Source organism: Bubalus kerabau, chromosome 1 (genome assembly GCF_029407905.1).
Source record: "Bubalus kerabau isolate K-KA32 ecotype Philippines breed swamp buffalo chromosome 1, PCC_UOA_SB_1v2, whole genome shotgun sequence".
Taxonomy (NCBI): Eukaryota; Metazoa; Chordata; class Mammalia; order Artiodactyla; family Bovidae; genus Bubalus; species Bubalus kerabau.
The window spans coordinates 231,486,023-231,546,970 of record NC_073624.1 but is presented as its reverse complement, the minus strand read 5'-3'; the positions used below and the strand labels follow the sequence as shown (position 1 = coordinate 231,546,970).

The window sequence follows — 60,948 nt, the reverse complement described above, 5'->3', positions numbered from 1 at the left end:
TCATAAATGAATTTCATTTTTATATAATACAGATGTATATGTGGAAACTGAAATAAAAAACACAGTACCACTTACCACTGCTCCAAAGAAAATTAAATACTTAGGTAAAATCTAACAAAACATTTACAAGATCTGGTAAATGGCTAAAATAGAAAATAACACCACCACCAAATGCTGGCAAAGATTCCAAAAAAAAAAAAAAAAGCTAGATCATTCATATACTGCTGATGGAAAGGTAACATGGTACAGTCTCTCTATAAACTGGTTTGGAAGATTCTTTTAAAACTAAAAACAGGCTTTCCATATAACCCAGCAATTGCACTCCTGACATACATCCCAGAGAAATATAAACTTTTTTTCACAAAGAAACTTATACATAGATATTCACAGTAGCTTTATTTGTAAGAGCCAGACCTGGAAACTATGCAAATTTCCTTCAATAGGTAAATTGATAAACAACCTGTGGTATGGACATACCACAGAATATGACTCAACAATGAAGAGGGACAACCGATTCATACATGCACCAACTTGAATGATCCTCAAGGAAATTACACTGAGTGAAAGAAGTCAAACTCACAAGGATACATAGAATATAACTACATTTATAGAACATTCTTGAAATAATATAATGACAGAGATGACAAACAGATTAGTCATTGCCAGGGGATAGCAGATGTTGGTAAGGTTCAGGATGTGGATGTGTCTACGAAGGTGTCAGGCGAGTGTATGCTCCTCGGTTCTGTCTCGTCACAACAAAGATTTGGAGTGAGGGACATTAAAGCCCTTGGCGCGTCATAGCTTTCAGGTCTTGGATAGACCGTGTAATAGCTCTCAGACAAATCAGTGTTACAGCTCTGTGTTACAGCTCTATTTTATTTAGAAAATAGCAGGAGAATCCATCCTCGAGGCTTGAGGGCATGCCAACCCAAAGACGAGAAGAGAAGAGAGTGGGGGAGCACACCAGCGTGCGGGAGAGATAGAGAGAGAGCACTTTGGCTCCTCTTTTTATGTGTTTTTTCCTCCCCCTGGGCCTGCCCTATGTAAAGTGGGCTAGCCAGGGGTGCTGTTTGTTCTACCTGAGGTCCTCACTCCAGTCCTTGGACCTTCCTTGGACCTTTCTTTGTTCTATTTTCACGGGCTTTTCCCTTCCTTGTCTTTTAGCCACAGCCATTTTGGACTCCTGTGTCCTATTCTACCTACCTAACAAAAGGGTAGCATGAAGGGGTCTTGTGGTAAAGGTACCGTTAAGCACCATGACCGTGGTGGAAAAAGCCACACGTGACTAAAATTGTTTAGCTACACACACACACACACATACACAAGCATGCACACACACACAAATGAGTGCATTATAAATGGAGACACAAGAATGAGCTCCATGGATTGTGTCCATGTCAACTTACTGGTTGTGATAATGTACTATTGAAGGAGGAAACAGAACAGGCTCTATCTTGAAAGCAGGACTCCATCTTGGGCCGGACTGTGGACTTTGAGCTATATGCCCAGTATCTATGGAAACGACATACCAACTGGAAAACCAGGACCCCTGGCAGGAAGAGCCCCAGAGCTCTCCATCGCCTAAAAGAATACCCTAATTATCTATGTGACCAAATAGAATCATACATTCTATTATGCTTATTGCGGAATGACTACAAGCCTATTGATAATCGTCTACTGTTAACTACCTGGGTTTAAGGCACATGAATCACGGGTTGACTTTGATTGTATCTTTCATTTTCCTTTGTTCAGACTAGTTTCAGGGAATTTGGGGAGGTGGATGTGGGCATGTACACTTAGGGTATATAAAGTTTTCACAAAAACTGGTCAGGGTCCTTGGCTAAGAGGAGACTCTGCCTTGGGCCCGCCGGTGTAATCAACTGCACTCTACTCTCTGCATTGTCCTTCTGAGTTTGTTTCCCAGAACGCGTGGCTACAACTCTATAGTCTTGCAAGCTGTCAACATGGGAGAGATCGGGTGAAGGGTGCACTGGATTCCCCTATATATTTCTTTGTACCTTTCTGTGAACCTATAACCACTTCAAAATAAAAAGTTTAATCTTTTTAAAGACCAAACTTCTAAAAATATTTTTAAATTTACTTTTATTTATTTGACTGTGCTGAGCCTTAGTTGTGGCATGCAGACGCTCAGCTGCAGCACGTGGGATCTAGTTCCCTGACCAGGGATCAAACCTGGGCCCCCTGCACTGGGAGCTCGAAGTCTTGGCCACTGGACCACTAAGGAAGTCCCTAAAGACCAAATTTTAAAAGAAGAAAATTATTTGAATAAATACTCCATTAAAGAAGGTAGACCAGGGAACCAGGGAACTAAGGAATCAGGGAACCAAGAAAAGAAGGAAAATGGTCAACTCGATGAAGAGGAAGGTGAAGGAGGAGAAGAGGAGATGATGAAGATGCTGGTTACATCGAGTAATGAAACCAAGAAACAGAAAGCTGGTTTGTGACTGCTCCTAGGGAATGAACTACTAATGTGCACTACAACATGGATGGATTTTGACAGCATTATATAAAATGAAAGAAGCCAGAAAGGTCACGTATTGTTTGGTTCCATTTACATAAAGTATCCAGAATAGGAAAGTCCATAGAAACAGAAAGCAGATTACTAGTTGCCAGGGGTAGGAGGAAGGAGTGTTTTAATCACATTTTCTATTTTCTGCACTTTATGATGCTTTGACTTCCTGGGGTCTTTGTGGACCCAGAGAGGGATCGCCCCTCCCAGAGTCAGCTGATTTCTAGAGAAAGCAAACAGCCTGCCTGAGGACATTCCTTTGATATGCAAATCAACCAATCCTCAGTGCAATTCCCAACCCAACTCATCTTATCAGTATGGAACACAGTCCCCACCCTAAACCACTCCAGGAGTTATGGACAACTAGAGACCACCTTTACAGCCCAGGCTGCTCAAAGTGTTTACCTACCTAACCTCAAATTTGCTCATTTGAGGTTAACCCTGCCCTGCCGCGCCTTTCCCACAAAAATCACCCTAAAGGCTCCCACGCACGCCTCTGTTTCTCTTCTGCCTCCTGATCACCCCTGGCACTTTTCTGTGTGGCTCTGCCTCCTGTTTCCATGGATCTGTGAGTATAAAAACTTCATCCTGAAACTTTCCTGGTGGCCCAGTGGTTAAGACTCTGCACTTCCAATGCAGGGGGCACAGGTTTGATCCCTGGTCAGGGAACTAAAGTCCCACATGCCATGCAGCCTAAAAATAAACAAAATTTAAAAATCATCCTTCATGACAGTCCTCTGTTTCTATGTACCTTACCATATCTAAGCAAAACAAATCCCATGTACATTTTTTTTAATTTATTTAATTGGAGGCTAATTACAATATTGTAGTGGTTTTTGCCATACATTGACATGACTCAGCCATGGGTGCACATGTGTCCCCTATCCTGAACGCCCCTCCCACCTCCCTCCCCATCCCATCCCTCAGGGTCGTCCTAGTGCACTGGCCCTGAGCGCCCTGTCTCATGCATTGAACCTGGACTGGCGATCTGTTTCACATACAGTAATATACATGTTTCAACGCTGTTCTCTCAAAGCATCCCCCCCTCGTCTTCTCCCATAGACTCCAAAAGTGTGTTATCTGTGTGTCTCTTTTGCTGTCTCACATATAGGGTCATCATTACCATCTTTCTAAATTCCACATATATGCATTAATATACTGTATTGGTGTTTTCCTGACTTACTTCACTCTGTATAATAGGCTCCAGTTTCATCCACTTCATTAGACCTGATTCAAATGCATTCTTTTTAATAGCTGAGTACTATCCCATTGTGTATATGTACCACCGCTTTCTTATCCATTTGTCTGCTGATGGACATGTAGGTTGCTTCCATGTCCTGACTATTGTAAACAGTGCTGCAGTGAACATTGGGGTACACGTGTCTCTTTCAATTCTGGTTTCCTCAGGGTGTATGCGCAGCAGTGGGATTGCTGGGTGGTATGGCAGTTCTCAGAGAAGGCAATGGCACCCCACTCCAGTACTCTTGCCTGGAAAATCCCATGGATGGAGGAGCCTGGTGGGCTGCAGTCCATGGGGTCGCTGGGAGTCGGACACGACTGAGCGACTTCACTTTCACTTTTCACTTTCATGCATTGGAGAAGGAAATGGCAACTCACTCCAGTGTTTTTGCCTGGAGAATCCCAGGGACAGGGGAGCCTGGTGGGCTGCCGTCCATGGGGTTGCACAGAGTCGGACACGACTAAAGCGACTTAGCGGCAGCATCAGCAGCAGCATGGCAGTTCTATTTCCAGTTTTTTAAGGAATCTCCACATTGTTATCCATAGTGGCTGTACTAATTTGCATTCCCACCAACAGTGTAAGAAGTTCCCCTTTCTCTGCACCCTCTCCAGGATTTATTGTTTGTAGACTTTTTGATGGCAGCCATTCTGACCTATGTACATTTTAAAATGGCATGCAGGGATGGGATAGAAAGTGTTTAAAGCATATATGGTTGCCATTTGGGGTGATAAAAATATTCTGGAGTTAGGTACTAGTAATAACTGCACAACACTGTGAATGTGCTAATTGTCTCTAATGGTAAATTTTATTCTGTATTTCTGCATTTTGCATTTCCACATAGACAATCATGTTGTTTATGAATAAAAAGTTTTAATTAAAAAAAAAAAGACCAATAGCAAAAAGACCCAGAAAAAGATGCACATCAGTAGTGGTTAGGCAAATGCAAATTAAAATCACAATGAGGTACCACGACACACCCATTAAGATGGGTAAAACTGAAAAAACTGCAATATGAAGTATTGGGAGGAATGCGGAGCAAGTGGAACTTCCATAAATTGTTGGTAATAATCCAAAATGGTATAGCCACTTTGGAAAACAAATTTCAAATTTCTTATAAAGTTGATATACACTGAATCATACAACCTCACAATTACAGTCCAAGGTTTTTACCAAAGAGTAATAAATACAAATAGGAAAAGGAGTATGTCAAGGCTATATATTGTCATCCTGCTTATTTAACTTATATGCGTAAGTTATATGCGTAACTTGTAAGAGTACATCATGAGAAACACTGGGCTGGAAGAAGCACAAGCTGGAATCAAGATTGCTGGGAGAAATATCAATAACCTCAGATATGCAGATGACACCACCCTTATGGCAGAAAGTGAAGAAGAACTAAAGAGTCTTTTGATGAAAGTGAAAGAGGAGAGTCAAAAAGTTGGCTTAAAGCTCAACATTCAGAAAACTAAGATCATGGCATCCGGTCCTATCACTTCATTGCAAATAGATGGGGAAACAGTGGAAACAGTGTCAGACTTTATTTTTGGGGGCTCCAAAATCACTGCAGATGGTGATTACAGCCATGAAAGATGCTTACTCCTTGGAAGGAAAGTTATGACCAACATAGACAGCATATTAAAAAGCAGAGACATTACTTTGTCAACAAAGGTCTGTCTAGTCAAGGCTATTGTTTTTCCAGTAGTCACATATGGATGTGAGAGTTGGACTATAAAGAAAGCTGAGGGCTGAAGAATGGATGCTTTTGAACTGTGGTGTTGGAGAAGACTCTTAAGAGTCCCTTGGACTGCAAGGAGATCCAACCAGTCCATCCTAAAGGAGGTCGGTCCTGGGTGTTCATTGCAAGGACTGATGTTGAAGCTGAAACTCCAGTACTTTGGCCACTTGATGCAAAGAGCTGACTCATTTGAAAAGACCCTGATGCTGGGAAACATTGAGGGCAGGAGGAGAAGGGGATGACAGAGGATGAGATGGTTAGATGGCATCACCGACTCAATGCACATGAGTTTGGGTAAACTCCAGGAGTTGGTGATGGACAGGGAGACCTGGCGTGCTTTGGTTGATGGGGTCGCAAAGAGTCGGACACAACTGTGCGACTGAACTGAACTGAACTGAATAAATACATATGTCCACACAAGGATCTGGGCATGAATATTCATAGCAGCTTTATTAAGAACACCCAAAACTGGAAGCAACCCAAATGTCCAACAACTGGAGAATGAATAAACAAACTATGGTTCAACCACACAACAGAGTATCACTTTGAAATAAAAATAAACTCCTGACATGTCACATGGCATTCTAGAAAAAGCAAAACTAGAGACAGAAAAGTTAAATGAGTTGTTCCCAAGGGCGAGTGGCATGGGGATGGGACTGATAGCAAAGGGGCACAAGGGACCTGTAGGGGTAAAGGAAACATTCTGTATCTTCACTGAAATGGTGGTCAGATGACTGCATGCATTTGCCCAAGCTCATCAAGTTGTGTACTTAAAAAAAAAACAACAGGTGACTTTTACCATATGTAAATTATATCCCTATTTATTCTCCCAAAGGTGGGAGGATATCAATGGCCAAGGATCTAAAGGGTACTGGCTGAAGACACACACAGTTTCTTGGCACACATCTGCAATGGGCTGGGTCTGAGGAAACCAACCTACTTAGCAAAAAGCCCTGGCTAGATCTAGGGTCCAAATCCAGTTCCTGTCACTCAGCTTATGTCTGTGTGAGTGCAGTGGGCTGACCCTGAGGGCCTTCGTTACCTGGAAGGAGGGATTATGGCCATTATGTATGGATATGAACAGGAATAAAAACATGAAGTGAACAGCCTAAAAAGGGCCGAATGCTCTGCCTGAAGCCAGTGAGCAAGACAAGATTATAATGAATGAACACAGAACCAAAAATACAAGTAAAACAGCTTCTCTCCAAATCTTGGTTTTCTTCAATTCAGCTAATACTTTATGTTTCATGAGCCCCTCATACCAGATACCATGTAGCATTCTCTCTAAGCCTCTCAACAGTCCCTGAGGGTGGCCCTCCCACCTGAGGCTGCAACAAGTAGGGTGAGGCAGCCAGCGCCTCAGGAAAGAGCTTGGGTTCTGCAACCACAAGGCTTGCGTAAGCATCCCAACTCAGTCCCTTGCTGGCCTCTGTCCTGAACAGTCACTGAATGCCTTTGAGCCCCTCAGGTCCAGTAATAACACTGATTACAGAAAACAGTCATCTTTCCCCACCTTCCTCCTTAAGTGTTTTGCCTCAACAGTGCTCCTTGAGGGCTCTGCTTTTAGAGAAATCTAATCTAGTAGCCAACGATTAGTTTTCAAATCGTCTTAGGGGCAGCTTGGATGGCCTTGCTTTTCCTCTTCAATGTGACAAAAAAGGAAGGGGAGTCATCGCTTCCATGTCCTGACATCTATCTCGTCACTTCAAGAAAGGTGGGGGTAATACAAGTACTACCTCTTGTATCAGTCAGCGTTCTTCAGAGAAGCAGGACAAGTAAGATGGAGATGTACACACATGAAAACATATGGGAGGTGGTGGGGGGCAGAGAGAGGAGGAGACACAGACAGGCATTTCAAGAACATGTGTGATTGTGCAGGCTGGCAAGTTCAGAGTTTACATGGCCAGCTGGTGGTTGGAAACTCTTAGGCAGGAGTCAATGCTGGTCTTGAGGCAAAATTTTTTCTGTCTCAGTAAAACCACCTCCATTACACGCTTGAGGCTCTTCAGCTGATTGGATGAAGCCCACCCACATTTTGGGGATTATCTTTTTATTTAAAAGCAACTGACTGTGGACATTACCCACAACTACAAAATGCCTCCATGGCAACACCTAGGTTAGTGTTTAATTGAATAACTGGGTTATTCAATACAATTGCCCAACCACCTTGACACTGAAAACCATCACGCCTGTCCTGGGTGGTCCTCTGACATGCACAGAGGGGGCTAAGAATTCCTACGCAAGCTTTCAAGAGAAGCAGGAGTAGACTTAGGAAGAGCAGGATTGTCTAACAGAAAAGTAACTACCTGCCCTTTCTCAGGGACTCTCCATCCATAGGTGGGTCTGCTGTTCACACTACCCCCCTGGATCAGTTCTGTGACATAAACCAAGAAACATTTTGACCTAAGACCCAGTTAAGGGATCTGAGTGATCAGGGGAAAAAAAAGAGAGAGAGAGAAAACAAAGACACAGACTCCAAGCTCTCAAAAATAAAAAATAAAGCTCATTTATTAAGGAAAAGTTTAACACATGATCCGTGTGCAGAACCCAAAACAAAATCTTCATGAGTCCCTGCATGATCCGCGTTTCTACATGTACCATTCAGAACATACACACCCACACAGGCACGTAACATACACGGGACTGTCTAGTTATCAAGACCCGCTGGAGGGCAGTTTTTCATTTTCCTCTTAGTCACACATGCACTGACATGGTTTACAACGGAGTCACATAATTTTATTGTTCAGTACATTTCAGTAAAACAAAACCACTTCCACAGCATCACCTTGATTGAAACAAAAGAACATGGCTGACAGCAGGCAACTTCACCATTACTCCCCACTGCGACTCTGGTAACCTCAGCTCAGCACCATTTATGTCCCCTGGCCAGGGAAAGACCCGGGGATTAAAGGACAGGGAAGAAATGTCACAGGCTGATGCCGTGAGCGCAAACAGCTTTGCAACTAGCAGGACTGTCTAAAAGTATTAACCATGATTTCAATATAAACCGTACTCTTTCCTTTCCTCTTAATGGTCTTGGAGATGCGTAATGTACCTTGGAAAATTAAATTCTAAGGCAGACTTGGAGCCGACTCCTGTACATCAAGTCAAGCCTTTTTAATTTTATTTCCACCGAGAAGAAGCAGCTTTGTGTTCTGAGCTATTGGTAGATGCCAGGGCTCACCTGAACATCCAATCAGCCATGAAATAAAACAAACTGATACAGACTCCCTTGCAGTGAGTAGTGAATAAAGAGAGCTGTAAACAGACATAAATTGAGATTCTGCACTTCCAAAACACATGAGGCAAACATGTAGTGTTAAACAGAGATGATGTTCTACAATTTAGGAAGGAAGAGATTTGAGAAAGAAAAAAAAAAAAAAGCCAGGCAAGAGAACAAGGAGGGGGAAAAGATTTTTCTAACATACCTGTTTGGAGATCATCACTTTAAGACAACTTTGCAAAGTGCAAAGTTTGCCTTTCGTGGGGGTAGAGGGTAAATGGTGAGCATTATCAGCCAGTGAATCTGACTGGAAAGGTGAGTGACAGAGAAGTAAAGCTGCAGGTTCTAGGCTAAGACACACCACACAGTCACATCTGTCTGGCCAGGGTCTGTGCACATGAAGGGCTCTTAGCAGCACAACATAAATATAAATAATGCCACTTGTGAATGGTACAACTTCTAGAAAAAGTGACTAGAGGATGCCAGGTCACACTGTTCCCAGCAAGAACCTGCATTTAAGGAGAGGTATACTGCCTGCAGGGGGTTGGAAACCTGCTCCTGATAGTGGTGTCTGCAGGAAGGAACAAGGGGCTCTGAGAAGCTATCTCTGGGCTGATGGAACCTGGGGCCGCCCTGGGCAGGCTGGAGAAGGACACAGAGTGAACAGCACTGGGCCAGAAAGCCCTATCGTTTACCTTTGGTCAGAAAGATACGGCCTCACATCCCTGCAAGCCTTTGCTCTTTTGTTCCCTGATTGGTCTCCTACTTATGCTGGGGCTTCTTCACCAGAGACTAAAGCAGGGCCCAGGGAGAGGCTGCGAAGGAAGCAGGGAGGGAGCCCTGACTGAGAAGCCCCGTGGGCAGCAGAGTAAGCTTTCCTGAGCTGGGCCCGCCAGCTGCTTCTGTAAAAGGAAGGGCTTCTTCCACTACAACCGTCTGGCCAACCCTTGACTCGACAACTGATTGCTGTGCAACTGCACAAGCGGGAAGGTCCCCATGGCATCCACCTTGCCTTGGTCTCCTGAAGCAGCCATGTGATCAGGCTGCCCGAAAAGAAAAAGCACAGGAAACAATCAAACAGGGCAAGACCAGGCCAAGCTAGTTTCCTGAAGCCCCAAGGCTGCAGCGGTCTCTCCTACATAGCAGGTTCCCTGGGCAGGGGGCCCTGAAGCAATAGACCTGGGGCCAGAAGACCTCAGGATCGTGCTGTCCAGTTGTCAGGTCCCAGAATTCCAGGCCGGGTCTCAAGAGCCGCCTGGACAGGACTGCCTCTAGCAGTGCCCTGAGCACACAGAAGCCTCCACCGTGGAAACTGTAGGTGGGACACATGTCTGAGCCCCTAATACTGGCCCGCGCCTTCTCGCTGGAAACAATACTAAGGACCGCTGTGGAAAGACTGCTGGAGCCTGGGCTTGCAAATGGGAGCTAAAGGTTCTTGAAGTTACACTTTGGTAACCGGAAGTTACTTAGAAAGTTTGAGGCTCCAGAGGGCAGGGCCACTGCCACCTCCAGCTAGAACCCTGGTCACGTGAGCACCTGTGAGTGACCACCAAAGAGTCGAAAGAATGGGGGAAAGTGTTCACTTTCCTAAGGGAGACCAGATCACCACTGACTGACTGCATCTTCCTAAGTGAACAAATGATTAAGTAGGTCAGGTGTCACTGAATGAGAGAGTCTGGCTTTGGAACAGAAGAGAAAGAAAAAAGCTGGGGCTGTGAGGGTGGGTCCCAGCCCCCAAGAGCTTTGGTGAAACACAAAAAGTAAACCCCTGATAAAGGAGTGCTGCTCTCCCCACTTTCAGGTAAGAGGCTGGCAGGGGTGGAGGACAGCACGACCCTGTTACCTACACAGGAGCATGTGCGTGCACACACACACATACACAACTCAAGAGACAGAGATTCAGTGAACAGCCTTCTGTGATACCTGTCACACCAAGAGGGAAGAGGCAGCCGACAGCGCAATGGACATTTCCAAGCTTTCTCTGCAGTCTGTCCCCAAACCTGATGGTTGACCTTGAGGTGAGTCAGCCCTGAGGCTGCCTCTTTTCTGATACCCAGGGAGGCATGCGGGGTTGGGGGGAGAGGGACGAGGGCACGATTAGTGTTCAGAACACAGGAGACCGAAGTCCCAACCAAGTGGTTCCGTTAGAAGTCCAGATCCTGGAGGCAGCTTGGGGCTGGGTATTTTGCCCACCCGCCCCGTCCTCCAGGGCTTGTAAACAACCGAGCACCACATGTAGTGTTGGACCAGCTGCTGCAAACTCTGGGAACTGCCTTTCACACTGACCTCATCTTTTCGTTCACGGCAAGAGTCGGGGTGTCCTCCTGGACGCTGCCGTGCCATCTGTCCGTCAGGAGCTGAGGTGGGGGAACAGGTCTGAATGCACAAAGCAGTTGTTTTCTAAGCCTCCTATGGAGAGAAACCCACCCCACATCGCCATTCTTCCCCTCCGCTGCGTGCGTTGGCAAACATCTCCTGAGTCCTTCCTGCCTTCTCAGGAGGAAATCAGGTTGGTTGACGGGAGGCAAAGTCCGTGACTCCCCACAGAGGTCCACACTTCGATGGTCCTGACTAAAAGCTCTGGGGTCCTCGGCCAAGGGTGCTGAGGGCCTCCGTAGACACCTCCTGGACTCAGTTTCCTCTCAGAGGGAGTAGTTGAGTGAGAGTTTACTGAGGAAGGAACAAGTTGCAAATAGTCCCAGATCTAGAGACAGAATCTAAAAACAAAAGCTGGTTTTAAATAAAATATAAATATTTTCAATTTTGGCAGCACTTGATATCTTTCAGCAGTTCGAGCAACTAAGATAACAGTATCGTGACCCATGCGAGGAAACTGGAGAGGAGGTGGTGTTGCCAAGGGTCACGGCAAGCCAGAGAGAGGCCAAAACCTCTAGCTTTGAGGGCTGGTTTTCAACTACTAGGTAGGCTCCACTACTGGGTGGAGACTTGAATAGGCAGGAGAATACTGAGGTAAAATATTTGGGAGAGAGCTAAGAGGTGGGCCTGGCTTGATAAAGAGGGGCATGCCCACATTATTTCATCTAGGCTTGGCCCGGGCAAGGAGAAAACATGAGGTGACAGACACTGAAATGTTTAGATAAAGTGAATTGTGCAACAGGGATAATTTGGAGAGGTGTGTCAGAAGGAGAAAGGCAGGCAGTGAAGGGAGGAGGCGGGATCAGGGAAAAGAGGTGAAAAGTTCCGGGTTAAAATAAGTACACATAAACAGAGATGGCGCTGCCGCTAGAGGTACCTCCCACGCAGCAGCGAATCTGCTGCCCACCCCCTACCCTGTCTTCATCCCTACCTGACCCAGAGTACCTAGGAGCCAGGTAGGGGTTCCCAGACAGCAATCTTACCTTGCCCCAGAGCCTGGACCCTACCTGAGGCTCTGGAGCCAGGTGCTGGGGGAACACACAGGGTGGAGTGGGCTGGTGCAGGGACTCACCCAGCCTGCTATACAAAGGCACTGGTGGAGTTGATGAAGATGGGAGCGCTGCTTGGCTGGATCAGCTCATACAGGGTCAGACACGTCCCTACCACAAAGCCCACAAAACCCAGGATGCTGATCAGGGCGTCCTTGACAATGGTGATGGGGCTCATGCCCTCCGAGTAGTAGGTGGTGATCTCCAGGAGGGGCGGGATGATGAGGGCCAGGGCACTGCTGCTCACGGAACCCACCAGGGAGATGACCAGGTCCAGGCGGGGGATGAGGATGGCCAAGATGCCTGTGGGAGAAAGGACACGCCTGTTGAGGACCACCCAGAGCTGGGAGAGACCGCCTTACCATTCAGCAAATCTAGCAAGTCTGTTTCACAGAAGGGGGAGCTCCAAGGAAGCCAAAACATCATCCAACTCAATTTCTCACTGAGCAGATGAGAAAACTGATGCCTGGAGAGGTGGCATAACCCGGGACTCACTGCAAGGTAGGCAGAACTGGGATGGGAACCCAGAGCTCCCAGCTTCTCCTGTCACAGTCTGTGACTTCCATCTTTCTAAGGAAAAGGAGCCAAATTACATTCCAGGGCAATCTGGTCCTACTAAAGGACAGTGAGTGGAGAGCAGAAAAAGAGGTAGACCTCTTCTGAGCAACTGCTCATCTTCTTACCCCTGAGGGTACCTCCGACACAAACCTCTCTACTTGAAAGACAAGAAATGAAATGGTGGGACTGGGGGGACCCTCCTTCTGAACAATCCCATGTAAGCCCAGTGGCATAGAGCGCTTTCATGCAGCAAAAAGCAGCAGATCTGTGTGCAGGCTGACCTCAAGAGTGAAGCCCCCCACAATGACTGCATTCCTGTGTTAGGACAAGCCGGGGGCTTCCACACCTGACACTTAGCCCGGGTGTATGTGAAGAAGGTGCAGAGATGATAAAGACGAAATGAGGACTGCGTGAGGAAACGCCACAGCTTTCCATAGCACACCAACACCTGCACCACCAGCCAGCTAGTCAGACAGTGCTGTTTAAATCCAAGCAGAGGACTTACTCCATTGCCCACTGACCCTACGACTTCCCCTAACTCAGCTCTCCACTCGGGGGGCGGGTAGTGGTGAAGGCCAATGTTTCATAGGTTTATTGAGGATTATGGGCTCTGGAATTGGGCACTAGTGTTTGGACTCTGGCTCTGTCTTGAGTGACACATGGCTCTTTTCTACTCCCCAATTTTCTTGTTGATGAGATGAAGATATAAAAGCTCCCGTCAGGGAGGTCATGATGATCAAAGAAGGTTACAAAGGCACTTAACAAAAGGCCTGTTGTACACCAGGCATACAATACAGTTAATATTATCAGCAGTAGTGTATATTTCGTTGCTCATGGCAAGAGCACCGTTAACTCACTAATAATCAAATTATTTTGATGAATCATCTTCCCCGTTGCTGGGCTCTGGCCAGCAGATCTGACCACTGAGACAGTAATCCAGAGCACATCTATCTCCTCCCTGATCTCTATAGGAGACTCACACTGGACACAGTAGACTCACACTGCTAACTGCTGCTGAGGGTTTCAATTCTACATTCATTTCATAAGGCAGAAGCGAAGTCCAATTGCTCTGAGGAAGGCATCACAGTGGTGAGACGCCAGAACTTCTTAATCCTGTGCATCCAACTGTACCCTCCAGATGGACTATTGGAATCAATTGCTGCTGCTTTGGGTGAGCACCAGATGAAAGCAGGGGGCTACATTTAGAGGCCAGGTTTTAAGAGAAATACTCACTTTTTTGCCTGGAACACCACTCCATGCAGGAAGGCAAGAGGCAGGCTGGGACCGGGATGAGCAGAGCCGTCTCACATTTGCTCACTCTGCAGCCGCGCTGTACAATAACGCCGCTGTCACTAGCTATCCAAATCTGAATGAACTCGGTCCCCCAGTCACACCGGCCACACTGCAAGGACTTAACTGCCACCTGTGCCTCCTGGCTACTATCCTGGACAGCACAGACCCAGAGCACTCCCATCATGCAGAACGTCTACTGTCTAGCAGACGGCACTGGGAAACAAGCACTCGCTGAGCTGAATTCGCCTCTACTCCATAGGTACAGACCTCCACAACATTATTATGGTCTCCGTGGAAAGACAGTCCTGAAGAATTTACATGATAGAAAGTGACAGAACTGGAACTAGGGCCTCAAGCCCCTGATTCAGTAACATCACAGACCCGATGATCAAGAAAATACAGAATGGTATGAGCAGGAAGAGGGAGAACAGGGGATCTGGCTGATCAGCAGAAAGATCCTGTCTGTGAAGAACTGAGGGATTCAGATACCAGATTAGCTTTCCCAGAGACACACCACAATCATGAGGTAGAAAATCCAGTACAGGTCAGCCATGACCCCTCTCTGCTTTTCAGAGGACTCCAGACAGGATTTTGAAGCCTGATAACAAAAGGAGGTACAAAGAAAATGAGTTTCAGATCTGCCTATGCTGCCCAGGGTTTTACAACCCTAGGGCAATCCCTTCCTCTTTCTTTCTTCTACATTCAACCTTCATGCCAATTATCTCTGAATACCCTCACTGTTTTGAAGCCTTCAGAGTCTACCAAAGGTATAAGCTTTTAACTTGTTCTGCAAGTTTAAAATAGTCTGTTTCAGCCTTCAGCTATTTCTAAATAGAGTTGATGATGGCCCTCAAACCATCAGGATTGAGTTTGGAGGAAAGTTGGAAGTGTTTGTAGGTTGATGACAAAATGATGCTCTCGTCACGGAAAACCTAAGACAACAAGAGCTGATCTGCTGTGTGACCTGGAGTAAGACACTTGCCCTCTCTGGGGTCTGGATCTCTCTGCCTAATGTTTAACCACACAGTGGTGGCTCCAGATGTTTCAGTTCAGGTGAGCAATGGGATGGAAACAGCTGAGGCAGTCATCAGATCTGGGCCTTGGAAAGGCTGGTATAAGAGTGTGGTTAAGGTCTGGACTCAGAATCTAGGCTCCAACCCACCACTGACCAGTCAGTTACTTAACCTAGTTAAGACATCTTCCCTACTGCTAAATAGGGATGGTCAAATGAGATCATTCAGGTAAAGAACTTGGAGTACTACACACATAACAAAGGCCTCATAAATGTTAGCTAACAGCATTACCCATCCCTGCTCAGGAGCAGGCTGCATGTGACCTGGGCTGTGGAATCAGCTCCCATTCTGAGCCTTACTTCATTTACCCATGGAGTAAGGTGACTTCATCAACACTGGATCACTTGCATTGCACTTGACTCTGAAATTTTGAGCAACTGCACAATGCAGATGTAGTCACTTGGGGATGTGTTCTGGAATATGTCCCTCGATTCACTGTCTGGGAAGTACCATGTGCTGCTCCAGAGTGGTACAGCTGACTGACAGGGCTCCATCTTAGAAGACATGGTTGGGCCAAAAATATAACTTCTAGCCCCCCTGCCCCCGACTAGGGCTTCCCTGGTGGCCCAGCTGGTAACAAATCCGTCTGCAATGCAGGAGACCCAGGTTCAATCCCTGGGTTGGGAAGATCCCCTGGAGAAGGAAAGGGCAACCTACTCCAGTATTCTTGCCTGGAGAATTCAATGGACAGGGAAGCCTGGCGGGCTACAGTCCATGGTGTTACAAAGAGTCGGACACGACTCAGCTCCTAAACCACCGAGTCGCTCTGGTTTTGTACTATAAAAGGAAGTGTGAGTTACTCCTCCTGGTCCCCGGGATGCTCCAACCACTAAAGAGAAAGCAGGCGTTTATGCTGAGACAATAAGTCCCTGGAGGAGACAAGTCAGAGGACCTGCCCGGCCCCTCCCAGTGCTAAGGGTCTGTCCTCTCCTTTCCTCTTGCATACTAGCCTGGAGGACAGATGGGTACTTCATGATATGAGCTAAGTGAAGTCACATGTGCTCCACTCTGATAAGAATTAAGTGAAAACAGAAAGAAACAGAAGCTTGCGAGATCAGAATCTTTTCTCAGACTGGATGGAAATGTTCCATTTCATCATGACTTTAAAATAGCAACCTGAAAACTTGTTCTTGACTTGACTACTGATATACAAGATAAGTATGTTTAACACAAATGTCCTTAATAGAGGTATCTTTTAAAGGGCAAAACTTTAAAAAGCCAGGACCACAGGGCTGCAAAGGGAGGACCCTCTTCCTGTCCTAGCTTGACCGGATACACAGTTGAACCCTAAATGCAGCCCAACACTGAGAAACATAATGAGGGGAGAAGGCAGGAAGAATGAACTTCCCATTAGTTAATATGCTGGGGGAGGAGGAAGGGAGAGGGACCCAAACGGAGGGCGTAATAACCAAGGCCTCTGTTTACCAAACACCAGGCAAACTCAGTTCAGTTCAGTCGCTCAGTCATGTCCAACTCCTTGAGACCCCATGGACTGCAGCACACCAGGCTTCCCTGTCCAGGCAAACTAGATTTCACTAATTTCAGAGATGGGAATCAGGTACTCAGGAAAGATATGGGAGCAACTAAAACCTCTTCTAACACTGAATGTCTTACTCCATGAGTTAAAGCCCTTAAGAAAGAGAAATCCAAGAAGGTAGATACCTGAGGAAGCAGCCAACTGGGAACACCCTCTCCCTGTGCTGTGCTGTGCTTAGTTGCTCAGTTGCGTCTGACTCTTTGCAACCTCATGGACTATAGTTCGCCAGACTTCTCTGCCAATGGGAATTCTCCTGGCAAGATTACTGGAGTGGGTTGCCATGCCCTCCTCCAGGAACCCTCTCCCTACTCCCCCACAGAAAGAGCATCTCATACAAAGAAGGTCAAAGATAGCACTCTCCCCACTGGCAGTTCCCCAGCCCCCTGCAGCAGCCTAGCTATGACATGAACAGCTTCGCTGTTGGCCCTGAGGACGAGCAGATCACATGATTAGTCAAGAGGGCTCCAATGGTATTACAAAACATCTTCCTTTTGGGTTAAGAGACACTGAAAATGTGACCTTTTAACTGCTGAAGCAGCAGGAGGCCAACGGCCATGTTCAGAGAAGGAACTGACTGGAATTCTGAGCCTGTGGTTTTAGACCACAACAGCAAGAGTTGACTTACGCACAGAGCAGAGAAAGCACTTAAGAGACAAACACGCTGACAGAAAGCCCTTGGACACTCACAGCTCCTGTGTCCAGAAGTGCTTACTGCTGTCTATCACCATTGGTGCAGATGAGGCTCATCTGTGTGACTCTCAAACGGCTAGAAATCTGTCTTTAAAATTAATAACAGTCTTGGACAGAATGTGTAATTTCCTTTAGTGGGAGTATACATTTTAAAAACAATACAAAAACAAGGGAAACAACCTACATGCCCAGTGTTAAAGGAGTAGTTTCGTAAACATGATCTACCAATAAAATGGAATATCATGCAGTCATAAAAAGTATTTCCAAAGATATGTATAGTCATGAGACAATTTTAAACAAAATGCCAAAGACAAAGTCACATGTATATGAGGACTGCAATTATTTATAAAAAGCGCCCATGGGGATTAACACAGAAGATAAAATGCAAAAAAGTTATTTTAAGTCACTGGGATATTGGGAATTTCTTTTTCACTTACTCTAGATCTAGACAATCTTCAAATGCTTTTATTACATTAACTTTTTTTTGAGCAATATTTTGGTAGGAATTTAAAATCAAGCTCAAAGTACTAGTGCAGAATGACAGAGTTTTAGACATGAAGTGAGGGGATCCCTTTCACATCTTACAAGGGAAGAAACTGAGGCCTCATGACCGACCCCGTGGTGGAGATTGGGGCTCAGAGCACAGTTAGTGCTGCTGCTCTCTTTCTTTGTAGCTGCAAGACTGAGATGTGTGGGAGGCCAAAAGGGGTGGAGAAAGCCACTTTGTTTGGACCTGGAAGCTTCATTCTCTAAAGAGTCTGGCTGCTTGGACTGCTTTATATTCTAGGCTGATACATCTCTTAACTGAGATGGTTGTACTGCTAGTCTGTCTTCAATAACAGGTTTATGACATTCTCATACCTAACTGAAATAAAATGTGTCATGTGGCAAATGCCACAGCAGATCAGTTCAAACCACTGGAGGACAGGTTAGTGCCTCAAGGAATCCAAAGAAACTACTCTTTGCACATCTCTGGCCTCTTTCAGGTGGAGCAGCCTCTCCCAGAGGCCTCTCCTACACAAGGTCTGGACATAAGGTGATCTGCTAGGTCTGCAGGGCCAAACATATGGGCTGGAAGAAACTACTGTCCCATATAAAATTGTAACAAAATGAGCACCAATCTCTGACATGCATATTTTTCTTTCCTTTCCTCTCCAAAAGTATGAAATAAAGCATCAAAAAAGTAGACATGGTCATCTTTGGCAGATGGGGAAGAGTGGTTGAATTCTAAGTGGAAAAAAAAATGAGGATGAACCAGATTTTCCTGCTTCCCTTGGGAATGGAGGGTGAGGAGGTGGAGAGAAAGTTGGGGAGAAAACAAGAAAATAGCCCAAATAGCAATAATACAAGCTGCCATTAAAATTTATGGGTGTAAATGAAAACAGTTACATCAAAGATCTAAAATCATATACCAATTAACCTTTGGCCAAAGGATCTGAAGTTACAGAGATACAAAAACAAAATGAACTTAGATAAATGCAATTAAGTTGGTGCTACAGTAAAGTACTGCTCCCGAATCCCACGATAACTTCAAAGTCTCCAGGGAAGGCAAGAGAGGCTGAGCACTCAGAGATGAAGGGGTTGCACCCTTTAATAGGATGACAAGCAAGGTCAAGTCACAAGAGATCACAGGAGAAGGGGAAAACAACCCATGGCGCTTGAAGATCAAAAGCAGCTCGTATCCTCTGAGCGTCACACTGCAGAAGGGAGGTGAGACCCACAGACAGAGCCAGGAAAAGCGAAGTGAAAATCAAGAGGCATTTAAGGATAGCATGAGGTCTGTGAGTCAGGATTGCTGGATCCCGCAGGGTGCAGTGGAGAGGAACCTGGCAGGAAGCGAGACATATGCTGCCGGAGGCTGAGCCAAACTTGAGAAGAAAATAGGGCGGTGAGAGGAGCCAGGGCCAGCTCAGTGCCCCAGCTCTTCCAGCAGGGACAACACATGTACACAGACAGCCCTACTTTCTCTCTAGTAACCACTCCGAAACAAAGACTGTTATTTGAGCTATCCCTATCCTTTCTTCTAGTACCCCTTGGACTCAAGAATCGGGGCCTTAGAGTTGACATTATGAACACCGTGCACATGGGTGCTGTCTCCTCAACACTCAGATCTAATTCCTCTATAGAGGAAATATGCACGCTTGATCAAAGCCTCCAGGGTTGCCGGCAAGAGACAACAGTAAAATCTAGGAGAGTACAAGCCTCTGATCTTATCACACATTCAGGTGCTTTACTGGAAAGTCAAAGCTGTACCCTGCACATTCCTTCCTTTCACTCACTTTGGGGCAGCAGTGGCCTCCAGGCAGTGGGCTGTTTTCCAGGCTGGTCTAAGGAGATAGCCCAAAGGGCTGTCCAGTGAAGAATATGAGAAGTCAGATTCCTGGTTGCCATCAGCTCTCTGGGGCTGGTGAAACCAAGGTGTGCACTCTGCTACCCAGGTCCAGCCTACAAGAACACCTCAGCAGGAGAGCTGCCCAAGATTAAATAGGAAGGTCTTCAGGTCTCAGCTCCAGTGAGTTCCTTCCATGCAGATCTGGGACACTGAGCTTCCACCCACTGCCCTAGAAGTAACATCAGGAAGGTACCTGTAGGTGGCTGGGGGAGGGCCACCCTGGGATGGGCGCCAGTCTGCTCCCCACAGCTACGTGGGTGGGAAGAAAGGATGACAGCCTCTTGCTTGCCCTGCTCTTGCTAACAGTCAACCAATGAAGTCATTTCAAACTTTCCAGACTATGAGCGCACGTTAGACAACTAGCACATCATTCATCCCTAAAACACTCCATTCTGGTCCAATGAACAAATATCGTATATTAACACATATATGTGGAATCTAGAAAGATGGTACTGAGGAACCTGTCTGCAGGAAAGCAATGGGGATGCGGAAGTAAGAACAGACTTGTGGACACAGCTGGGCAGGGATAGAGTGGGATGAATGGAGAGAGCAGCATAGACATATGTACACCGTCATGTGTGAAATAGCTGGTGAGGAGTTGCTATACAACACAGGGAGCCCAACCTGGCGCTCTGTGATGACCTAGAGGGGTGGCGGGGGAAGGGAGGATCAAGAGGGAAGGGATACATATATAACTATGGTGGATTTGTATTGTTGCAACCAGAAACCAACATTACGTTGTAAAACAACTTTCCTCCAATTAAAAAATAACTTAAAAAAAAAAAAAAACCTATTAAAAGAAATACAGACCAGCTTTACTTCAAAGACAGAGGCTTGGACTGCATACTTTAAGGAAAGTTCCAATATGATAAGCAAAGATGTCTCTTTTCCCAAGAGAGTAAAAGTTAAAAAAAAAAAAAAAACAACTAACCATGGCCAAAAAGAGATATCTATGATTCAAGTGTTTCAATTTGGAAAGAAACTGCAAATCTCTTAAAATTTAAATTAGATATTACAGACCAATTTATTCAAGAATTATTTTACCAACTTCACAGGAGCTTCAAAAAAATAATTTATTTTTGAATTATACCAGTTTTAACCAAGAACAAATAAGGCGATATCTCGTGTCTCAGCTCACTCTCCTGGTATGTGGTCAGAAGAGAGGAATTAAACACAAAGTGATAAAGCAAACACCTAGGGTAGTCAACAGAAATTTTCTAAGAAACAGATTTTAGTGAGAAACTATCCAAAAGTATCTAGAATAGTATCCAGCAGTCTCAAAATGCAATCCAAAGAATAGACTGGAAACACGATTATTTGAAATAAACAAAGATACACCTGCTATCAAAGAACTTACAGTACTCATTATGCATGTGTGTTAAATGGATCTCTTTTAAACTTTTGCCATATTTCATACAGAATAATTGCACCCGTTTACTAAGCATCATGACCATTGCCATTACATTTTAGGCTGTCTCTATAAAGAAACCACCACTCCCATTCCTGTATCCTTTAGAGCATGTCTATAATCAATTCAGTCCCTCCGCAGACATGCCTCAACTCTGATGCTGAGACAGCCCCGAGTTCCCTGCTCACACAACACTGGCTACGACACAAGCCCTCTCTCACAAAAGCCCTGGGGACTGGGCACCCTCTGGGGAGAAAACAGACAAGGTAATGATTTTGTCTTCTACTCACAGGTCAGACAGACCAGCACGGTGCGCACGGAGAGATCTATCACCAGTTCGCAATGCTCAGGCCCGCGGGCCACAAAGAAGGGGATGATGATCTCGGCAGGGACGTAGAACTGGAGGGCGTAGGTGAAGAAGATGCCAACGGAGTAGAGCAGCTTAACTGACTGGTACAGCCTGCAGAGAGAGTCGAGACACACTCAGAGCCAGCTGTGCACACTCACACACCCAGCAGTGAGAGTGCAAAATGGCTCTGTGGTGATTTGGCCATATCTCTCCAAGTTACAAACACGTCTCCTTTCGATGAGCCATTTCAGGTCTAGGGATTTATCCTATAGGTATACTTGTACATGCACACATAAACTTACAGTAAAAATATGTCACTGCAGCTCTAAGTCTGAAAGATTAAAAAGAGTTCCAATGTTAATCGGTAGGGAATTGGTTAAATAAATCATGGCACCCTGATGTGCTCAGGGGTGTCTGACTCTTTGTGACCCCATAGATTGTAGCCTGCCAGGTTCCTCTACCCATGGAATTTTCCAGGCAAGAAACTGGAGTGGGTTGCCATTTTCTACTCCAGGGTATCTTCCCGACTCAGGGATCCAAACCATGTCACTTGCATCTCCTGGATTGGCAGGTGGATTCTTTACCACTAGCGCCACCTGGGAAAACTGGCATTCCCACATAAGTGTTAAAAAGTAGGAGAAAGAACTCTGGTGCTGATATGAAACTACCTCCATGACATAAAATGAAGTGAAAAAAAGCATGAAGCAGAACAGTGTTGACAGTGTGGTACCCACTGTCTAAAAAAGGAAAAAGAAGGAAAATCACCCCCTTTCAGACACACATACATGTGACATTCCTATATATGCCAAGTATCTTGAGGAGGAAACACAAGAAACCTCTGAAATGGAAAACTGTAAAACAGGGGTCCTGAAGAGGCAAGTGGAAACCTAATATTTTCTGTATGCCCTTTGAACATTTGGAATCTTTTCCACGGGCATATAGCCTTTAACAAATAGAAACAGAGACCGACATGACATGGTAAAAATTAATAAACAAAAACATTTTTAAAAGGCAAGAAAAAAAGGAGTAAACAGCAGGAAAAAAATACAATTCAAATGCAACAAGCCTTTTCATATCCTTCCCATCCAACTCGGTGCTCCCAAGAATCAGATGGTGACCACACAGAATGAACAGGCAGGAACAAAAGCCATCTTTCCATCCCACTAGGGCTGGCTACGATCCTACCACTGCTTCATGGGAGGCTGCTCAGAGAGACTGCTAACCGACCATGGGACACGTCTATCTTATCCCAGACCTAGGACAGTGAAGAGTAGAAAAAAGGTCTGATCAGTAAGTATTCAGATTTGACATGCCCATTAAAGAGAAGGCCATCCTGCCCCTAAGCAAAGTTCCACTTCAAAGAAGACCCTCATGCATTACCAGCAAGAAACTGTGGCCTCCCTCCCTTGCTGGAAATCTATTTAAAAGTGGTGATTATAGGGACTTCCTGGTGATCCAGAGGTTAAGACTTCACCTTCCAGTGCAGAGGACGTGGGTTCAATCCCTGGTCGGGGAGCTAAGATCCCACATGCCTCAGGGCCAAAAAACCAAAACATAAAACAGAAGCAATATCGTAAAATTTCAATAAAGACTTTTTTAAAAAAGTGATTATACTGTTCATGGTGTGCACTGACTTTCTCTGTGGTTGAACTTAATACCTAGAAGATGTTCTAATGCTATAAGCAGGAGAACACCCTGGGAGAGACTGAGATTGACAAAAGGTCTTTTGCTCCAAGAATACATAATTAAAAACCCTTTGGGAAAAAACCAGCTAGCAGCTCTATAATTAAACTCAGTGCAGCCCCAAAGCCTTCTGGAGTGCTGGGAAGTCTAGATTCAGGATAGCCACCTGCTGGGACAGCCAAATAAATCATACCCAAAGGGAGGCAGAAAGATTAGGGGAACTGGGATGGAAACATCAGAGGAAAGAAGACAGATGCTCGCCTATGGCTTCAGATTATGTCTGCTGCTTCTGCTGCTCCTGATCCATTTATCTTCAGTTATGCTGAGCTACTACTTGACTCTTCTCTTTTGAAAGGGCATGAATATTTGGAAATTGAAAAGCAGGCATTAGAGGGAAAGAGAAAGACTTTTGGGAGAAAACAGCCCACTTCAGGGTTACCACTTGTCTGCTGATCAGGGTGACCAGTATTAAACACTGATCCTACTGAAAAAATATTTTTCTCAATTTCCTCAGTCAGTCCTTGTACAATGCCTCACCCATTATACCTCTAAAACCAGGCCAACCTGAAAGGTTATTCTGATCCCTAGGGCATTCGACAAGCTTTACAGCATCTGCTCACGGCTGCTGTCTGCAATGAAATTTTAATCTTCCAAAAAGAATTGCGGCTTAAGACACACCCTCTGACATTTACCTTTTCAGGAAGGATTTCAGTATGTCTTGGTGTTTCTCTGCGATATAGCAATCATAACTTAGGGAAAGTGAGATACAGAAGGGTTCCCAGCCCATGGTGAGAGGCTCCGCCCGCACCTGCACACGGAGCAAGTGACAGTCTTGGGACAGGCACAGCAGAAGCCGGGGTCCAGGCAAGTCTGCCCTCCTCTTTCCTTATGTATCTGGAAAGGTTCGAGGTCAGTGGACTGGATGCTTGACCCTCCTGGGCTCAGATCTCCTGGGAGAAGTGGCACCATCAGTCAGTGGATCAATCAATCCACGAGGCATCTGTCTCCATCAGAACGACTCATCCAAACAAAGTACAAAGCTCAGCACCACCCTACTTCTCCATACTGCCAGTACCGCAGTACCAAGCTCACGCATGTTATTTGATCTGCATGACAATTCTGACAGAAATGACTAGTCTTAGTCCCCAGAAAGGGGAACTGAGGCAGTGGGAAGCTGTGACCTGTCCAAGGCTATAGAGAGCTGGGACAAGGCAGATCACCTCTATCCTCTGTGCTCCAGTGGCTTCCTGGCGAGCTCTCCTCATTTATAAATGCCTCACCGTCTCAGCACTTAGTCCTCCCTTTTCGTTCAAAAATTTTTCACTTGGTTTTGATTGTATGCCAGGCATTGTGCCAGGGGGCTGGGGTAAAATGAATGAAGCTTATAATGTAGGGAGAGCACGGCACAGGTAAACAGCAACCACAACACAATGGAATAAGGATTGGGACAGGATCCTCACGGGACCCCGCGGCAGCAGAGAGGAGGGCCACTGACCTAGACTTGACGTTTCAGTCGGTGAGACATTAGAGAATTTCTCAAACAGAGTGACTCCCAGCATGAGCCCTCTTCACTGAGAAGGAGCTAGATGGGGGTGGAGCTAGAGCCTGAGCGGCCCTCACTGCATCTCAGGGTTTCCTCTTCATCGTTAAGAACTAAGGGAAGGTTCTGTGCCCTCTCAACAGGAGACTGCATGACGGGACTGAGGGTTAGATGGCTCCCACAGGTAACAGGAGAAGAACAGATTTGAGAGTCAGACTCAGGCAGGGAGACCAGCCAAAAGGCTTGATGGGCAGCCAAGGAGGATGGTGCTGGTCTGGGGACTGGGGGCACGAAGGGGCTAAAGTGAAGTGGGCTGATTTAAGAGATAAGGAGGAGGAAAAATACACATTATGACCCTTATTGATTTTTTTTAAAAAACCCAGTGCTCCTAGGATTCCCTCCACCCCTACATACCAACAGTTGGGCAGGTTGAGAGTTATGCTGCCTTGGATGTTAGCTCCAAATTGCAGGTAACCCAGAATCCCCAAGCTGACGTAGAGGGCAGTGACGATAGCCATTCCCACATAGAGGATGAGCGAAAATTTCTTAGGATCCTTCATTTTGTTTTCAAGGGGCAGAACCTAGGAGAATAGTGAGAGATGAGAAAGCACCATTAATGGCCAACAACAATAATCAAGTAATATTCTCAGAAAAATGTAACCTCTCTTTTTTCCCCCAGAATTTCCCCAAAGCACATCTGTTGTTTACTAGACAGACAAATGTAAGCTGTCCATCAGACATTATGCTTGCAGACGCTGGGAGATGGTGAAGGACAGGGATGCTGCAGTCCATGGGGTCGCAAAGAGTTAGACAGGACTTAGCAACTGAACAACAACAACACTTGCCGAGCTGGAGGAGCTTTGGAGCCTGCTGTCTAAGCAGGAAGTCCCAAGAGGTATGGTGGGCAGGCCCGGAAGCCAGGACTCCTGTTGCAGGTTGGCTCTCTGCCTCCTGTGGGTTGGGAGTGCTTTTTGTACCCTGAATGCACGTACATAGCACCTAACAAGCCCTCTCCCATCATGCCCACTCAGCACAATGAGGAAGAGACCCAGCGGTGGCCCAGGCCAACTGTACCTCGACTGAGATCATGGCTCTGCTAACCTGTCCCAAGAATGCAAAATGCAGGTCAAGGAAAACTGCCACTCCAGTTCCCAGAAACTGTTTCCTTACCTCAAAAGGGGTGGGCACTAGCAGTGACAAGTGAAACCTCCAACTTAGAGAAACTGAGGTGCTAGGGGTGGCATGACTTAATAGAGGATCCTGGACACTGAAGTTTGTGGAGATGTATAACAAAACCCAGTTTTCAGACTCCTATTTCAAACCACTGACCCTGCAGCCTCCTCCCTCACAGCAGAGGATTTTCTTTAACATTTGTTAAAGCCAAGGAAAGGCCTCTTATTTGCAGTTTTTTAATACTTAAAATTTTATTATGAAAAAGTTTCTAAAAATTCTATTGAAGTATGGTTGATTTACAATGTTGTGTTTAACTTCTGCTGAACAGTGATGTGACTCAGTTATACATATACATATTCCTTTTCGCATCCTTTTCCATTATGGTTTATCACAGCATGTACTTCCCTGTGCTATACAGTAGGGCCTTGTTGTTTATCCATCCTATACATAATAATCTACAACTGCTAATTCCAAACTCCCCTTTTCCCCCACCCCCACCTACTCCGCCCCCCGGTAACCACAAGTCTGTTCTATTTGTGAGTCTGTTTTTGTTTCATAGATATGTTCATTTTAGATTCCATATGTAAGTATCTTTATGACTTACTTCACCTAGTATCGTAATTTCTAGTTGCATCCATGTTGCTGCAAATGGCATTATTTCATTCTTTTTAATGGCTAAATAATATCCCTGTGTGTGTTTATGTGTGTGTGTATTCATTACCCATTCATCAGTTGATGGACACTTAGGTTGCTTACATATCTTGTCTATTGCAAATAGTGCTGCTATGAACACAGGGGTGCATGTATTTTTTTCAAATTATAGTTTTGTCTGGGTATATATGATATGTATAACCCACGACTAGGACTATTAGATCATATGGCAACTCTATTTTTAGTTTTTTGAGGAACCTCCATACTATTATGAAAGGCATTTTATGAAGAATGGTTCATACAGGGAACAGGGAAAAGACCAAATGTGCCTATGACTACCTTCATGGTCTGCTATCAACCACATCTGGCTGGGCTGTTGCAGGAAAAGCAACTTAGGGAAACATCTAACTGGCCCCTTCCTCTGTCTTTGATCTTGTCATTATGCCCATTTTCCACAAAGGCCTCTGGCCACCAGACAGAGCACGTCTCAGCCAGACCCACCGGCAGACAGCAGACACCATGAGCCTGCTGTTGGCCCACAGCTACGGGTACATCACAGCTCTGCATCTCCAACCGACCTTCAGCATCCCCCACACCAGATCAAGGGGCTCAAGCTTCATCTGATCCACAATCCAACAAGCAACAGTTTCTAAGCTTTCCTTTGGCTTCTTTCTATGTCTTGGGAGCCAGAGGGCAGGGAACCCATCTCCTCCAAGCCAGCCAGTCTGGACTAGGGATGCAGAAACACAGAGAGCACAGGAAAGCTCAGTGAGCCCAGAGCTTTTCCTGGTTCACACCCAACAACCCTCAGATCCGGCCTAAGAGTCAAAACAGCCCTATCTCTATTTTAAAAAGAGAAAACACGGACAAATCTTGAATTAACAGATAATGATGGTAACAGAATGACTCTTCATCTGAGCCCCCGCTGATGAAATGAAGCAAAAAACAACTTCTGCCCTGTGCTGTTAGGGAGAGCTGACAAATTGAGCACAATGTTCCTTAAGAACCCAGGGTCCTCGGGCATCTTTCCACATTCACTCAGCCTCTTCTTTCCAGATCTGAGTGCTTCAGAGCTCTTTATCCTATATGGGCCCCTTCAGGCCTCTGCCTGAGCAGCAGGGAAACCATATATGTTTGTGAATCAAGGTAAGATGTTCTTCTTGGGCAATGAGAAGCCCCAAGAGCAAGCACCAGGGAAGGTTTAAAACCTCAGAACAGTCACATACACATGCTCACTCAAAAAGTCTCTCCCATGGTGTTAAGAGTCTTATTAACACGTTCTATTGACACCACCAGAGCAATTCCTCAAATTGTGACAAAAAATGTCCACCTCTGAGGTTTTCTTAAAAGTGTGTAAGGATGCTCACCTTATATACTTTAAAGAAAACCTAGACGGTGCACCTAAATGAGAAGGAAGTCCAAATGGGAGGGTATATGTATATGTACAGCTGATTCATTTTGCTGTTTGGCAGAAATTAACACAACATTGTAAAGCTTCAATGAAAATTAATTTTTAAAAAGTGTGTAAGGTGATAGAGCAATCAAATAAGGACAAAAAGATACTCCATGAAAGGAGAACTGTCTTCCCATTTCCTAAGCCCTAGGCTAATAGCTTTCTTCAGAAAAAAAATCTGGACCTTTATTATGAAAAACACAAGTAAAAATCTAATTAGGTACACCCGAGGGACAGATTCCTCTTTTTAGGGGAAACTGGTGAAATCGCAGCAATGATGGAGGAGCTGAGCTAAGAGTGAAGTCTATTGGTTTACACATGGAAAATACAGCTCAACAAAGTTTCAGGGCAGAGAATTCACTCATATGTTTATTGATTTAATGATAATATCAATACCATTAATAATGAAAATAAAAATTATTGAATGCTCACCACATGTCAGGGATTATTTGAAGTATTTTAGACATGTCTCATTTAATCCTAAAAACTATTAACACTAGGCTGCCCTTTCAGAAGCATACAATGAAGAATCCGAGAAGGCAAGACCTTGCACAAGGTCACATAGGTACTCTTTGGCAGAGTTGAGCCTAACCCCAAATTGGTCCAGCTCTAGACCCTGCATTCCAATCTGTCACCCACCACTGCTTACTGCACGCACAGGAGATGAGTGTGCAATAGACAGGCTTGAAGGGAAACAAAAACTGGAGCTAGGAAACTTCAGTGGAGTCTCTGAAATGCTGTTCATTAAATGGCCAATAAACCTTAAAGACAATTTCTAGGAGCATTTCCTCAGCATTCCTTAAAACAGACCTTAAGGACACCGAGGGCACCAGAGAATCACGATGCATCTCTTACCATCCCGATGCCTTCAAATGCAAAAATGGCCGTGCCAAAGAACAGAGGGTAGGTCTTCCAGGAAGCCACCAAGGGGAGGTGGCTGGGGTCTGGGATATTCTGAAAGAGAGAAAACAAAATAGAGCAAAGGCTATACAGAGATTCATGATTTCAACCCCAGCATCAGACCGGTCAAACTTTTCCTAAATCTAATATTCTCTTAAGGGAAAAAGTATGACACTATGACATCTCAGAGATAATTTGGGGTTGTGTGTAGCCTTTCTATTTTTCCTTCAAGCCAAGAAAAGTCTACTCGCTTTGGGGAAACTCAAATGTTAGAGACTATATAAAAAGAATCACATTCTTTCACTAGGTGATCCCATCCCCAGAAATATAATCTGACAAGGAAAAGATGATTAAAATATGAAGAAAATTGAGCAAAGCCTTTGAATGGTAAGCAGCAGCAAGCCTAAATGTTCCTGAACATCTGTCTGTTAGTGTACTGCACATCAACAAAACCACACTACTGCACTATTATGCACTGTTTAAAAAGTACAAAGTGGGATAAGTAGTACATGAAAAACTGCTAATGAAATAATAGTGAGAAAAATATTTAAAAATTTTATATATTTACTATGATACAATTACATAAACATTCCATACAGATACAGCTGGAAGAAAAGGTGGTAGGTTTTTAGATGAGTACTTTTCTCTTTTATCTCTACTTCCCTCTCTTTCTTTTTTCAAAAATTCTGTGAATCAGTACTTGGAAAATATTATTGACAGGCACACGACAGCACTATTGGTACAAAGGGGGGGAAATAGCAAAAACAGCATTTTAAAAAGAAGGCAAATAAAAACCAAGGCAACTGATAACGGCAGGTACAATGTACCTAGCTGGCTGACCAATGGCAAGATTCCCCAGTGATGGCCGGTATCGAAGGAGCAGGACTCAAGAGACAAAAGCTGCCATTCTTTCAGAATTTGACTTTTAGATTTAAAAATGTCTTTAAAACTGCCTTTTACAATGTTTTAAACCTGATTTAACTATAGAGGTATCTAGATAAATATGGAGCCTGTTCTAACAGTGTGACAGAATAACATCAGAGAACAAAAAAGAGACCTACTACTAATCTCTATAGTAGGTTTCTCTTTGAAAGATTTCAAACCAATTATATTGATACTATGGTCTCCTTAAAATATGAAGAATTTTTAAAATGCTTTCTTTTCCGAGCCCTTGCTAAGAAACCAGTTAGATCTCTTTATGAGAAGCACTGCAGTTCCTTGAATGAAGCTGAGACTAGTAAATATTTTTTTTTGATGAAACATGATGGTAAGATTGTCCTTTAGTTCCCTGAGTCATAGTATAACTAGAGTTTCTGAAAACTGCCCAGGGTCATACATTGGGCTGAGACATCACAGAGGGAATTTCAAAATACACGTCTGGGGATACTGGTGTGAATGAGACCAGCAGAAGAAATTTACATACTTAATGATGGCTACTGCCTTATACCCCAACCAACTAAATGGAAAAACTTTTAATTTGCAAAAAAAGTACAAATTAAAATCAGGTCATTTTCAACATATTATCTCCTCATTTGCACCACATTATCATGTAACTATAATAGCTTTTTGAGAAAATGTTATTAAATGTACATAAGAATTGCCGGATGTACTCCAATTTTAGGAACATTATTAACTGTGAAAAAATGTCTCAGAATTAAGGATATCCGTGGTGGTCCAGGGGTTAGGACTCCACACTCTAACTGCTGAGGGAATGGGCCTGATCCCTTGAGCCTCCAGGTACTGCCATAAAAAATAAAGAAAGAAAGAAAGAATTAAGGACATGCAGTGATAAATTAAGGACATGCACTGGGAGCCAAAACAGTTACTGGGACTCTGCTCAGAGGTGTGCCATTTGTCATGCACGTGTTGAAGAGACCTGCTCAGGTGGAAGGAGCCAAGAGACTCCCTCCAATGGTGTGAGTCTGAGGAGCAAGGGCACCAGCCACGCACGTGCTCAAGGCTAGGAGAAAATTCAGGAACTTTGGACATTGGGGGATTTATCAAGACAAAGAGGGAAAGATACCAAGAGGGGACAGCAGTAAGAGCAGCGACAAAGACAACCAGAGGGACAGCTTTAGCCATGTGCCACATCAGCAAGAAGCTGCTGGCCACCCAGCCAGACCACATTCTCCCCTCTCCAGCCCCGGCAGAGAGCACTCCCGGGTCACAACACTCCTCCCCATTCAGCCCAGAGGCAGGCTCAGAATCGCTCTCGGGCCTCAGCAGGGCTGCCTCGTCCAAAAGCACAGGTTGTACTAGGCACAGACAGACCTCTGGACAGACACGTCTCTCAGCTGGGACTGAGATGCTATGGACCCTGTACTTCCATCCCTGTCTTCCAGTCACAACGACCACAGCCCAGCTATCTGCAATGGTATGAAATTAAATGTGGTGTCTAGGTGAACTGGCCTCACTTCCTGTGTCTTTGAAAATGTTCACTGCAGCAGGTCTTAAGCACCGACTGAGATCTCTAATTGTAAAATTAAATCATACGTTTATTTATGCTTCCTTGTGTTAACTTAGGACTTCCCCAGTGGCTCAGACGGGAAAGTGTCTGCCTACAATGCAGGAGACCCAATGGGCCAGAGATAGGTAGGGGAAGAAACTCTCTAGAAACGGTCGTTCATGTGTTCACAGGTCCTCCTTCCAGTCCATTAAAAAAAAGAGAACACAGACAGCTGTCTATTTTATGCTTTAGAAAACAGTTCTACAGGAGAAGAGTCCATATCTGCCACCCACCTGAAGGAAAAAACAGAGAATGCTCACTGACTACAGTGTTTATCTAAATTCATTATGTCACTTCCTCAGTATACAAAGTCCTTGCATTTTATACCCCACTGTTTTCCTGGGAACCTCATCAGTGGGTAACTGGGTCACTGTTATGCAGACTGTGAAAATGAGGTAACGTTCACCTGTCAGACTGGCCCAAATTAAAAACATTGATACGTCCAGTGTGGCTAGCATGGGATGCTTACTGACTGTGGAAAGGAGTCTGTAAAACTGGTAAACGGCTTTTGGAATAAGCAACTTGGCAGTATAAAAAATTCTAAACTGTATACTCTCCAGCAAGTGTACCTCCAGCTGCTCTGTATGCATATATTATATAAATACATGGAGAAGTACTTATACATGTCCACAAAATGATAAGCATAAGGATACTATCATAATACTGAAATAACACTAAGGTGATACATGAATTGACAGGCCACTGACTGGGGACTGGATAAATAAACTACAAAACTATGGCACATTTATTCTCTGAGATACTATTTAATAATTTTAAAAAAAGAGGTAAAAACAGATATATCAACATGGAAAGCTTTCTGAGGCACTGTTAAAGAAAAAAACTAAGGTAGACAAACACTATATATAATAATTTTTAAAATATGTTAAAAAACACAAAACCAATTTTCATTTTATATATTTCTCTACATAGAAATACAATATGTAAATCCATTCAAAGGACCTAGAAACACATGTAGCGGGTCCCAGCGTGGAGGAGATTCAGGGTGGGGACATGCTGCTCACAGGTACTTGTGTTGTCTGTATTTTAATGAGCATGTATTGATAAGTTGTTTGGGGAATTACATTCAATATTAGGAGATGATGAAGGACAAGGAAGCCTGGAGTGCTGCAGTCCATGGGGTCACAAAGAGTTGGACACAACTTGGCAACTAAACAAACAAACAAAAATCTTTCTTTAAAGTTATCCTTTTAAAGGGTGGTGGGGGAGGGACAGTTAGGGAGTTTGGGGCTGACAGGTACACAATGCTGTATTTAAAATGGATAACCAATAAGAACCTACTGTATAGCACTGGGAACTCTGCTGAATAGTATGTAACAACCTAAATGGGAGAAGAATTTGAAAAAGAATACACGTGTATATACATAACTGAATCACTTTGCTGTACACCTGAAACTAACACAACACTGCTAATCAACCACACTCCAATATAAAATACAAAGTTAAAAAAATAAAGTAGAAAGGAAACATGGAAATAAAAATGAGATCCTCAGCCTGATCTTCTACCCATCCATACACAGATGTCCTCTCCTGCACCACCCCACAGACCTGACACATGGGCTACGTAAGCGGGAATGATCACCGGATTTAGAATTCTGACAAATAAACACAAAACTGGAGGGGGAAAATAATAATATAATATTCCTCATTATATTACATCATAAGATTTCTTTTATTACTTAGTATAAAAACATAAATCATATAATTTAATATTTAAGAATCATCTTAATATTTTCTCTATTTTCCAATCGTATACAATGATCATGTATTATTATCTAACTGGGAAAAGTCTAAACTAGCGATCTCAATGGGAGTGATTTTGCCCTCCTTGGAGACACTGGGCAATATCTAGAGACATTTTTGGCTGTCACAACTTGGGGAGCAGTTGCTACCGGCACCTAGTGGGTAGAGACCAGGTTGCTGCCAAACACCCCGTGATGCACAGGACAGCCCCCGCAACAAAGAGTTATCCGGCCCAAGTGTCAACAGTGCCCACGCTAAGAAGCCCTAATCTAAGCACACCGCTTGTAAGTAACACCCCTATTTATGCTCACTTCCTCACTTTGTATCTCCGATTATTTATAAGACACAGTGAGAAGGCTGGGCTCCTACCTGAACAGTGAACTGGTAGATCATGACCAGGCTGACTGCCATGGTGATATTGGCCAACAGGGAGAAGATGGACAGGGCTCGCAGGTTCCTGACGAACACCAGCAGCACCATGAACGGCAGGAACGTGAGCATGTAGAGTCTCGAGTCCATAGTGGGCGTCAGGATCACCGTCTCGTTGTTGTGGCAGTTGTTGGTGGTCCCATTGGCCATTTCTATCACCTAGAGTGAAGGGGAGAAACAGAGACAGCCTCTCAAATGACAAAGGCCAGTGACCCTCCCACCGGAAGGGGTTCTAGGCTAAACGCTCAGTGTGTGAACAAAGTCGTATAGAAAGTCAGTGGTCATGGAACCATCTTCAGAGATCTTCCTAATTATCATTAGCAACCCAACTGTCAGAGCTGGGATTGATCACATCGTACCTAAAGGCAAGAAAGGACTTTCCTAGCGGTCCACTGGTTAATAATTCACCTGCCAACACACCAGACGTGGGTTTGATACCTGGTCCAAGAAGATCCCACATGCCACGGGGCAACTAGACCCATGTGCTGCAACTACTGAGGCTCTGCTCTACAGCCCACGAACCACAAGAGAAGCCAGCACAATGAGAAGCCCGAATACCACAACTAAAGAACAGCCCCTACTCGCTGCAACTAGAGAAAGCCTGTGCACAGCAACAAAGACCCAGCACAGCCATAAATAAATAAATAAATAATAAAAAATACAGACAAAAGGACAGCAAGACATCTTGAGGTTTCTTGATGTCCTATGTCTTGAATAAAATCAAACGACGCTGACCCTGTTCCATGTAATGTGTTAAGATCTCAATTCTCATGCTGAACAAAATTGGCTTGGGAGGGATCCTAAACAGAAAGCCCACTTATCTCTTGCCATTCTTTTCACTAGGGCCTACCTGTTTAAAGTTGTCAGCCAGAAAGACAAAATAGATACAGCAGAATCCCAGCTGCGTGACGATTAGGAAGAAGTCCACCATGCGCCTGTGGGTGGGGAAGGAAGGAAGATAAAAGATCAAACAATAGAAAGCAAGACAGCCAGAGAGATGGGAGTTCAAACAGTGCTTCTTCCCAAGTCATCACAGACCCTTCCCATCAGGTTACAAGGATGAGGGTGCCCTGATAAGAGGAGAAACTGTGTCACTGGTCTAGAGCCCTGGAAGAAGGTAAGGAAGGCGCTATCTGTGTGGTTCCCAAGAACACCTTCCTGGCTGCATGCCAAGAATGCTACACACAGTCAGGCAGGCCCGAGACAGTCCTGAGACTGGACTGGCAGGAGTGCAGCACACACATAAGGACCACCACCCATCCCTTGACTGCCCCTTCCCTATGGCCCGCCTGTCCCATTTCATCATGTTTATCCTAAAGCTACAGGGAGCCCTTAGCGTAAGAGCCCCAGAAGCGGACCCCTTCACCGTCTCCTTCTACAACTTGGATCAAAAAACCAACTCTCATGTAAGGACATGGAAAGAGATGTATCAAAACAGCTAGTGACAACCTAATGGGTCATCAAAGGGAAAATGCTTAAATTATAGGCCATTTTAGATGAAACAAAAGAATATGTTAAATCTACGTGTGCCAAAACAGAAATGTCTAAAGTCCTTTAAGGGAAAAAAAATCCCACCAAGTTTCCAGTCAGAATGCATAGTATGGTATTTACTGTAAAAAATGTGTGGAATCTGTACATGTTTTTACATACTCAGAAAATTCCAGGAGAATATTCATGCAACGGCAACTATACTTTTACTCTTCATTTTATGTTTTTCTATCTTGTTAAAAAAAGTTGTTGTTGCTGCTGGGTTTTTTTTCTCACCATGAGCACACATTAATTTTATTAAAGGAAGGAAGGAAAGGAGGGAGCAAAGTAGGGAGGAAGGGAGGAAAGAAAAAGAGGGGGAGGAATTGGGAGAGAGAGAAAGAGAGAAGGAGGAGAGAGAAAAAAACAGAGATGCAGAAAAAGAAGAGGAGAGAGGAGAATAAAGACTCAGCCAACAACCAACCAACCAACAGAGGTCTCTTGGCAACATGGCTTCTCCAGGCACAGAAAATGATTTTCCTGAAAGAATTACAGAAACCTGCATCACAGGAGGAAGCTTACTATGTGTGAAGGTAAAAGTCTCCCTATGATCACAAAAAGGAGTTTTTCTGGAGAACATTAATATGATTCAACTTAAAAAAAGGTGGGGGGGGGGACTTCCTTGGTGGTCCAGTGGCTAAGAATCTGCTGTGCAATGCAGCGGATTCTGGTTCAATTACTGGTCAGAGAACTAAAATCCCACATGTCCTAGGGCAACTAAACCCATGCACTGCAATGAAGATCCTGTTGTTGGAACTAAGACCCAATGCAGCCAAATAAACAAACATTAAAAAAAAAAAAAGGAGTTTTCTATGTCAAAATGTACCATTGCCTCAAATGGTAAACAAACAATAGAATACTTCTCTCCAGGTGTCTGAAAAATTACCAGAAGGCGAAATTTCCAAATACCTCTCACGTCAGCTCCTGAAACATCTCTTTCCCTGAAAAACCCTTTTTCTCTAATTCCCCTCACCTCCCCCTTGAAGCCCTGCTTCTCCTGCTCAGTGCCCGGCCCTGAAAGCACCTATCAAGTGCGCTTCTCACTGGCACAGTGGACAAGAGCATCTTTAGGGCTCCTCCCCCTTGGGGCCCCTACGGTGCATTGCTAGTTCCTGATACTCTCTCTACTGGTATACCCTATTCCTGACCTCTTGTTCTCAACAGATCTCCCACACATCTTTCTCCTTCTCCTGGAGAGCCAGGACCATGTAATATGGGGAAACCATCCTCCCTATACCTGGAATTGCTTTGTACCACTTACAAGAATGTTTTCAAATGTCTGTTGACCAAAAGAGGGGATAAAATACCATCACTGGTCACAGGCTGTCAAAGCTGGAAGAGCCCTTAGCTACCTTTCAGGCCAGTGCCTTCCTGTCTTACCAATGAGGAAACTGAGGCCCAGGGAGAGGAGTGGTCACACAGCTCAAGGTTACACACATGACCACTGGCAAAGCTGAGCCCAAGCAATGTTCTTCCCACTAGCTACATGGTCTGCCACCCATCATCACCCTATCTGAAGACCCCCACACTGGGCAGCCACAGCCACAAAGAAGAAGGAAACCCATTACCTTCCCCAGTGTGCATGGTTCCGGAGCCAGGAGATGGGGCTGGCTTCCAGGCCGTACATCACCGTATCCCCATAGTCCACAAAAGGCTTGTTCAGTCTGGAAGGAAGCAGGGAGGGGAAGGGCACAGTGTGGGGTCAGACAATGACAATGACAGGACCAACAGGACTCATGGAGACCTGGGGGGGTTCCCCATCTGCCACCCCAGACACAGCACCAAGTCCTCAGTCTGATGCTTTCAAGGAGCATAAGTCTGAAGTCGATGGGACAGTTACTTTCCTTATAATTAAGCAATCATCTGGTAAAATCTTTTCAATGGGGTGCATATTACAAAGCACATAAAACTAGAACATGGTCTCTGCACACTGGTTATAAGTTAGTGTGACAGATGACGCATGTGTGTGCTCAGTCACTCAGTCATGTCCGACCCTTTGGGACCCCATGGACTGGAGCCCGCCAGGCTCCTCTGCCCACGGTATTTTCCAGGCAAGAACACTGGAGTGGGTTGCCATGCCCTCCTTCAGGGGATCTTCCCGACCCAGGGATCGAACCCACGTCTTCTGTGCCTACTCCAGTGGCAGGCAGATTCTCTACCACTGAGCCATCCAGGAAGCCCATGTGACAGATGACAACAAGCTACAAAAGGGCACAGAAACTGCCAGAGAAAGGCCATTAACGAGCAGCCACCTTCAGCTAGCACAGAGAGTCGAGAGTGATGTGTGTTGAGCGCTCACTTCCGGCGCTGGTCACGGAACCTGGAAGGACAGCCTGTCACTCAAGAGGTGCATGGAACACCCTTACCTGTAGCAGAAGTGGTGAGCGCACTTCACCAGGATACGCATGCAGTGCACAGCCACGAGGCCAATCACCAACAGGCTGAGGGGACCCATCTGTGCACAGGCAGTGCGGGCCAGGGAGGAGAGACAGGCAAGCAGAGTTAGAACTGGGATTTGCACATGATCAAAACATGACTAGGGTACCTTCCAGTGACAGAACTTCCGGCAGGGCATTCGAGAAACAAACATGCTCACAGAGACTAGTTGAGCAGGAAGGGCACCCTCTGAACCTCGGCAGGCCTTCTAGACAATTAATCTCCCTGAGGAGAACAACACAGATTAGGCTGTTTCGAGACTGCTGCCTACTCAGCAGAACAGAAGGCTCCTGGGACTGTCTGGGAAGAAGAGACAGGCTAAGGGCTGGTGGGAGGGGGCGAGTTCTGTCCAGAGTAATGGCACAGGCCAGTCTTTAGCAGAGGACAAGTCCAGCCTCTGGGCTACCTCTAACTTTATTTATTTATTTCTACTTTTCCCATATAACGTTTTTAAGTTGATATGTTGTTATTTTCATTTTTATTCAGTTAAGAATTTTTTTTTCTGGCCTCAAGCCATGTGGGGTCCTAGCTCCCAGTCAGGGTTTGAACCAGTTGCCCCCCTGCAGTGTTGTAGTGGAAGCACAGAGTCTTAACCAACAGACTGCCGGGAAATCCCCTATCTCCAACTTTAAAAGAAAGCAGAATGGCTCTGGACAGGCAGTCCATCAGGGGTAGAATCAAGAAAGGAAAAAAATTAGATTTTCAGAGTTGTCCATCTAAGGGCAGGGCGTGGAAAGACTATGGAAAATGGACAGAATTCTGTTATTCTTTAGTTACTATTATTGATGGAAATGGCCAGGACCTCCTCCTTACCTCAAGTAGCCTCCATGAGGGCAGGAATCTTTGTTTGTTTCACTCACTAATAATAGTCTTAAGAATCTAGAACAGTGCCCAGCACACAGCGGATCCTCAAAACATACCTTTAGAAGAATAAACCTGAACCCTGCTTTTTCTCAACTGCATTTGAAAAAGAAAAGCTTCCCATTTCAAAATATTTTATATGAAGTAAATTAAACACACACAGACACACCATCTCCTAAAATCTGTCACAATACTTCCTTGCACCAATGCAGACCCTTACCAAGATGCCTGCATTTTTCACCGCCAGAGGCAGCCCCAGGAGTCCTGTGCCAATGTTGCTTTTTAGCAGGTGGATCAGGGTCTGGAACCATCTGAAGTGGGAATAAGGCAGACAAGGGCAGGTTAACAATAATAAGAGGTAACATTTATCAAGTACTTACCGTTGAGCTAAGTGCCTTCATGAATCATCTCATTCAATTTCCAGCATGGCAGGCATATTCTTTACCACTGAGCCACCAGGGAAGCCCAGAATAACATGATGAGATAGGTATTAACCTCATTTTACACAGGATGAAGCAACTTGTTCAAGATCACACACCTTAGTGTGAACCTGGATTCAAACCCAGGATGTCTAGCCCCCGAGCCCATTCTCCTAGTCACTGGGCTATAATGTCCATTCCCCAAGGCATCTCTGAGTTCACCTTGCTTAGAGATTAGACCAGAGGGACAGTATGGTGTCGCTCCTGGTGTATTGGTTTTCACCCTGGAACTTTCCACTATAAAGACTCAGATCCAGAATTGCAACAGAGGATTCCAAGCATAACTGTGAAGGACAGACACACTGCTGTGAGTAAAGAACAGGGGAAATAACAAAATAGAAACCCCAAATCCCTATCAAAAAGTTTTATGTAACGTGAACAGAGTAAAAGTCATATGGTTCCACAGTCCCTGGTGTATTGTGTATTAAAAAAAAAAAAAGTCAAATGCCATAGTCCTAAGATTGGAGAAGTCCTCTTCAGACAGTCACCTAATTTATCCTTCTGCCTTGAGAATAGTGTTTTCCCTTGTCTGTTATAGACTGTCCCTCTCAAGCTGCAATTGGAAAGCCACTCATGTGTAATTATTTTTTCACTCAACAAACACCATCTATAATGCATAAAACACATTGCATTGTGTTAATGCAACCGTGGAAACTGCATGGATCGGATGTGAACTTTAGTCTCTAGAAACTAATAAAGTCTGCAGGAAAATAAGGCAGACACATGAAATAGATCAAATATGATACCACTTCGCCCCAGACTTCCTCAAGATTTGGTCCCTGGCACTGTCTGGAAATTCTTCTCCACATATAACCTAAATACCTCCTAAACGATGCTTCCACACATGTCTTCCAAACTGCAATTTAGTAGAAACTGAAAGCAAATCATGTGTTATCTTGTGGTGGTAGTTTGTCACTCAGTCGTGTCTGACCCTTGCGACCCCATGGACTGTAGCCCACCAGGGAGCTCTGGCCATGGGATTTCCTAGGCAAGAACACTGGAGTGGGTTCCAAGGGATCTTCCCAACCCAGGGATCAAACCAGGGTCTCCTGCATTACAGGCGAATTCTTTTCCATTGAGCCACCAGGGAAGCCCATTAACTTGTAAGAACCATAATAAATAAGATCTGTCTACACTCTCTGGAAAGGAATTTTACTCTCAGTAACCTTTCTCCCTCTACCTCCAGGAAGAAAATCTCTTGACCTTCATACTGTCCCCAAGTTTCTCATGCAAGATCAAGAAAACTGCTTCAAGTTTGAACAAGAAGAGGAAAGTGCTCTCCTGGATGAAACTAAGAGACGGCAAGGGTCCAGGAGTGACTCCTCCATTATTAAGGGCTAGTGACTAGGAGATTTGGGGCAGAATGATGGACCAGTCAAATTTCTATCTTGGCAAATGTTTAATCCACTAAAAGGCAAAGGTAAGCACCTCATCAAAACTAGCTGCCTACCAGAGACCTCCCCAAAACACCTCTGGGCTGGGTTTCATAGGAGATCAGATCCCTCCAGCCCTGATTCTGCCATTAATTCATTATGAAAATTCCCTTCCCTCCTCTGGGCCTATCATCTCATATGAGAGGACTGGACCAGAACAGCATACTTCAACTCTGAAACAGTAGGGCTCTAAGCAATTGACCAAAATCATTCTTTGTTAAAATCATCAATGTATTTATTTTTGGTGGTGCTGGGTCTTCGTTGATGCGCTTGGGCTTTCTCTAATTGCAGACAGTGGGGGCTACACTTCATTGTGGTGCCCAGGCTTTTCATCACGGTGGCTTCTCTCATTGTGGAGCACAGGCTCTATGCATGCGGGCTTCAGTAGTTGTGGCACATGGGCTTAGATGTCCCGAGGCATGTGGAATCCTCCTGGACCGGAGAATCAAACCCATATATCGTGCACTGTCAGGCGGATTCCTATCCACTGTACCTAAAGGACTTCCAAAATTAAGCTTTTCACCAGTGGCCACGAGCTGGGATTACCCAAAACCATATGAGTTATCACAGTATCAATTCCATGGACTACAGAATCTTAACTATGGGGTAAGAGGGAAAAATAAGCCTAGCAAATCATAGTTCTTATACTTTTTTGGCCTTAGGACCCTTTTATGTACTTATAAATTATTGAGGATCCCACATAGTTTTTGCTTACATAGATTATATCTGCTGATATATATATGTATATATATACATATATATATTTTATAAATTAAACCAAGAAACTTAAAAATATATATTAATTTAAAATAACAATAAACTTACTACATGTTAATAAAAATAACCAATTTTTAACAAAAAGTAACTCTATTTTCCAAAAAAAAAAAATGTGAGAAGTGCACTATCTTACTTTTTTTTGCAAATCTCTTTAATGTCTTGTTTGATAGCTGGATTATCTTCTGCATTCAACCTCTTGTGATACATTGCTTTGATGGAAGTCCCTGAAGAAAATCTGCCCTCACACAGATATGTAGTTAGAATGTATCTGAATAGCCTGTTGAGGCAACTGTGATATTTTTTATTTGATACTACATCAAAACTCGACACACATAGTTTCTTAGGAGTTAGTTGTAATGTGGAATCTGACCTTTTCATACTCTACTATGTGAAAATACACTGGCAATCTTGCTCCTTGAATAGATTTTTACCCACACACAATTTCCCAACATCACACTTTGGCCATATGGGAGATACTGGTTCCCTGAGCTACATGGATCTTTCAAATGCTGGCACATTTCATTATATGACATTTAAAAAAATCACATTCATTAGTATCATCCCTAATCTCATTAGACAAGTCTTTAGGTAAAGGGAAGCTATCAAGGTCAAAGTGCAGGATATGAGTTTATTTTTTCTGATTTTGCTCAAAAGCTCAAATTTCATTGTTGGCAACATATAGTACTTTTTTTTTTTGTTTTTTTTTTTTGGCTGTTCTGGATCTTCACTGTGGCTCGAGAGCTTTCTCTAGTTGCAGCATGCTGGTTTGGTTGCACCTGCGGCATGTGAGATCCTAGTTCCCCAGCCAGGAAGTGAACTCTGTCCCCTGCACTGAAAGGCAACTTTTAAACCACGGGACCACCAGGGAAGTCCCTTAATAGTTTTTCCTGAGGTGACAGTCTCAATTACTTTCATTTTCAAGAAAATATCTGCCAAGTACTCAGATCTGAATGACTTACAGTTTCCTAATTGTTCAGAAGAAGAACAACTGAGTTATTCAGACAACTCAGTAGAACCAGCTAGAGGTGGAGAGGGGCTTATAATGTGGGCAGACCGTCTCCTCTAGTTTGGAGTTCACTAGAGAAAATGCCATGTACCAGGAAAGACTGCAGCCATGGGGGCTTTACCAGTAATGAGCTCCAAGAGAAGCTCCCATGGTCTCCTTGGGCAGTCACAGGGGACAGTGTGAGTCAAGGACATAATGGATCCCTCAGTGAGTCACACCCAACCCCCAAGGGAACACACAGAGGATGATGGTAAAGCTTGAGGAATAAACAGAAGGGCCGCAGGAGATGGGGTGCTGTGGCCCAGAGAAAACGTTAGAGCTCTGCTGATTTCAAAACTGAACCAGACAACTCAGTGGAGTAGAAAACCCTCTTCTGAATCTTCTCATTTGAAGAGTGAATCAGCATAGCTTCACACGGGGGTTCTCAATCTTATATTTGGAAAAGCTGAGGCCCACAGAGGGCCAAACTAACCCAGATGAGACTTGGGATTCAGTTTCCAGAGATAAGGCGTAAGCCCTCCTAAGGGCATACAAAGCAAATCACCTCTTCTTTTTCTTTTAAAAGATTTTATTTATTTATTTTGATGCGGATCATTTTTTTTAAGTCTTTATTGAATTTATTACAATATTGATTCTGTTTTATGTTTTGGTTTTTTGGCAGCGAGGCACGAGGGACCTTAGTTCCCTGACCAGGGATAGAACGCACATCTCCTGCATTGGAAGGCGAAGTCCTAACTGCTGGAGTACCAGGGAAGTTCCCTCTTCTTTACCAACGCCTTGAATCTTTTAGGACCTCCCTGCTAGCTCAGCTGGTAAAGAATCCGCCTGCAATGCAGGAGACCCCACTTCAAATCCTAGGTCGGGAAGATCCCAGACTTCCCACTCCAGTATTCTTGGGCTTCCCTGGTGGCTCAGACAGTAAAGAATCCGCCTGCAATGCGAGAGACCTGGGTTCAGTTCCTGGGTTGAGAGGCTCTCCTGGCGGAGGGCATAGTGCAGGAGAAGTTATTCTTCCCTCTTCCTATTTATTCTGTCAAATGCCCTGGCTGTTTGGTGATGCGGACAGAAGTCTGGGGGAGACTTTGCAAAGGACTGTCCGTTTTGGACTTGGAGTTATTGAAGCTTCTAGCACAGATGACCCAAGGTTCTAAATTAAGAAAATGTTCTCTCTAGAAGTTTTTCTTATGTTCAGGCTGTTACTTAGCACCAGCCTTCTGTGACCAACGCAGGTGAAATGAACAAAGAGTAAGAAACAGAGTAGAGAGTAACTGACAAAGAGCTCAGATCTCAGCACCATCACTCACTTCATCTCTTTAAGTGTTACTCTCATCTGTAAAGTAGGGAACTGATAAAATCGGGGGGCAAAAATAACTCACAGGGAGAGTACATAACTAATACAGAACATGGGAATATGATTCCCACCCCTAGGGCAGGCAGAACAGCTACTTACGTTGTGCTGTTGCTTTCCCCAAACCGCATGTAGGACCCCGAGGAAGGGAAGTTGTTGAGGCCCTCGGACGGGCTGTCCTCCGGGCTCGCGTCGGTGGAGCTGTAGTCACGGTAGTCCTCATCCCGAAGTCTCTGCGTGGACATGGTAACTGGGGGGACAGGGGGGCACTCAGACCTCCAGTGGCTCGTGCCTTTAGCTCCGAGCCTGGGGTCGGCTCTAGGGCAGAAGCAGCCATTGTCACGGAGCTCAGTGACAGCTGCATATGGATTAAGTACAGTGAGAATGCCTGATACTGACAGAAATGAAAAAGGTACAAAGTGCACATGGGCGGGCTGAGCTCACTTGACTTCTGCCTCCCAACCGATGGCGCCACATTCACAAATTTCTAAATTTGCCAGCACGCCAGGACAGAACAAAGGCGAGGCTCTGCTTGGGAGGGGTGGGAGGAGACGCAGACAGGCACCCCTTGGAAGTCTTTCCTATGCCTTAGTTTGGGATTAACAACCCCTTCCACTGAGCTAATTTCTTGGACCCCAAACCCAATAGTGACATTTTATCTACATCCATCTTCCCCAAAAGCAAGCTCTTAAAGGACTGCTGCTGCTAAGTCGCTTCAGTTGTGTCCAACTCTGTGCGACCCCATAGACGGCAGCCCACCAGGCTCCTGCATCCATGGGATTCTCCAGGCAAGAGTACTGGAGTGGGTTGCCATTTCCTTCTCCAATACATGAAAGTGAAAAGTCAAAGTGAAGTCGCTCAGTCGTGTCCAACTCTTAGCAACCCCATGGACTGCAGCCCACCAGGCTCCTGCGTCCATGGGATTTTCCAGGCAAGAGTACTGGAGTGGAACAGGAACCTAAATATTCCTAAGCTGTATTCTATTTTTCCTATGCATTCAGTACAGTAAGAACCTTCTGTAGTCCAGAAATCCCATCCAGATCATCTGATTCTATTCAAACTCTCCACTAGGTCCCAAAGTTACAAAAGATGTTCCCTTTCTCTCTGCCAGGACCTCTGGTATGTTCTATACTCTTTGGTGTATACTCCCTCCCTCATCCTAGGACTCTTCTCTTGCAACCAGCATGAATATTATGAAACAGAGCTAAAAGCAGCTCAGAGGAAGACTAGGAGCATGACAGGTACCCACCACTGGCCCTTGTTGCAACATCTCCCTTCCACCCATCTTCCTTTTTAACAGATCTGCCAATTTTTTAAAGACATTGGAAGAAGAAAACCTTCCTATTACATGCAGAGGAAGGACAGAGAAGATGGTATCCCCTGGGTGGACTTTGCTTTAGTAATTAAGCAGCAGAAAAGAGAACAACAAGGACTTCGCTAAGATACACTACAAGTATACATTCCAAGAGCTGTGTAAGCTCCCAGAATGAGGGTCTGTTGCTAAAAGAGCCATTGGAGGTCACTCCAAACTGCTCATTTTACAGATAAAGAATCAACCCCACCCCAAAAATATGAAGGGACCTGCTCTGCTATATCCAGGTAGCAGCCAAGCAGTAAACATACATCCTGACACTGCCTGAATCTGGAAACATCACTGAATACTCTGCCAGTTGCAGTGATGGAATATCATAATGAAAGACAGTCAACTTCCTCTAGGAATCTGCAATCGAGTAAGGAAAAAAAGGTTAATGAACATTAAAAATTACAAATAAAAATCCTCTGACACTTGGCAGACTGGTACAACCACCTGCCTACAAAGTGCTTTTCCCTATCCTGAATCTCATATGCTGCCTCAGATGCCCGGGGGGAGACAGGACCTCCGAGGGCCATCACAACGTGCTGTCCCACCAGACACATAACATTAGCGGCCAGAGACTAGACAGCTCTGTGTCAAGTGCTCTCAAAAGTCCAGCCCCTGGGGATTCTTCGGACCCCACCTGGCACGAGTGATCCAGGGTGATCTCATTTTCTCCCACCAACCACATAACCTCATGAAGAAAGTGCTTGGCAGAAAGCCAGCAAAGGACTTGGAAGTACCAGAGAGGATCCTGCCTCACTTCACCACCAGAGCTGACCTTGCTAAGCATCTAAGAGAGCATCATTTACTCACATGGTGGAAGAATTCAAGGAGTCATCTAAGCTCTTGGGGCAACTAAACTCGTAAGAAGGCTGGGGTGGGGGGAAATCTATAAGGTATCTTAATGTGAACACTTGAAAGCTGCTACTCAGGTAAAATCGACTAAGTGAGTTTCTATGCAGGACATCCCTGATGGTCCAGCGGCTAAGACCCCATGCTCTTGTTGCAAGAAGCCCAGGTTCAATCCCTGATCAAGGAACCAGATCCCACATGCCTCAACTAAAGATCCTGAGTGCTACAACTAAGATCCAGCATGCCAAATAAGTAAATAAATAATTTTTTTTAAAAAAAGGTTAGTATCTATGCATGTCAGAAGTGTGAAAAGTGAAAGTGTTAGTTGCTCAGTTGTGTCTGACTTTTGCGATCCCATGGACTGCAGCCTGTTCAGGCTCCTCTGTCCAAGGGATTTCCCAGGCAAGAATACTGGAGTGGGTAGCCACTCCCTTCTTCAGGGGATTTTCCCGATCCAGGGATCAAACCTGGGTCTCCTGCATTTCAGGCAGATTCTTTACCATCTGAGTCACTAGGAAAGCATGTCAGAAGACCTGGGTGCTATAGCTGCCTCTTATGACTAGTTTGCTCAGTGGCCTGAAGCAATTCTTATTTGCCTCAGGTCTTAGTTCCAAATGCTAAATATTTGGGTGTGGGGGGTATGGTATACTAACCTATCTCTCAGCACCTCTTCCAGGAATCAACGTAATTCTTTATGCAAACACAATGGCTACTTTTGAGTCTCTTCCCACATACCCAAAGCTCTGAGGAACAGAAGCCTTCCAGGTGAACCCAGCATATTACCAAGGGAGAGGGACAGAAAACAGGCATTGACGAGCTCCCCAATCCCTCCCCATCAACCAAGAAACCACTCTTGGTACAGACACTCAATTTACTTCAAACACTGTTAAGAAGCCTCCTCATGTCACTGTAAAACTGAAGTAACCCACAGCAGATTATCACTAAGAAAAGTGCTCAGAAAGAAGCTGAAATCTATAGATCAAAAGTCCAGTGAACAACTGCAGGATGTGGAAGATGTGGCTTGGCAACTGTGCATGTTGAAAAAGGAGAATAATGCTACTTACTGGTTTTAGTTGATGATAAGCTCAACAGAAATCAATGATAACACAGTAGATGCCAATTCTGCTAATGCAATTCTTGGTTTCACTACAAGAAAGAACCCCAGGGAGATGACAGACTGTTCTTTTTTTTGCCATACCTTGTACTCTGTTCCAGGTAGCACACTATAAAGGGGATGATGATCAACTGCTGTATAGCCAGGGGTCAGCACCAAGGTCACTAGGGGGAAAGAAAGCAGCTAAATGAAGAACGGCTGGAAGTCCTGAGAAGGTTCAACCTGGAGAACTGGAAACTCAGGAGGTACAAAAATTGTCTTTCAAAGCTGTTCTAGGGATCAGATTCATCCTTTGGAGCCTCAAAGATTTCTCAGAAATGGGATCATTAGATGGAAAGTAAAGGGAGGCAGGTCTTTGGCATAAGGAAGCCAACTCTCAAAGAAGTTATCCACAGGACTTCCCTGGTGGTTCAGTGACTAAGACTCAACCTTCCAATTCTGGGGGTCCGGGTTTGATCCCTGGTTGGGTAACTAGGTCCCAGATGCCACAACTAAAGATCCCGTGTGCCGCAACTAAGACCTGGAGCAGCCAAATATATAAATAAATAAAGATATTTAAAAATATATGTGTGTGTGTGTGTGTGTGTGTGTGTGTGTATTAAAGGCAGTATCCAGGAACTTCCCTGAGTCCTTGGTTCAGGGGTTAAGATTCCATGCTTCCACTACAGGGGTACCGGCTTCAATCCCTGGTTGGGGAACTAAGATCCTGCAAGCTGCATGACGGCCAAAAAGGAAAAAAAAAAAAACAAAACAAAACAAAACAGCAGTTGTCCAAATGGATCACTGGATCATTCTAGGAGATAGTGTGTCTTATTCCTGGAAAGTTCCAAGCAGAAGCCCTTCTCAGAACTGCTAGGCAGGAAATGAAGCCTTTAGAGGGTGGGTGTGATCACTCTCTGGAGGTTACTTCCTTCTAGGGCTCTTCTGGCAACCAAGGCCTCCACGTCCTTTCTCTAGCTATCCCCACTTAGTGCTAGTCTCCTTGGCCACCCTGCCCTGAGCTCTCTGTGATGAAATCTGGTTTCCACCATCTACTGCTATAATTGCTAATTCCTACCCTGTGGGAGTTTTAATAGACCCTGTTAACTGTCCAAATGAGGGATGTAATATTTAAGAGTTCAAAACAAGCTTGTTCTTCAGGTTCTTAAGGACAATGAACTGAGTTTATATAACATGTGTGGTCCATCAACACAAAGTAAAAAATCTCTATAAAATATTCAGATTCAAGAGAGTACTAAGTAAGAAAAGTCTGCATGTTGGGTGAGAAATATATATATTCAAGTGTACATTTGAACCAAAATTGAAACATCAAGTCTTTAAATAACCTTGATATATGCTCTTCTTTTTCCTTATACAAAAATTATTTTTAACTAATCAATAATTGCTATTTTAAGGTCTTTTCTCACTTATTTCATATCTACTCTTCCTTAAATCAATGCAGTATACACATAAATGATGTTTAGTTGTAACATAATGGTCTATCGTTATATTAATAAAATAATTTGCTTCACTAGCTCCCAGTTAAATTTTGAGCTTCTGCTTCTTTTAATGACTATCTTATAGCTAAAAAATTCCCAAACATAATTTTTAATTTTCAAGTCATATCCTTGGAGTAGAGTTAGGTGAATAGGTTTTTTAAATGGTTTTACTACACAAATGACTGAACTAACCTAAAGTGTCACTAGCAATATATGGACATGCCTATCTCTTACAACCCTGCCAATGTTGGATTTTTTTTTTTTTTTTTTTTTTTTGGCCACGCGACATGGCTTGTGGGATCTTAGCTCCCCAACTAGGGACTGAACTTGGGCCCTCACAGTGAAAGTGCTGAGTCTTAACCACTGGACAACCAGGGAATACATGGATAGTATCGTTTTTATTTCTGATGAATGAGTGGCTCCTTGTATTTATTTTATTTTACATTCCTTTAATTTCCAAAAAAAGACAACTGATAATCAAGACTTTAAGAACATCTTTTCTCCACCTATCAGACTCATAGTTTTGAAAATACTTAACTCATTTTTGAACTCACTTTTGAAAATCTAAAATGTTCTTAAGATAGCTATTTAAGAGTTTAGTGATGGGACTTTACTGGTGGTCCAGTGGTTAGGACTCCTTGAATTTCCAATGCAAGCAGTGCCAGTTCAATCCCTAGTTAGGGGGCTAAGGTTCCATATGCTGCACAGCAGACTGGCCTAATTTAATTTACTGATTAAATTCTATTCCAAATTTCAGTATAATAAACAGGATGACTTCCAACAAGGAGAATCCATTTATATGAATTTGTAGGTCTCTTTTGGGGCACACAGGAAAGTCAAGGAGGGGAAAAGAGAAGAGGGCAGGAAAGGCACTGCAAGCGTCAGTTCGCTTCATTACCAAAAGCTAAGCAATGCTCCTAGGGTGACTTGTAAAGACAGAAAAATATTATCCACTAGAAACTTTTAAAACTAATAAGTTCAGCAGAGTTGCAGGATATAAGATCCATACACAAAAATCAGCTGTATTCCTATACACTTTCAGTGAACGTGAAAACAAACTTGAGAAAACAGGTCCATTTACAACAGCAACAGAAAGAATCAAATATTTAGGAAGAAATTTAGCCAAGTAGGTGTAAACTTGTACATGAAAACTATAAAATACCATCGAGAGAAATCAGAGAAAACCTAGGTAAATGAGAAAACATCCCAATATTCATGAACTAGAAGATTTAACACTATTAAATGGCAATATTCCCTAAACTGATGTACAGATTCAGTTGAATCCCTATCAAAATTCCAGCTCCCTTTTTGAAAAAACTGACAAGCCAATTCTAAAATCTATATGGAAATTCAAAAGGTCCAAAACAGCCAAAACAAATCTGGAAAAAAGAAAAAAGCTGGAGGACTTCCCAATTGCATAACTTAATACAAAGCTACAGTAAGTAACCTCAAGACAGTACAGTATTGGCATAAGGACAGATGTACAGATCAACTGAACAGAAGTGAGAGTCCAGAAATAAACTCTATACCTAGGTCAAGTGATTTCTGACAAGGGTGCCAAAACAATTCAATGGAGGAAAAAATAGTCTTTTCAACAATTAACGCTGGGACAACTAGAAATACACGTGCAAAAAAAAGAAGCTGGAACTCTACCTATACAAAACTTAATTCCAAATAGGACTTCCCTGGCAGTCCACTGGTTAAGACTCTGTGCTTCCAATGCAGGGGTCACTGGTTCAATCCCTAGTTGGAGAACTAAGATTTCATATGCCACTCAGTGTGGCCACAAAAAAAAAAAAAAAAATTGAAAATAGATCAAAAATCTACAAGTAAAGGTTAAAACTATAAAAACTCTTAGAAGAAAACATAAGCATAAACCATTGTAACCATGAATTAAGCAGTTTCTCACATATGACAGCAAGAAACACAAGAAAAAATAAATTAGACCTAATCAAACTTTAAAATGTTTATGCCTCAAAGGATACCACCAAGAAAGTGAAAAACAACCCACAGAATAGGAAAAATTTTCTATTAATTATATTTCTGATGAGGTACTTGTGCCCAGAACATACAAAGAACTATTATAATTCAATAATAAAATGAAACCCAATTTAAAAATGGGCCAAGGACCTGAAGAGCTGTTTCACAGAAGATGTGAAAAAAGCCAATAAACATATGAAAAGATACTCAATATCTTTAGCCATCAGGTAAATCAGAAACAAATATCACATGTGAGGTATCACTTCACATACACCAGGATGGCTAGACTCAAAGACAAGTAACAGCAAGTATTGGCAAAGATGCAGAGAAATTGTAGAGAATCGTGTCTTACATTGCTGATGAGAAGGTAAAACGGTGCAGTCACTTTGGAAAACAGTCTGGCAGTTCCTCGAAAGGTTAAACATAGTTACCATGAAGAGTAGTGATAGTGTTAGTCACTCAGTCCTGTCAGATTCTGTGTGACCCCATGGACTGTACTGTAGCCTGCCAGGCTCCTCCGTCCATGGGATTCTCCAGGCAAGAATACTGCAGTGGGTTGCCATTTTCTTCTCCAGGGGATCTTCCTGCATCAGGGATTGAACCCGGGTGTCTTGCATTGCAGGCAGATTCTTTACTGTCTGAGCCACCAGGGAAGCCCATAGTTACCATATGACCCAGTAATTTTGGCTCTTAGGGATAATGCTGCTATGAACATCTTTGGGTATATTTTTCTACAGGCATACATTTTCATTTTGGTATGTACCTAAAGGCATACATTTTCATTTTGGTATGTACCTATGAGTGGTGGACAGGACCCAACAATTCCACTCCTAGGTACATACCAAAATGAAAATGTATGTCCATAGAAAAATGTACACACAAATATTCATAGCAGCATTATTCCTATTAGCCAAAAAATGAGGGAAAAAAAACCTGATGAGTGGATAAATGAAATGTGATATATCCATACAATGGAATATTACTTAGCAAAAAACAAAAAAAGAAAAATATGAAATACTGATAGACGTTAAAACATGGATGAACCTTAAAGACATTATTCTAAGGGGAAGAAGTCATTCACAGAGGAACATTTGGGAGCTTGGAGGGATTAAGGGGTGACGGCTAAAGGGTTGAGTTTCTTTGGGGGTGATGAAATGTTCTGAAAATGACTGTGTTGCACAACTTTGTGAATTCAATAGAAAAGCGGTTGAACTGTATGCTTTAAATGGTTGAATAGTATGCTATGTGAATTTAATCTCAATAAAACTGCTAAAACAAACAAACCGATCTCTGGGCCCAATCTGATTCAGCCTCAGCATTTAACAGGCTTCTTATTATGATAGGTACACCCCAGGCCTCATCTCCTACCAAAGTTTATGGATTGGTGATATACGCAGATTAAAAGTACTACTATTATTATAAAACAATTACATTTTCTAGAACCCAGAGAAGCAGTGACTTCTCTAGATATACGCTCTCTTCTCCATTGCTGGAATTCCAAAAATACGAACAAAGTCATAGACTGTGTTCCTATATGCGGTCTACAAGGAGGGAAGTAAAAATGTCTGACATCCACATGATTTGTTTTCGAGGACATGGGATAGTACTCCATCTGATCTACCACAGAATCTCTTCCCCTGACTTGAGACTCCTGCCTGAGAGAGTGTGGTGCATGGGCAGCCACGAAACAGCTGCTGACCTCAGCAGGCTCTGCACAGGAGCAGCTGAATGAGCAAACTGACTTTTTACTCACCATCATATAAATCTCTAAACATTAGCACCAGGCATGACTGACAGGTGACCAAGCTCCAGCTTCCCAGTTATAGATGAGAACACCAAAGCCTCAGCTGGTTAACAGTTTGGGATCAGAACCCAGCATACCAGATTCCTAGCCCAGTGTTCTTTCTAACACACCACCTACTCTTCCTAAAATCTCCCTGGGAACAGAACTCAGGCAGGATTAAGTCTACAGGGGGAAACCCACATAACAAAATGTACATGAGTTCAGAGCCTAGTTATGTGACCCTAATTTCCCTTTGTCTTACTTTCCTCATCTGAAAAATGTTATTAATAACACTTACATCACAATATTGTTAAGAATGTAGAAGTAAAAGATGTTAAATATGCTGCTTGGTGCATAATGGACCCTTATTAATGGTAGCAACTATGTTATTACTAGAGAGAAGGAAGTTCAAAGCAGGGAGTCACTAAACAAAGTGCCACAGGACTTCCTCCATCCTATCACTCTGGAGAGCTGAGCCAGGTCCCCATCTCAGAAACAATGATCTATCTGCCGAGAGCATCCCAGTAACCCATGGAGACAGAATGCTGAACTTCACGGAAAAGGGAAGCACAGAGGAATCCTTCCTACTGGATAGAATCATTGAGAACTGGCCCTGGGTGTCAAGGATTCCAAGAGAAATGTCTGGGAGAAAAGAGCAGAGATAGCACCAAATATAGCATCAGGAGCTTACTCTTTTTAGTATATGCAGAATGTCCAATCCAACGGACCCCACACACTCATTAAATAGAAGCTAGCTTTGTGTGCTCAGACCCAGTTAGGCCTGGCCAAAGGAAGAAGGTAAAGGATTCCTCCAAGATCTGAGTTAAGACTCAATGTGAACTTCCTCTTTGGGAAAAAGAGAAATGCTAGCCTAGGACTTAGTGAGTAGTCACATACTTCTGGAAGAAATTAGGAGGACTAGTCAGCAAAAGCAGAAACCAAAGTCCACTCACTCAGCCGAGTTCTAGGATCTCACTCCCAGTCAGGGTGGAAAGAAGGAATATATCATTAACAGTAATGTCTCCTCAGCATCTGATCCTGGAAGAGGTATCAAGAACTTAAAGAACTGAGACACTTGGTGGGGAAGGGAGGAGGGAAAGGAAAAAAAAAAAAAAAAAAGAAAAAGCAGAAGCATTTAACATGAGCACTGTTATCTAAGCAAAGAGAAAAATAAAGCATGCACAAAAGTGGACCCGCTGCTCCACTATCTCTAACTCACATCCCACCTGCTAACAAGTCCAGTCCTAGAATTTCACATAACCTCAGAGTTAGAAGAAAACTTAAAATTTTATCTAGTCTGATCCTCTACCTACCACATTCCCAAAAGTAATTTCCCAATGACAATGACCTCTAGTGATAGGGACTGCCATACGCTGTGTTGCAACATGCTAGAGCACCACTTCTTTTAAAGTTCTTATTCTCACCCAACGGGGAAGGAAATGGTAACCCACTCCAGTATTCTTGCTTGGAGAATCCCGTGACAGAGGAGCCTGGTGGGCTGCTGTCCAAGGGGGTCGCACAGAGTCAGACACGACTGAAGCGACTTAGCATGCGTGCATGTATTGGAGAAGGAAATGGCAACCCACTCCAGTGTTCTTGCCTGGAGAATCCCAGGGACAGAGAAGCCCAGTTGGCTGCCGTCTATGGGGTTGCACAGGGTTGGACACAACTGAAGCAACTTAGCAGCAGCAGCAGCAGCATTCTCACCCAAAAACCACTTCCATTATGGTATTTCCATCACCTGGTCCCAGTTGTCATCTTTGGAACACTACAAAAGAAATGGAATCCGCCTCTTTATACTGCCTTTAAAATAGACAAAGTTCTGAGCACTTCAAGCTGCCACAGGGATGAATCCAAATGAACAGATACATGCTTCAAAGGGAAAACAAGGACTCAAGAGCAGACAATTATAAATGTCACAATCAGAAAACAAAGAGAGAGGGACTTAATATCATCATCAGAGCAGGCTCTGTTGCATAAGGCCTCCACCCCAGTCTCAAACTCAGAGCAAATGATCCAGCCTTTGGTGTCCTCTTGACTTCAGGAACACCTTTTAAAAAACCACATTCTAAATATACAATCATGCTAATTACTGTAAAATAGGCTCTCAACAAGAATCAAAGAGGTCCTTGATCATACTTAAAATAATAAAAGTCAAAATCATTTTCAGCTGTCAGCATTTAGCTTAGATATAATATAAACAGTAAGAAAAAAGGAGGTGGATTTCATGGCAACCTATAAACAAGTAGGGAAACTGCTTCCTGGACAACTGTATTAAGAAACAAATGGAGGGGGGAGGTAGGATCTCTCTGGTTAGAAAACAGAGTGAGATACAGAGAATGTCAGGGCAGAAGGAGACCTTAGGGATTCCATCCCATCACTGTACAGACTGGGAATCCAAACCCAAGCAAGGATGGGAGTCATCCCGGGTTGCAAATCAAGTGTCAGAACTAGAACAAAATCTCCTAATTCCCCAATCTCGGTTCTTTCCATTACACCAAGCTATCTTCTTTCAGCAAGCCTCAAATAACTGCAAAACATTCATCGGAACAACCAGCATTCCTCAAATCTGACAAGCTACATTAAAAACAAAGCAAAGGTCTTGACATTCTGCAAGTTAATGCTAGCGTTGTCCACAACCTCAGCTGGGAGCCGCCTACCCTCCCAAGAGCATCATACTCTGCTTCTTATTTCATATTTTGGGATGACTTACACAAAATTGCAGGATGCTTAAAAACAAAACCTACAGAATGATGAGTTTGCAGAAAAATCGAGGAACAGTGAATGAGGGAACCACACCCAGAGCCAAGCCGATCTAGCGGCAACTGAGAATGAAAAGCTGAAAGGGGGAGAAGAACGAACGAAGGAAAAGGGTGTTATGGTTTTTTGTTGTTTTTTTTTTTTTTTTTCCACCTGTCAAATTTTCCGCAGGAGGCAGTCTGGTGAAAAGCAAAAAGCCGCTGGAGTTCAGGGAGACTTGGATTCTAGTCGCAGGGCTGCGACTAACTCACTGGATGACCTTAGGCAACCCCTACTTTTTCTCGGACCTCGATTTCCTCAACAGCTCTAGAAAGTGATTGCAAAAGATAATTTCCCAGAGTCCTGGTAGTTCCGGCATTCTATGACCCAAAGACCGGCTATCAGCGATCCCCCAGCAGGGCTCCCGCAACTGCCGGGTCACCTCTCCGCGACGTCTGGACCACTGTAGGAAGCGCAGCAGAAGCCCTAGCTAGTCGTTTCGGTGATCCTTCCCATCTCGGGACCTGTTCCCACACCTGTCAAAAAGGATGGGGAGGTCAAAGGAGACAGCGCGAAGAACACCTCTCATCCGGGAGAGGTGCCCACAACTCACCGCAGCTGCCACCGGGGAGCCGAGGAGACCAGGACTCGCAGCCCAGGCCGGTCGGTGCCAGACCCGGAGCATCTGCTGAACCCGGAGGAAGGCGACTTGGATTCAGCAAAAGGCGACCACCCGCAGCCAGCCCCAGCCCATCAGCGCGCGGACTTACCCCTCGAGTTCCGACTCCAGCTCTGGCTCCCACTTCGGTGCAGCAGCCCACCAGTCCACCAGTTCCTGCCTCAGCTCGAAGCCCTAGCCATCCCCACCCTCTGCTGCCCAAGCAGCCGCTTCCGGGCCCGTCACGTGACCCAGGCGCTCAAACCCTAGGCCCGGGTCACGTGCTCCCGCGCGCGGCTACGCCTCCTCTCTATTGGGCTCGGCTTCGCAGCACCACCTGGCTACAGGGAGCTGAAACTGCGGGAACGACGGTACTCGGAGTTGGGACTGAGCCGGGCGTCGAACATCTGGGCACCAGCCGAGAACCAAGCGTCTCAGAGCACGGTCACCTGAGGTGTGGGCTTGTGGAAGGTGGCTCAGTTTTCCACCCGCTGAACTTTCTTTAAGACGTTTCAATGATCATATGTTGCTTTTATGAATGAGAAATAATACATCTTTTCAAAACTTTAGTCATATTTTTAAACTTTTACCAAACATATGTGGTGGCGACCAGAAGCAGGACTCTGTAAGGCCAAATCTATCTTTTTAATATATTTAAAAAATTTAAGTAACATTTTTGAATGACAACTTTTCAGTATGTTTGAGGTGTATGTCTTATCTACACTTCTCTTTTACTTTAAAAAATATCTTTAAAAATTTAAAGATTTTTAAATTTTTAATTTAAACTTAAAAAGTTAAAGATTTAACTTTAAAAAGATTAGTTACTCAGAGAAACAAACCCACAAATTATTGATACAGCTACAAAATGGATAAATCTTAATTATACTGAAAGAAGTCAGAAAAAAAAACATTGTGTTTATGTAATCTAGAAACTTTAAAATAATCTATACTGACAGAAGACACATCAGTGGTTGCCTGGGAATGGTTGTTGAGGTCAGGAGAGAAGAAAGTGATTATAAAGGGACATAAAGAAACTTTCCAGATGACATATACGTCCATTATCTTGACTGTGGTAATAGTGTCACTGGTGAAGTTATACACTTTAAATTTGTGCAGTTTATTGTATGTAAATTATACCACAATAAAGCTGTTAAAATATTCAGTAAAAATTATAAGTAGAGTGGCAGGGCCTGAGGAGGGGACTTATGGCAGGGAAGCAGCTTCACAGACACCATGGCAGAGGCGGGAGCCCCCAAATTCCTGTGGCAGCACCGTGAGAGGCTGGGAAGCACTGCGTGCCCCTCTCTCGGTGGCTGCACTTCCTGGGCCTGGACAATAAAGCCAAGGAGCCAGAGGAGAGGAAAGGCGGGGACCAGAGCCTGGCGGGCAGCTGGCCATACAGACAGCCAAAGGGCCCCACGGCGGCCAGCAGCCCTCCGCTCCTGGCTGCCTCCAACCTCGACTGCAGGCTTCCCCAGACCCCTTTCCCATGGATTCCAGCAAGGCCTTTGCCCTGACCCTGGCAGCACGTTGACCAACACCTGGTGGCCAGTAAAGGTTTATAGGCTCAACAACGACAAGCAGTGGGATGACCAGGGTGCTGGGCATGTTGTCCAGTTGTGTGGAGTAGCTGAGGGCATGTCTGTGCTAGTCTGGGCCACTGGAAGAGGGAATGGCAAACCCCTTCAGTATTCTTGCCTCAAGAGCCCCATGAACACAAGGAAAAGGCAAAAAGTTAGGACCCCGGGAGATGAACTCCGCAGGTTGGTAGGTGCCCAATATGCTGCTGGAGAAGAGTGGAGAAACAATGGAGAAACTCCAGAAACAATAAAGAGACACAGCCAAAGTGAAAAAAACACCCAGTTGTGGATGTGACTGGTGATGGAAGTAAAGTCTGATGCTATAAAGAACAATATTGCATAGGAACCTGGAATATTAAGTCCATGAATCAAGGTAAATTAGAAGTGGTCAAACAGGAGATGGCAAGAGTGAACATTGACATTTTAGGAATCAGTGAACTAAAATGGATGGGAATGGACAAATTTAATTCAGATGACCATTATATCTACTACTGTGCACAAAAATTCCCTAAAAGAAATGGAATAACCCTCATAGTCAACAAAAGAGTCCAAAGTGCAGTAGTTGGGTGCAGTCTCAAAAAGGACAGAATGATCTTGGCTCCTTTCCAAGGCAAACCATTTAGCATCACAGTAATCCAACCACTGATGTAGAAGAAACTGAAGTTGAATGATTCTTTGAAGACCTACAGGACCTTCTAGAACTAACACCAAAAAAGATGTCCTTTTCATCATAAAGAGAAAGTGTTAGTCGCTTAGCAGTGTTCAACTCTTTGCGACTCTATGGACTGTAGCCCACCAGGCTCCCCTGTCCAAGGGATTTTTCCAGGCAAGAATACTGGAGTGGGTTGCTGTTTCCTTCTCCACAGAATCTTCTCAACCCAGGGATTGAACCTGGGTCTCCTGCATTGCAGGCAGATTCTTTACCATCTGAGCTACCAGGGAAGCCCCATTATAGAGGACTGGAATGCAAAAGTAGGAAGTCAAGAGATACCTCGAGTACCAGGCAAGTTTGGCCTTCAAATACAAAATGAAGCATGGCAAAGGCTAACAGAGTTTTGCCTAGAGAATGGTCTGGTCATAGCAAACACCTCTTCCAACCACACGAGAGGACTCTACACATGGACATCACCAGATGGTCAATACTGGAATCAGATTGATTATACTCTTTGCAGTCGAAGATGGAGAAGCTCTACACAGTCAGCAAAAACAAGTAATACAGTAACATGTTCTTATTAAAAGTGTTTGACAATATATGACTCTGTAAACAGTGAAAATTCCTCTTCTCCCAAATTCGCTATCTTCTCCAAAGATTTACAGTTACCATCATGTTACTGTTGTTTTCTAAACACTATGCTATGTATTTATAGAAATATCTATATATAGGCATGTACAGATCGTGGTGTTAAAATTTAGAATCATGAATACTAGTACTTACTGTTTTGCTTACGAGTTTTACTCTTCACTGTTTGCATTGTTTAAATTATTTCATAAATGTATACTACTTTACATACGTATGTTCAAAATATCTGTGTTCTATAACCTATTTATATGTTTTAAAAAATCTACTCTGGTTGGTTCATTTCACCAGGGGGAAAAAAAAAGAATGTAGATTCATGTCCAGTCAAAATAAGAGGATGAATGAGTTCATCCCATCCCTGGTAGAACTCCCCAGTTCATTGACTGCTCAGTGCCAGGAGCTATGCTTGAAGTGCTGCTGAGCCGAAATCCAGAGTGCCTCTTTTAGGTCACCTCCGGGCCTCAAATTTCACTTATTCTATGGCTCCTCCTAATATTTTACCCCAAAAGACAGAACTTATTGGAATTACTGATGCAAGTGGAAATTTGCCTTCCCCATCTGCACCTGGGAGGCCTTGACTGTAGATAAGATTCTTCCTCCCATGATGACTGAAAGTGAAAAGAAAGTGAAGTCGCTCAGTCGTGTCCAACTCTTTGCGACCCTGTGGACTGTAGCCTACCAGGCTTCTCCATCCATGAGATTCTCCAGGCAAGAATACTGGAGTGGGTTACCATTTCCTTCTCCAGGGGATCTTCCCAACCCAGGGATTGAACCTGGGTCTCCTGCATTGCAGGCAAACACTGTAACCTCTGAGCCACCAGGGAAGCCCTATTATACCTTTATTAGAGAGACTCTTAAAAAAAGGCTGCACAATTTTCAGATACTGTTAGGACTGTATCAGCCTTATCATTGGTGGTAGTTTGGTCACTGAGTCTGTCCAACTTTTGTGACCCCCATGGACTATAGCTTGCCAGTCTCCTCTGTCCATGGGATTGCCTAGGCAAGAATACTGGAGCATGTTGCCCTTTCCTTCTCCAAGGGATCTTCCTGAATCAGGGATTGAACCTGGGTCTTCTGCCTGTGCATTGCAAGCACATTCTTTAACAACTGAGCCACCAGAGAAGTCCAACCTTATCATTGCGTGCATACTAAGTCGCTTCAGTCGTGTCTGACTCTTTGGGACCCTGTGGACTATAGCCCACTAGGCTCCTCTGTCAATGGAATTCTCTAGCAAGAATACTGGAATGGGGTGCCAAACCTTCTCCAGAGGAGAAGAATCCGGACCCAAGGATTGAACCCATGTCACTTATGTCTCCTGCATTGGCAGCCGGGTTCTTTACCACTAGCGCCACCTGGGAAGCCCAACCTTATTATTGCTTCTGCTAAGTCACTTCAGTCGTGTCTGACTCTGTGCGATCCCATAGACAGCAGCCCACCAGGCTCCCCCGTCCCTGGGATTCTCCAGGCAAGAACACTGGAGTGGGTTTCCATTTCCTTCTCCAATGCATGTAAGTGAAAAGTGAAAGTGAAGTCGCTCAGTCGTGTCCGACTCTTAGCAACCCCATGGACTGCAGCCTACCAGGCTCCTCCATCTATGGGATTTTTCAGGCAAGAGTACTGGAGTGGAGTGCCATTGCCTTCTCCTAACCTTATTATTATGAAGCCATAATTAGAAATTAGAGACTTCCATGGTGTCCAGTGGATAAGAATCCACCTGCCAATGCAAGGGATATGGGTTTGATCCCTGGACCAGGGACTAAGATCCCACATGCTTCAGGCAGCTAAGCCCATGAGTCACAACTACTGAGCCTGCACTTCCTAAAGCCCCTGCTTTGCAACAAGAGAAGCCATTACAATGAAAAACCCATGCACCACAGCTAGAGAGTAGCCCCCTCTCAGTGTAAATAGAGAAAGCCCGTGGTTAGCAAGGAAGAGCCCGTGTGCCACAAAGAAGGCTGAGTGCAACCAAAAATACAATGAAAGAAAGAGAAAAACTAGCACACAACAGCATATCTCTATATCTTTGCCCCATAACCCTTATCTTTGCCAGGTAACTTTTCCCCAATCTATACAACTGTCTACCTCTGCTCCCACTGTTTACTCAAAAAATAAAGATTTCCAATGCAAAATGGATGTGTAAATAACTGTTTTGACTCTTACAAACTATTTTAAAAGCAAAAAGGAAAAAAACTTTGCAAATTCTTTTTCAACAAAACCAGAAGAGAAACAGAATCCACAGATACCAAAATACATGTAAGGGCCTGTAAAGCATCTGAGACTAGACAGAAACTCTGTAGGAGAAAGGAAAAGAAACTCAGGAGTGAAGGGACTGACAGGGGTTGGGGATGGGGGTAGATCTTAGGAAAGCATCAGTAAAAACTGCATGAAAGCGAAAAGCTCACTCAGAGTTGCACAGCTATATCCCTTTTGTCTGAAACAACATGCATGGACAGTTTAGCAAAACTAACAACAAAAACTCTCCTAAACCTCGTTTGGACGGGGAAGACAAAGAAGATGAGGACAACAGACAGAATACTGTGGTGGTTTTTGCCATACATTCACATGCATGAATGTATGGCAAAAACTGCCACAATATTGTAAAGTTATTAGCCTCCAATTAAAATAAATAAAATTTTTAAAAAGTAAAAATAAAAAAACAACAATGTGCTTTAAAAAAGAATATTCTGGACTTCC

General features: G+C 44.2%; 1 protein-coding gene across 5 annotated transcripts; it reads right to left on the bottom strand.

Moving 5' to 3' along the window:
• Positions 1-7,986: 7,986 nt before the first annotated feature.
• SLC36A1 (solute carrier family 36 member 1) lies at positions 7,987-55,660 on the bottom strand. 5 transcript variants are annotated; one of them, XM_055558929.1, is made up of 12 exons: positions 55,490-55,660; positions 46,824-46,903; positions 43,519-43,666; positions 38,594-38,684; positions 37,443-37,531; positions 36,645-36,740; positions 34,400-34,484; positions 33,490-33,708; positions 28,809-28,907; positions 25,091-25,257; positions 21,395-21,564; positions 7,987-12,456 (listed from the first exon to the last, which is right to left on the bottom strand). In XM_055558929.1, the coding sequence occupies exons 3-12, from the start codon at positions 43,659-43,661 to the stop codon at positions 12,185-12,187; spliced, it is 1,431 nt and encodes a 476-aa protein (XP_055414904.1). In that variant the 5' UTR covers positions 43,662-43,666; positions 46,824-46,903; positions 55,490-55,660; the 3' UTR covers positions 7,987-12,184. The 5 variants fall into 5 exon arrangements, with proteins under 5 accessions (XP_055414904.1, XP_055414890.1, XP_055414895.1 ...); XM_055558915.1 differs by lacking the exon at positions 46,824-46,903 and having other exon boundaries at positions 7,987-11,445; positions 12,177-12,456; XM_055558920.1 differs by lacking the exon at positions 46,824-46,903 and having other exon boundaries at positions 7,987-11,398; positions 12,177-12,456.
• Between the last annotated feature and the right edge of the window lie 5,288 nt (positions 55,661-60,948).

Excerpts from the sequence above, each read along its gene's own strand:
- SLC36A1 (XM_055558929.1), bottom strand. The coding sequence starts at position 43,661 with ATGTCCACGCAGAGACTTCGGGATGAGGACTACCGTGACTACAGCTCC. Across the intron at positions 25,258-28,808 it reads CATTTGAAGGCATCGGGATG|GTTCTGCCCCTTGAAAACAA; the intron begins GTAAGAGATGCA and ends CTATTCTCCTAG. Across the intron at positions 21,565-25,090 it reads CTCAACCTGCCCAACTGTTG|GCTGTACCAGTCAGTTAAGC; the intron begins GTATGTAGGGGT and ends CTCTCTCTGCAG.